The 59312-nt window shown below is 40.0% G+C and overlaps 2 protein-coding genes across 2 annotated transcripts in view; one reads left to right on the plus strand and one right to left on the minus strand.

Moving 5' to 3' along the window:
* Positions 1-1102: 1102 nt before the first annotated feature.
* ARPC2 (actin related protein 2/3 complex subunit 2) lies at positions 1103-41482 on the minus strand. Its single transcript, XM_027873493.1, has 10 exons — positions 41348-41482; positions 33869-33903; positions 32244-32356; positions 25310-25355; positions 21805-21991; positions 19445-19538; positions 6382-6508; positions 5228-5328; positions 4646-4746; positions 1103-1501 (listed from the first exon to the last, which is right to left on the minus strand). The coding sequence occupies exons 1-10, from the start codon at positions 41419-41421 to the stop codon at positions 1477-1479; spliced, it is 903 nt and encodes a 300-aa protein (XP_027729294.1). The 5' UTR covers positions 41422-41482; the 3' UTR covers positions 1103-1476.
* A 6543-nt stretch (positions 41483-48025) lies between these two features.
* LOC114051408 (C-X-C chemokine receptor type 1-like) overlaps positions 48026-59312 on the plus strand; it is a 16677-nt gene continuing 5390 nt past the window's right edge. Inside the window, exon 1 of the mRNA XM_027873753.1 lies at positions 48026-48054. The gene's annotated coding sequence lies outside the window, so the exon portion shown is untranslated. The remainder of the gene's footprint in view (positions 48055-59312) is intronic.

The raw sequence follows: 59312 nt of genomic DNA on the forward strand, positions 1-59312 counted from the left end.
GACTCACCAGATTTCCCCCCACAAACCTAGACAAGGTTCTTTCCTTCTGTCATTAGTGATCAGAAGTACTTTCTATTCTTACAAGTTGGTTTCCTGGCCAGTGTTCTTTTGAAAATATCCCCTGGGGGCCAAGATATTTTGATGAATGAGAACACAAATTAACCAGCTCTAGGCAGCCCCAGGCCAGACCATGCTCAAGTCACCTCACCTAGTCATCCACCTTGGCAATCTTACCATCTGTCTGGCCACTACACACATCCTCCTTCCCACTTCCTACTCTGGGCACAGTAATCAAATGAATGCATCAATACTATTGCTTATGTAGAGGGCTCGCTAACTGTCTGTTCTGTGGATTGCCAACCTAAGGATTCCAGACCACAACTTCCTTTCCTCCTGTTTGAACGTAAGCTCTGGGAGGGCTGGGACTGCCTTTTACGTGTGTATTTCCAACACTCAGTACAGGACATGCAGAAAATTGATGGTAAACTACATTTATATTCTAGTTTATCAGCTTCATGGAAGCCTGGTCAGGGGAACTATTCTAGATGGAAGATAATAGTGAAGGAGGGGGAGACAGTGAGAGTGTTTCTAGCTAGCTAATCAACTGGCCTTCTGGATCCATCCCCACCCCTACTCTAAGATTACTCTCAACGGCTTTATTGGCTAGCTACCTTTCCTTATCATACTTAATACTCATGTTCCGGAGGTACCTCTTAGGCTTGCAGACTTCCCACCTGGGCACCAGTGGTTCGAGGCTAGTTAGGTCTCAAGTCAAGCAGAATGCTAGAATAGGATCACAGCTTTAGATGCAGAAGGGATGTCAGAGGTTTTAGTCCAACACTCTCTTACAGATGAGCAAAATGAGGCCCACAGAGGTTTAGAAACTTGCCCAAAATCACCACAAGCACCAGAGCCAAGATGTGAACTCGGTTTCTAACTTCAAATCTGGTATTCTTTTCACTGAATCAGGCTCCCCTTCCTAGGTCCCTCTGCTTTGCAATCAGATCAGAAATTCACCAACTTCTCATTTAAGATAGAAAGATTTTTCTTTATTAATGACCCCAACCGTATTTTTAGATACAGGAGTTTTAAACTCAAATACTTAGGAGAAAAACAAGTTAATATTGTATTTCCTGCAACTCATTACCAGTAACGTATTGCAAAAGCGAAAACAGCTTGGAAAGAAGGGGAAGGGGAGTGCGGGGGGGAAGGTGGTGGCAGTGAGGGAGGGATAAAGAAAAGGAATTAAATTGATCAAAGTGGAATTCTTTTTTTTTTTTTAATTCTTGGGAACTATGAAGTCCTTGCAAGCACAGCTCGATTCTGCAGATTATTTTCCAAACGTGTACAAAATAGAACCAAAATGGGAGAATTCCTTTAGAATCTGGAGAGGTGCAACATTAAAAGCTACGATTATCCGGTAGCAAGTGCTCCAGTCTTCTGGTGTCAGCCTCCTACTCCGTCTGTTCCCATGAGTTAACGGGATGAAAACGTCTTCCCCCTTGGAAAAGAGAAGAAACATGAGGGCCGGTCTCTTGCTAGCTGGTCATCCCACCCCACGACGTTTCTAAGGTGACCACCCAAGATATGCCAGGAAAAAAAAAGAGAAAAAAGGGAAGAGAAGAGCCAGGTTCTTGGGCAACCTTGCGTAAGGAATGTGAAGTATATTTTCATTGCCACAGAAGCACAGCGAGAGGGAATCTGGAGACAGTTTTCACCAGCCTTCTCACAGAGCCCTTTTCTGAAGCTGCTGAATACATACCTCAGTGGTTTCAAAGAGTGACCATGAGAAGCCAGGGAAGACACATAAGGGCATTAAGACAGGATGAGAGGAAGACTGGGGACAGCTCCACATTGTAATCATACATATTCTGGACTGGAACCATCTGTCTTTCTAGGACTTTTTTAGGCCTTAAACCAATTGGGGTGTTCCCCGTTAGCCAGAGAGTGTGTATACGTGCGTGAGTGAGAGATGCCAGGCTTGTACCTTTTGCAATGTGGATAGAATCAGATCATAAAATAACAGACCTAAGGTTGAAAGGGACCTCAGAGGGGGTCATCTAGTTCAATGTTATTAAAGAAGGATGTCATGTCATCAGTATTTCTGACTACTAGATTGTGAGGAAGCCAGCTCTATAAAAGAGCCTCAGAAAGTGACCTAAGGGTCCTTAGGGTATTTATGGGTCTTGTCCTCTGACCTCTAGTGCTAAAAGGAAGTTTCCCTCTTCCCCATGATTGTGACACAGACCCTAATTTTTATGAGGAATTGAGAAGTAATTTTGTATGCTAGTCTGTAAAGCTTCTCTGCTAGAACTGAAATCCCGGGAAGCCAGATCTTATGTGGGAAATATAACTCTGTTGCCTTGTACAGTGCTTGGTACTGAGTAGATGCTTAATACTTATTTTGATTAATTACTTTGAATTTAGGCCCTATTAAACCTCCTCCTCGACAAAAACCCTACCCCAAACAAGTCCTTCAAAAAGTTTTGAGTGCTAGATGCTAGCCCAAAAGATCCAGAGTAGGTATGCATCACGCTCTTGCGCAGGTCCTGTTTCTACCAAAGAAAGGCCACCTTATCCTCATTTCCATAGCTGTCCAGTCTCCCTGGGGCTAGAGTGCAGACAAGATGTGGAAAAAAGCTAATTCTGCCTACAAGACTTCTTCAAGAATTATGTTTTCTTCCAGCTCAGGAAAATGTCTGCATTTCATTGAAGGAATCATTTTTAATGTGTATTCAGTCTCCATCTGGGAAATGGATCTGTCTGATTCCTGGTCAGGGTCAAATAGTTTGGGAATTACCCATTTCCTTTGCTTCCTCCCTAATTATCTACTGCCACTATCTTTATCATTTTCCTATTTGTTAGATTTTATCCAGAAAGTAAACAGAGGAAACAAGTATTACACTCACCCTGTTACTCTTTAATAGCTTCTGTTAAAAGTTTGGTGGGCAGGAAAGGGAAAACCATTGGTAATTATAGGGACTTCTGGCCCCAGAAAACACTTGATGGCTATGTGGTTATGTAGGGAAACCTTCTGGAATGGAAAATATTTCCATTAAGAGACGCTGCCTGTTTATTGGCTGGCAAAACAGGTGGTACCTAGTGAGATTTATGTCTGGTTCTTCCTCCAGGTGGACAAGCTGTTACCAGGGGTAGAATCGTCCCGAAGGCAATCCTCATACTATCTACTTATGCTACCGGCCTTCCTGTCTGGGTTCTGACAGGCTGACTGACACAAGCTTCCCTTCTGCTGTACCTATCTGCTGTCTCATCTCCTGGCCTCAACTGAACTGACTGGCTCTCCACTGGGCCCTGAATGCAGCTCGAAGCTAGTGGCCTCACGACTGAGGTCACCCATGTGGTACCTGTTGAAATAGGAACTCCTGTGAAGAGCAAGCAGGGAGAGGGGAAATCATGAACTTCAGGAAAGGAGAAGAACTGAAACATGTAATGGTAGGAGTCTGCTTATCACCTCCCTATCCCAGGCATAGACAGGTTGTACTGCCCATTCAGGGATCTGTCCAGAAGCAGAAGAGGAAGGAGCAGACAGGACATCCTGATGTGCATGCATCAGCCCTCAGTCATCTCTTCAGAAGGGCAACTCTACTGCAGCAAGTTTAATTCACAGAGCTGAAAAAGTCTCCCAGTACCAATTCACTGCTGTCATATAACTGGCATGCCCCTATTCCCCAGAGGTCAGAATTATACTTCTATAAATGAAAACTCCTAACACAAGCCTCTGGTACCGAGACATGAGGCAGGCACCCTCCTCACTCCAATCAAATGGCAGCAGTGGCAGATTTAGTTAGAGAGAACTCATTTCATATCCAGAGGGTTTAGAAAGCACACCTCAGAATGGTCCTAGGCATACTTTCCCCCAGAGGGGAAAATAAGAGGGAACACAAAGACTGCTGTGCAGTAAGGGATATGGCAGATTCAGTTGAGTTTCAACATCTCATCAAACATGACTTGGGAACTGAAAACTGGTAAGTATACTAGACCATTACCTCCACGAAGGCAGGGAGCATCTTTTTATTTTATGATTTCCCTCCACTGACTAGTACACATGGCAGGTACGTGATATTTGCTGGGGGAATCTGCAAACAATGCCGGCACTCTGTAGACAGACAGAGGAGCTAACTTTTGGTCAAGCTCCTTGGGGGTTCCAGCTGGCTCTCTTGAGGTTATCTGACGTCTGTCCTGAGGGTTGTGACAGGGAGCTTAAGCTTCTACTCTGCCTCATCCCTTCTGTGACAGCAGCAGAAGAGCCAAGCATCTTCAAGTGAAAAAGACTTCTTTGGAGAAGTAGCCTGGAATCGAGCACGGCTCCGCCCTTGGTCCCAGTCTTGCCAATCATTGAGTCTGCTCCCTTGAAAAGGCTTCAGTTCTCCAATGGCCTAAAGAGCTACTCTTAATGTAAGAATGCCTAGTTTATTAAAGAAGGTTCACACAAATTCTCTCTATATATCTTTAATTGATGCTTGAGTTTGGCTACAAGCAAGCTCAGCCTTCCCTATAAATGTTTTTAAATCCTGTTTGCCGACTGTGCACCCAAGCCCTAAGAAAGGATTGTCAAAAGACACAATGTTCTTTTTTTACAGAATGAAGGACAGAAACCCTGCTGATGTAGGTCTGTCCTACTTACGTGATTGTTTTCATTTCCTTTTTTTCTGCATCTGGGCGTGCACGATTCAGCACCTTGAGGAAGTCAGATGTTTTTGCCCGCATTCGTGTGTGAATATAGGCCTGGAGACAAACAAATTATACGCTGAAGAGGAGATTCAACTTCGAAATTAAAATTACATAAAGTTATTTTGATTCTCATTAGGGAAGAGATGCTAAGGGAAATCTTGATGCTAGGAAGCAGTATTCCCACTGGAGCTGGAAATCCCATTGGTGATTTTGTCTTTTTCAGAGAGATGAGACCTAAAGTGTAGCAGATACACTTTGGGGGTTGGCATGGGTGGGGAGATCTGTAATAATCTAGGCTGAAGTCTCTAACACAGAGGTATTCATAGGAGGTAGGACAGGAGAGGATAATGCATAAGGGCAAGTGTGAAAACTTTGATAGGAAATAGATACTATTTTTTTGAGGGACTCTGTATTTTCCTACAGTTAAGAATTCAAGTCCATGGCAGGGAAAGTTTTGCAGACTGTCAAAGCTGGAGTCTGGAAGACATGAAAATTTCCTCTGGTTGCTCATTAAGTCCTGGTGGGTGTCTCTTACCTTAGAGCATTTGATGTGATAGTGCAGGTAATCTCGGAATGTGTGAATCAAGTTAATGGTATTGTCTCTGGCATTAGCATTGGTATGGCGGGGGAACAGCACTGGAGAAGGAACAAAAGAAGTCATCAGTATGCTTTGTAGGATTCCAAGAAGTGTGGAAGGAACAGAAGGTTTCAGCTTGATCCCTTTTTTCTTAAGCACAACCCACTCACTTAATCACATACAAGCTATGGGGGCTGCTTCCTAGGTAATCTCAGTTATTCTTTGTGGCAATGAATGGCTGTATTCTGAAGTGAGGGTAAAGAGGAAACTCTGCAGATACCAAAGGCAAAGGGGAGCCTAGTTCAGAACTGAATTCCACAAAGGGATGGGGTCTCCCCTCTAAACTGTCATTCTAGTTCACAATTCTAGGAATGCACATTTCTTTTTGGAATTTGTCCCCTATTCATGCCAAGGCTACTGGTTCCTATGGACGCATTAGACAATTCTCTGTGGGGCGGAGGTAGTATCAGACTGACTTTGTGGTAAATAATCTACATTAATCACTCAGGAAAAGAGCCAAACCACCTGTCCAGTCATCTCGTTACTGAAGTAAGGAGATGTTCGTGAGAGGAGGCAGTATGGTAGGAGGGAGGAAGAAATGTGGAACTCAACGTTTTTAAAAATGACTATTAAAAATTGTCTTACATTTAACTGGTAAATGTCTAACAAAATAAATAAAAATATATTTAAAAAATTCTATTAGCAAAACCCCTGGAAGCCCTAACTAGAAAGGAGGCAAGAGGCACAGATGGTTTGGAGATCCTTTTACTCCTATGGTACAGGCAGACACCTCTGTAAGGCACAGACAGCTTGGTCTCTTGTTCCTATTTATCTAATGGATCCTGTGTTCCAGTTATTGGGAGGGGGCCCTACTTTTTAGGTCCAGGCAATTACTGAAGTACTTATTTTTGTAGTTGTTTACAGTAGGTTTTGTCTTTCACTTTAATTGGAGATCCCCCAGCTACAGAGCCCACTCTGCCTGCTGGTGGAGGTCGGAGGTCGGGGAATTCTGCCTGCTGTCCACTTCAATATGAACGAGCTCTATCAGTGCTCAGTATTCTGAGTTCATTACTAAGACAAGTGCATGAAGGTCCCAATTCTGTCCAACTCACCAAAGGTGATATAGCCAATATTGTCTCCTACAGCCGCATCTGTGTCTTTCAGCTCTAAAGGAGGTTCCCTATGGCTGAAGAGGACCTGTGGAGCTGTGTGGCTGGCCCTGCGTCCTTCTTTGAACTCCTTCAAAGACAAAAGAAAAGGTAAAGAAGATAGTTTAGCATCAAATGGGAGGCAAATCCATGCTCGAAGGAAACCTGGAACTGTTGGGGTTAGGTGAGGCAGGGAAAGGAAGTAAAGTTATCTGTTTATCTGTCCTTTCTGAGGATATCTTTGGAAAACTTCTGATGTTTGCTTGTAGCAAAATTTAAATATGTACTGCAGGCATACCTCATCTTATTGTGCTTTGCAGATAATTTTTTTTTTTTAAAACAAACTGAAGACTTCTGGCAAGCCTTTGTCAAACAAGTCTATCGGTGCCATTCTTCTAACAGCATGTGCTCACATCATGTCTCTGAGTCACATTTTGGTAATTCTCACAATGTTTCAAACTTTTCCCATTGTTATTATGTCTGTTACAGGGATCTGTGATCAGTGATTTTAGATGTTACTATTGTAATTATTTTGTGTGATGAACCAGGCCCACATAAGACAGTAAACTTAACTGATAAATGTTATGTTCTGACTGCTCCACTACCTGGCTGTTCCTCCATCTCTCTCCCTCGCCTATGGCCTCCCTATTCCTTGAGACACAACAATATTGAAGAATATTACATAAACTTAACTGATAAAGCAGTGGCAGGGTTCCAGCATCACGTGCTACACAAATCTTTTGTGAAAGGAAGAGCCAATCGATGCGGCAAACTTCACTGTTGTCTCACTGTAAGAAATTGCCACAGCTACTCCAACCTTCAGCAACCACCACCCTGATCAGTTAGCAGCCGTCAACATCAAAGCAAGATTCTCCCCCTCACTAGCAAAAAGATTATGACTTGCTAAAGGCTCAGATGATGGTTAGCATTTTTTTTTTTAGCAATAAAGTATTTTTTAATCAAGGTACGCACATTGCTTTTTTTTTTTAGACATAATATGATTGCACACTTAATAGGCTACAGTATAGTGTAAACATAACTTTCATATGCACTGGGAAAACAAAAAATTCATGTGACTCACTTTATTGTACTATTTGCTTTACTGTGTTGGTCTAGAACCGAACCTGCAATACTTCCAAGGTATGAGGTTAACCACTAGTCTTCTGCTTTTTAAAGGAGAACACCAAGTTAAAAACCAAGTGCTTGACATTCAAAGGCTTTTGGCCTTGAGGACCTGGGTCGATACAAAACAGGGAGGAAATGCAATACTATATCCCAGCAGATTAACAATAAATTAGAAATGGCTATAAGGTCTGGACTGTAATTATCTGCTACTTTTACTTGAAGCAAAAGACAGGCCTGATTATATTACCCCTCCTGATGGCTCCCCAGTATTTCCAGGATAAAAGTTATGAGTCAGAGCTCTGGGATCTGAGAATTTTTTTTTTTTAAATTGCATACTATATTTCAATATATTTCCTGTAATTCTATATATTTCAAACATTTAAAAATGTGATTCTGGGAGTGGGTCCACAGCTTCAGAGAACTGCCACACGGGAGTCTAGATACACAAAAAAGTTAAGAACTCCTGCTCTAGGATCAAATACAAATAAACTCCTTAGATAAACTCTTCATAGGTGGATCCCTTCTTGCCTTCCCATGCTTTTTACATTTCTCTCCACGACTCCCATTCTGCATTCTCACTTTGCTGGCCTCCCAGGCTTGAGTGGCTTAGGAAATAATTGATGCTTTAGGGGAATGGGGGAAGGCACTTGGTATCTCTACTTCCTCGCTTCTAAACCTTGCATATTGGTTTATGATGCTACCATTCAACCTAAACTGCCCTCTCCAAGGTTACCAATGATCTCTTTTAAATTAAAAAAAAAAGGCTTTGGATATTGTTTTTATATCACTTTTATACAGACTTCCTCTGTATATCTACTCCCTCTTTCCCAGAGAACCATGTCTTATAACAAAGAATTAAAGGGAAAAAAAAAAAACCAAACAAACAAAACTCGGCAAAACCAATCAACACATTGAAAAAAAATCTTACATTACTATGTATTGTCCAATTATCTAACTACCAGATCTAATGGTCTTTTTCAATTCTGATCCTTCTTGAGCTCTCTTTCTCTGCAGCCTTTGACATTATTTATTCATCACTATCTCCTTCTGGAGACTTTCTTCTCTTTCTTGACACTGCTCTTTTCTAACTATCCATCCAGTCCCTCCTTTTCCCAGGGTCTGTTCTTGGTTCTTCATCCATGTCAGGACTGTTAAATGTGGTTGTCTCCAAGATCCTGTCCTGGGCCCCCTTTTATTTTCATTCTAAATTATTGCTTGGTGACCTCAACAACTTCTAGGAGTTGAGTTTTATTCTTGTATCACCAATTGCCTTCTGGATGTCCCTCCATTTAAAATTACTGTAGACATTATAAAATATTTGGGAATCTACCTGCCAAAACAAAACCAGGAACTATATGAACACAATTACAAAACACTTTTCACACAAATAAAGTCAGAGCTAAATAACTGGAAAAATATCAGCTGCTCATGGGTAGGCTGAGCTAATATAATTCTACCTAAATTAATTTACTTATTCAGTGCCATACCAATCAAACTACCAAAAAATTATTTTACAGAGCTAGAAAAAAAAACAACAAAATTTATCTGGAAGAGCAAAAAGTCCAGAATATCAAGGGAATTAATGAAAAATGCTAGAGAAGGTGGCCTAGCTGTACCAGATCTTATCTACTATTTGATAAATCCAAAGACTTTTCAGCTTCTGGGATAAGAAATCACTATTTAACAAAAACTGCTGGGAAAACTGGAAAAACTTATGGCAGAAACTGGCATAGACCAACATCTTATACCCTATACCAACATAAAGTCAAAATGGGTACAGGATTTAGTTATAAAGACTGATACTATAAGCAAACTAAAAGAGCAAGGAACAGTTTACCTTTCAGATCTACGGAGAAGGAAGAACTTATGACCAAACAAGAGATAGAGAACACTGTGAAATGCAAAATGGATAATTATGGTTACATTAAATTGAAGTTTTTCCACAAACAAAGCCAATGCACCCAAGATTAGGAGAGAAGCAGAAAACTGGGAAGATTTTCTTACAACCAGTGTCTCTGATAAAAGCTTCATTTCTAAAATATATAGAGAACTGAGTCAAATTTATAAGCATACAAGTCATTCTCCAATTGATAGTCAAAAGGATATGAACAGGAAGTTCTCAGAGGAAGAAACTAGAGCTATCTATAGTCACATGAAAAAATGTTCTAAATCACTATTGATTAGAGAAATACAAATGAAAATGACTCTGAGGTACCACCTCACATCTATCAGATTGACTAACATGACAAGACAGGACAATGATAAATGTTGGAGAAGATGTGGGAAATTGGAACACTAATGCATTGTTGGTGGATCCAACCATTCTGGAAAGCAATTTGGAACTACGCCCAAAGGACTATAAAATTGTGCATACCCTTTGACCCAGCAATACCACTTTTAGAGCTGTATCCCAAAGAGATCATAAAAATGGGAAAAGGACTCACATGTACAAAAATATTTATAGCAATTCTTTTTGTGGCGGCAAAGAACTGGAAACTGAGGGGATGCCCATCCATTGCGGAATGGCTGAAGAAGTTGTGGTATATGAATGTAATGGAATACTATTATGCTATAAGAAATGAGAAGCAGGCAGACTTCAGAAAAATCTGGAAAGACTTACACGAATTGATGTAGAGTGAAATGAGAAGAACCAGGAGAACACTGTACACAGTAAAGCCACACTGTGATATGACTGACTTTGATAGATTTGGCTCTTCACAGCAATGCAAAAATCTAAGACAACTCCAAAAGAATCACGATGGAAATTGCTATCCACACCCAGAGAAAGAACTAAGGAGTCTGATTGCAGATGGAAGCATACTATTTGCTCTCCTTTTCCTTTGTTGTTTTGTTTTATTGCTTCATTCTTGTGATTCCTCCCATTAGTTCTAACTGTTCTTTACATCATGACTAATGTGAAAATATGCTTAAAATGAATGTATAAGTAGAACCTATATCAGATTGCATGCCATCTTGGGGGGGGGGTGGAGAGAAAAGAGTGAGAAGGGGAGAAAATTTAAAACTCAGTATCTTATGGAAGTGACTATTGAAAACTAAAAATAAATTAATTAATTATCAAGGAAAAAAAAAAAAGAACTGGATGTCCCCATTTCAAACTCAACACGGTTCACTATTATCTCCAGGATCCTATACTAACTCCTTTTTTTGCAATCAAAGCTCTTAATCACCTGGCCCCTTCCTACTTTTCCACAATCAATTTTACAATCTATTCTCTTCTGATCGCTCTACATCACAGCCACACTGGCCTACCTGGAATTCCTCAATCAGGATGTTTCACCTCCTACTCCATAATCCTGGCACTGGCTGCCTCTCATTCCTCCAACACCTGAATGTCTTACTTCTACCTTTGGGTTACCTGATTTCCTTCAAAGTCCAGCTCAAATCCTATCTACTTCATGTTGTGCCTTCCATCTCTACCATATATCGCTTGCATACACCTCGATGTTTACATGCTGTTTTCCCTTAGAATATAAGATACTTAAGGGCAGTTTAATTTTGACTAGTGCTTAGCACAGTGGCTTGGCACGTAAGCACTTATTAAATGCTTGTGGACTTGATTTGGGCATGTTAGGTTTCCTTTTACATGCATTCTCTCCTCAAAAGGAAAAAAACTTCAGAAGAAAGAGACTCACATTTTCTTACTCAGCTGACTGTTGGAAAGGTCAGAGAGAGAGGGAGTTGACCCAGAATGGAAATTCCTGTGGCTTGGGGAGTATGTTTTTACAGATGCTTCTGAACAGCTAAGTAAGGTTTTTTGGAACTGACTTGCTCTAGGAAACACCTTTTTATTCCTTTTTTTTTTTTAAATTTTATTTTGATTTATCAACAATCACTTCCCATAAGCTTTTGAGTTTTAAATTTTTCTCCCCCTCCCTCCCCAAGATAGCATGCAATCTGATATAGGCTATACATATACATTCTATTAAACATGTTTTCACATTAGTCATGTTGATAGGAAGAATTAGAACCAATAGAAAGAACCACAAGAAAGAGGAAACAAAACAAAACATAAGAAAAAAAAAAGACCAAATAGTATACTCCGATCTGCATTTAAACTCCATAGTTCTTTCTCTGGATGTGGATAGCATTTTCCATCATGAGACTTTTGGAGATGTCTTAGATCCTTGCATTGCTGAGAAGGGCTAAGTCTATCAAAGTTATCATCGCACAACGTGGCTGTTACTGTGTACAACATTCTCTTGGTTCTGCTCACTTCACTAAGCATCAGTCCATACAAGTCTTTCTAGGTGAAAACACCTTTTTATTCTGCCATAGGTTTAAACAACGTCTTAACTATTATCTACTAACAGCAGGTCTGCTGGTTAAGGATTCAGGTTGTGGGTAAATTTTTTTGAGTGAGGAGAAAAATTGGGGTAGCTAGTTAAAAAGATAGTGTCAGAGAATGTATGTATAGTAGACAAATGGCTGAACAAGAAGTGAGAAAGACCTGGGTTTGAATCCTGCCTCATATACTTAACATCCAAACCAATTTCCACACCTGTAAAATGGGGATAACTCATCTACTTTACAGGGTTATTCTGAAGACCAAATAAGATAAAATGTATGTAAAGGACTTCAAAAACCTTAAAGTGCTATATAAACCTGAGTTATTATTAATAGGATTTAGGTTTCTGGATCAGGACTTAAGATAAAGAAATGACCAACCAAGAAGAATCTGTTAAGTGCTTATCATGTATGGGTCAAGCACTGCATCACTACCCTACTATGTTTAAGAAACTTTATAGGTATAAAAATATGGATCGAAAACTTGAAAGTATTATCTCAACTTCATACAAATATTAACTTCAACTGAGACTGGACTTGCTAAGAAACAAAGACATTGTTTTTTTAAACCACTGTAACTCCAGCCTCGTATTGAAAAGTTTAATACACACACACACACACACACGAATATGAAAAGCAACAACCGAGCCTGCCCTCAAGAAGTTTAAATTCTGATAAGTAACATAATGTGTACATAAACTGGTTTGCAGCACGAAAAGACAGATTGGGTGGAAGGAAGGCATTAACAGCTAGGGAAATGGGAAAAAACCTCTAGCCAGAGCAGTGCTTTATCTGAGTTATCCTGGTTTGGGGATTGAAAGCAATAATAAAGATTTATTGTCTTGGAGGCTTTCAGGTCTGGTCAGGAAGCCTTAAAGGAGGGGTTCTTAACCTAGGTCCACCACCTTCTTTTAAAATATTTTAATAATTATTTCAGTACAACTAGTTTCCTTTGTAATCTTATGCATTTTATGCATTCAAAAATACTCTAGGGGCAGCTAGGTGGCGCAGCAGATAGAGCACTGGTCCTGGATTCCAGAGGATCTGAATTCAAATCCACCCTCAGACACATAACACTTAGTAGCTGTGTGACCCTGGGCAAGTCACTTAACTCCACTGCCTAACCAAATTAAAAAAAAAATACTCTATATCAATCTAAATCAATAGTGATGTAGAGCATTTTTTCACATGACTATAGATAGCTTTAATTTCTTCATCTGAAAACTGCCTGTTCATATCCTTTGACCATTTATCAATTGGGGAATCCTTTGCATTTCTTATAAATTTGACTTAGTTCTCTATATATTTTAGAAATTAGGCCCTTATCAGAGACACTGGTTGTAAAAAAAAAAAAAAAAAAAAAAAAAAGAAAAGGTCCATAAAAGCTTCAGACTGCCAAAAGCCTCCTTGTAACAGCAACAACAAACCCATTAAGAAACCCTGCTTTAAACTTTTAAATGGAGAGGGAGGTGAAAATTGCCATAAACTTCTCCTAAGTCAAATACAAACAGGAAAAGCCAGAACATAGGAAGAAGACTATTAGTGGAGATACCCATTACTTCACAGGAGACAATGTCCAAGAAGAGAGGCAATTCTAATAACCTTTATTTCCAAAGTGACTATTCCAAATGCAGAATAAGAGAATTAAATGAACTAGAAATTAACACAAAAAGTAGATTCAACATCACTGGTACTGCTGATTTGTCTGGATGTGTCTGGTGCCTACAACATGACAACAAAAGCACACACACACACCTTATACACAAGATGAAACAAGAAAACTAGATTAGCAATATACGTCAAGAGATGCACTCCTTTGAGGACATCGACAAACAAAGGGAAGATACATGGCGGTGAACTGTGGTTAAGGACAGCTAACAGGAGGATTAAGTGCTGTTCTGATAGGAATTCAGGCACTGAAAACCCAAAGACAACAAGAAAATAGATGCTGAGTTCTGGAAAGAGACCACAAACTAAGGTGGCAGGACAGAGCAGTGACCTATTGAGACTTTCTACAAAGAGCAAGCTGTGAATACAATCTTGATGTTTGTGCTCAGCTCATTCTCTTAAAAAGGTCTACTTTTTTATCCTGAACTTAAACACTAAAAGACCAAAAGTTCCATATACATAGAACACAAAAGGAGGATTACATATGAAATTGAGTCTCCATTTCATACCACTGTCTTTTTTGGGGAAAGAAGTATATAACGCCACACATTGTTTTCAAAACTGTACTGCCTGTCTGTGCTGTCTTCTGAGCTTCTGCCTGTGCACTTAAAAAAGTTTCGATGGTCTTCTTTTTTGGCACTTGGGTTGACTCTCTTCTCTCCCCTCCATTAAAAATCAAGAGAAAGAAAAGTGAATCTTCATCATCAAGTAAATCAAATGCACACAGTGCCCAAGTTTAAAAAAAAAAAAAAAGGCGTGCTGTTCTTTACTTTGAGTCCAGTGACTCTGTCAGGAGGTAGGTAACATGTTTTATCTTACGTCCACTGGAGACCTAACTGGCCATTCTTATAGTGATTAGGGTTCTTAAGTGCTTCAAGCTGTTGTCCTCATATAAATTATTCTTCTGGTTTACCTCACTTCAGTAACAAAGCGAAGTGCTATTTTGTGCCTAATTCTAGTCAATAAGGAAGAACTGTTAATAGAAAGAATGACAGACATTTGAGTATAATGTGGCACTGATTTCAGTTTGTGTTGGCAGGGTAGGGAACCAACTGCATGACATGCACCCAAGACTGGCATACACGGGTTCAAAGCTGCTTCATTGGAGGGAACATTGAAACTGCTGAGATCACGGATGCCTTTGAGTATATTAGGGGTTACAAGAAGAGCCAAGAAAGAATAGGACTGATTGCTGCTGCTCAGAGCGGGCAGGACAGCGAGAACAGATTAGATAGACAGAAAGAAAGAACAACAACCCAACTTATTTTACTGAAAGCTGGAAATGACGTCAACTGTTATGTAGCAGGCAAAAAAAGTGAGTGTTCAGTTTGAGGTCTGCCCTGGTCAGATACTGACATGCTGAGGTGTGAAAAAGGGTGCCTACAATAAAGATACTCAAAACAAGGGTAAGAGAAATGAGGCCATTTAGCTTAAAGAAAAGTAGATGAGTGGAAATAGGGGTAAGGATAGTTGGCAGCAGTTGTGCTATTGTGGAATGAATCTAAGATCTGGGAGTCAAGAGTCCAGGCTATAATCTTTCAAAGCTGGGTTAATAAGACAGTTAGGTGGCACAGTGGATAGAGTGCTAGGTCTGGAGTCAGGAAGACCTGAGTTCAAAACTGTCCTCAGACACTTACTAGCTATGTGACCCTGTTTACCTCAGTTTCCTCATCTGTAAAATGACTCGGAGAAGGAAATGGCAAATCACTCTAGTATCTTCGTTAGTATCTTGTGACTCTCAAAAGGAGCACTCCTGAAAATGACTAAACTGCTACTTCTTAAACAGTCTAAGAAGGGCTGAAGGGGTCAAGAGTGGAAAAAATTTAAGAAGCCCTGGACTAAACAACAACAGCTGGGTTAATATGAGCAAGTTACTTAACCACTAGGACCCTCAGTTTCCTCATTTGTAAGAAGAGATAATTATATGTAACCTTATTATAAGGAATTCTGTAAATTAAAATCTAGATAAATGTGAGCTTTTCAGTGATCCACCAGCTTCAGTTTCCCTGGCAGCAGGATTCTAGGCATTCACCACTATGTCTGGCTGATTCTATGATTCTATAAATAAAAATCTATTTGGACAACCACTGAAAATACAGCATATGGTACTGGCATGGACACTGTGCTCCTGTTTTCTACCAGACTCTGTGACTGATCTCAGGTGGGAAGCATCCAGGAGATATTTCTGGCTGGTAAACATTACTGAACTTACTCACAGGTCTGCATTAAAGTCAGGAATCTGGCTGAACTATCCATTATTTCCTATAGCAAAGCGGAACTGAAATAACTCAAAAGAAACGTGAGATAAGTAAACTTAGAGAATCCGCCCCAAATATTCACATGGACTATTTGTGCCTGACCTGTGGTAGAACATTCCAAACTCCAATTGGTCTGATCAGCCACAGTTAGACACACTGTAACTTGACTCTAGCATAGCGATGTCATTTTGGTCCTTTCCGAGAATGAAGAACAACAACTGACCAATGGTGAACACTTTGCTATAAATCACATTCTTAACCTACATGGTGAAATAAGTGACAACATCCTTCTAGAGTTAACCGACAAAACTCTATTGGGGGTGGCAGCTAAGTGGTGCAGTGGATAGAGCACCGGCCCTGAAGTCAGGAGGACCTGAGTTCAAATCCAGCCTCAGACCAAACACTTGACACTTACTAGCTGTGTGACCCTGGGCAAGTCATTTAACCCCAATTGCCTAAAAACAAAAAACAAAACAAAACTCTATTAGGAGAAAGAAGTTATATATGTGACTCCATCACCATTTTCTTTCTTCTCCAGGTTTCTTGGTTATTTATTTTATTTTGTAAGTAACATGTAAGTTCTGGTGTTTTTTTCTTAAAGGGATGGCCAGGCTTTAAGAATAACTGCTGCTGCAGACAGAACAAGAGAGCTACTAAAAGCTCGAAATATAATCTAATTTTTTTGTTAGCATGACCAGCAGAAACAGAACTATAAATGCAATTTTTTAGTAGAGGGCTTTTGGAAGATAATTTGTGTAAACAAAACAAGAGAGTATATTACTATGGATTATCTACTGGGATATACAAACAGTTCTGAATACAGCAGTAACAGGTCTATCCAAAAACCTGGGAAGAATAAGATGCACTATTCCAAGAGTGGTAAACTCCAGCCTGGATACCTTAACACTGTAACTCAATTACAGTCTCAGTCTGAATTCCGTTGATGCACCATGTCTATGTCTTTTGCCCTGTACACCTGAAGACTCACTGACACACTCGGTACTTGTGTCCAGATGCATAGATGTTTGTGAAACATTAATAACTTAGAAATCAATTCTGTACATTTTGAAATATACTGAAAGACTTTGTAAACAGTCCAGTCTATTTAATGTCATTATTTTTCAAGTCTCCTACTTTGTTTCCTAAATCACACACCCTCTACTTTCCATCTATTTCTCACTGGCATACTCTACTGCAACCATGACAAGTTACCACCATAAAGATTTGGGTACAACATGCCATCTTTCTCCTTCTTCAAAACTGCAATGAGATAGTAAATCTAAAAGGCATTAATTTCTTTAATCCTAGAAGAGACGAGGAGTATTTTTCCTAACTACTCTTTAATTCATTGCACTTCATGATATAAAAGGAAGCACAGCTAATTAAGCCCTGATCTTTAAACATCAGGATAAGACTGTTGTCTCTAAAATCATGAGCTTTCTATAATAATACTGAACATTTATCAGACTCTTCCAATTTTAAGTTAGTTCTGTATGACTACAAAGGAAATCTGTCAAAGTGGAACACTACGTTATCTGAGATAGAGGTGAGAGGGTGGAACTCCAGGCCCTTTTACTGTAAGTACAGTGAAATGCAACAAAGAATTCAATTAAGGGGCTCAAAGCAGAAAAGCAAATTATGAAGTCTTTCTGCCAAATGATGTCAATTTATTCTGCTCAAGAGGTATCTAGATAGCAGTATGGGTAACTACAACAAAAAGTGCAGTGACCCTGTTTGAGTCCAACCACATGCTTCTTTTGTGCTGTGTGTACCTCTCATCTTAAATATTTAAACTACCAGAGCCCAGAAGCAGGTTTTGGGTAGATGGTTTTAAAGACTCTAACAAAACAGCAAGTGTGTCTTTTGGTCATTACCAGTAAATTCTCTCAGTTCTCTGAATTTGCAGAGAGCAAATGTGCAGAAAGCTTTATGAGAATTTCATATCCATGTTTCCAGATGCGTTTTTTCAAATACGCCTCAAAGAAATTAGTAACAAAAAGCAAGTGGTTCTCTTTCTTTCCCTTTAGATAACTATCCTAATGCCCTCACTTTCAAAGATGGAGTTTAAACTTATAGACAAAGGTTAAATATTCCAAATTCTTCAAAGGACCTGATTGTTGATAAATCATCCATGATAAGATCTGTGTAAAGTATAAATAAATTAAGATGTCTACTCAAATAAATGAACAGGATTGGTAAATGCAGCCAATTCTAAATATGCACGGCAGCATATCCGTGGCCTTTAAAATTAGCCTGTGGCTCTGGATTTAGCCCAATTCCCATGTTCTTGGCCTTAACTCTTCCATCAATTTTGCATAAACTGCAATGGTTGCTTGTCTAAGAGGCTGACTTCTAGGTCTGAAAATGTATATTCACATCTGGTTACTTTCCTGCTTGCTCCACAGTGCTAAAGTACTAATCTAAATTTTCCTAAATACGGAATAAAACATCTAAAAATATTAGAATTTCTGATTAGCTTCCCTTTCTGAACAGAAAAAAGGAGAAAAAAACCTGACAGTACATTGAAGCTGCACCCAGATGGCACTTTTCTTGCTGAAAGGAGAACACATAAATTATTCTTATTATCCCTAATGCAGTTCCCTTATAAGCAAGTTTCCCAGTGGCAAAATCTGGTTCTTTTACTTTTCTAAATCTTATCACCCTGTCACATGATAAAAAAAAACCCAAAGTACTATTTTATTTTCTTAGACTTTAACCACTGTATTGAAATCTAAATGATGCTCGATCTCAGAAGTTTAAAAAAAAAAAAAAAGCTTAGATACAATGACTGGCAGATACTATGACAAGACAGCCAAGAGCCTAATGACTGAGCTCAACAGTACCAAGAATCCAATTATAAAATATCCCACTAAACCTTTTTAGGGCTTTTTATCAAACCAGCTTTTTTGGAAGAAGGTGATTAGGTATGCCCTATGGTGATCTCACTCAAGCTCAGGCTACATGTGTCGAGCAATTCTGCCCGCTTTCTTATTTCTGCGGTGGGTACTGCTCCATGTGAATATTTTAGAGAATCCTCACACAGGACTGTATTAAGCATAGGCACACTTTAACACAGAGTTAAGGAACTACTAAAAGATGGTAAAAAAGACTTATCTGACGTGTTACCCTTATTTACTAATGGTCACATCTACTACACTTCTTTATTCAGAGGAGTTAGTGTTGAATTCATCCTCTGTTTAACTGATTCTGGTGGCTCTCTGGGCTCCCGAGCCATCACTACCTGGAAAACAAGTTGTGCTACTAGGTGGGGTGGGGAGAACCATATAAACTGGTGCCCCTTCCAGAACTAAGCCCCTAAGGATAAAAATCTGGTCTTTTATAATAGGGGAAACTACTCTTGGTCTAAGGCAGCTAGGTGGCACAGTGAATGGCATGCAGGGCCAGGAGTCAGGCATCTTCCTGAGTTCAAATGTGGTCTCAGACACTTCCTAGTTGTGTGACCTTGGGTAAGTCACTTAACCCTGTTTGCCTCAGTTTCCTCATCTATAAAATGAACTGGAGAAGGAAATGGCAAACCACTCTAATATCTCTGCCAAGAAAACTGCAAATGGGGTCACAAAAAGTTGGACACAACTGAACAACTCTTGCTCTGATAGCATAAAAGCATATCCTCAGGGTGCCTTATTTTCCTCCAAGGCTGTTTTCCATACCTGCATGAATACCTTTCCAATCACCACATCGTCATCATCCTTAAATACTGTGCTGAAGACAACGGTGACTCGATCCTTCTTAGATTCAACATACCTGCGGAGAAGAAAACAGAGGATGGTGAAAAAAGCAAGAGTCACCATGGGGTCATGTCAAAGATTTTATTGATGAAGAAGAGTAGGAAGAAACTATGGAGAAACCATGAAGGTTAACAGTCAATTTACTTCTATGAACCACAGAGTGTGTTAAGAAGGTGACACCAAAAGCTTTACTCTACAGGGGACAATAGTGAGATATGTCTATGCATTAACAGAGCTTGGAGATAGGGATTATATGATAAATCACTGAGTAAAGCAAATTTTCATTTTACATACATGTTATTTATGACTACAAAGAAACCGTATTAAGGAATAGAACTATATGATCTTTAATTCTGAATTCAGTAAAATGTAACTTTGAGAGCACAATAAGAAACTGAAGGCAAGAAAGCAAAACTAAAAATCCGTAAGCTGACAGAATACCAACAGTCAACCTGATTAAGTTGTTGTAATGCCCCAGAAGCAAGGGCAGCCCACAAAGAACTATGGAAAGAACCATTCATGCCTCCAATTAACCTTTACCTTAATTAACATTTCTATAGCAAATTAAGGTTTGTGAAGTACTTTATATATACAATGGATTTTCAGTTTCTGCAATTTAATTCTGATACCATTTTAATGTTTCTGAAAGAAAATTTTTTGAACACGTGTTTAATTTCACCTAATTTCATCTGACGCTAAAAGTAGTAGTTTCTATTGATAGAAATGGATTGTTTTTCTATATATTTAAAAGGCTGCTCAAAAGCTTCTGTGTTGAGTACAAAGTAAAAAAAAAGTTATTGAGGCAGTTAAACTTGGGTAGTTAAAATGAAAAAAGAGAAAAAAAGTACAGTGTTATTAGCAAACTGGAAAGTTCCCAAGTACTCTAGGGATTCACTTTCTCCAAGAAGAAGTTGCCCACCAACTGCTTGGATCAGATTTTTAAAGACTGAGAAGGAAGGCAACACACATCCCCAGATGCTGCTGCTGGAAGTGGAACCCAAATGCTTTCTTTGGTAGTCAGAGGTTGCTAAAAATGAAGTGAACCACTAGACAGGACTGCTGTCATATTTCTTGTTCTTACTTCCTGTAATGATGGAGGAGCCCTAGTGGTGGCTCCTGAGTAGCCTCAGTCAGGAAGTGGGCCGTGGTGCACAATCACAGGCGACCCGGCCTGGGAGAAGGGAGCTCTACATCCAAGAACTTGTTTGTAGAAGAGAGCACTATATACCATGGAAAATTAAGAGTTCTTTAGGTTTCCAGCATAATTTTTAACATGTAACCTGGGATTAACTCTTCATAATCTTCCATATATATTCCTATGTAGCACATTAATCCAGTCCTTGTTTTTCTATCACAGAAACTGAGACACAGTAGACTTTTTCTATAGCTTTCAAGAGCTTTTGATACTGAGCTAACATTCAGAGTTCTCACAATGTGGGCTCCTCAAATGGAAATACCGTGTTTTTCTTCTATCTAGTTTAAATATAGTATACATAAGTATTAATCAGTATACTTTCTAACTTTCTCTCTTCTATCAGCAGTGGCTTAGGAAATTCCATGAGGTAGAGATAAAAATGGCTTCACATGAGACTATTAAATTAATTCCTTTTTTTCTTGTAAGGGTTATCAGTCATGTATATCCCCTACACTAAGTAACGTATTTTACAATGTCACACTATTCCTCTTCTCTCCCCAAATGGTACTGTAAATGAAAATCAAGAGTAAGTCTGATAATTCAGAGCTATTATTCAGCAGTTATGATTCCAAGATACCCATGGTGAAGCACACTATTCACCTCTTCAGAGAGAGGGGATGAAACTCAAGTGTGCAAATTAAGACATATTTTTGGATACTGCCAATGTGGGAATTTGTTTCGCTTGACTACACTTAACACAATGCCTGATGCATAGTAAATGCCTTTTTTTTTTTTTTTTAAATAACCTTGTCTTGACAACAAAAGCCACTAATAAATGGGTTGCTCCTCATATGACCCTCTGGAATATGTGAGAGACAGTAGGGCAGGAGAAATAAAAAACAAAAGGCATTAAAGCTGAAGTCCTCAGGCCAACCATATGCTACAGAACTTTCGCCCCCCCCCTCCCCCCCCAATAGCCACAGGAAGAATAACTTAAAAAGTAGTGACTTCCAAAGGGACTATTATTTTGACAGACACACAATTCTCCCAAACTGCATACTAAACCATAATAACTTCATCTTCTTAGGATCATTCCTTAGTCTGTAATTGTAAAGAGTGATGTGTAGGCATGATGGTCTATACTCACATTGTCTCATCATCTCTGTAATGGATTACTGCCCTGTTCTCTCCCTCCTTTCCCTCTTCCTGGAATTTGAAGTATTTCTCAAAGACAGAGGCAAAACAGTTTCGTTTCAACATTCCAGCCTGATGCACGATGGAGTCTTTTGATGCAGGCAGGTTCTCAAGGTCATACAGCAAAGAGACATTGTATCCTAAGGAAGGGAAATCCATCAACTGTAATCTTACTTAAAATGTCTATCAAAGAATTCTAAGCTATTTGTCATGTGAAAAAAAAATGCCTCAAATCACTAAAAATTAGAGAAATGCAAATTAAAGCAATTCTGAGCTTTTGTCTCTCACTGATCAGAATGGCAAAGGTTATTAAAAAAAAAGGAAAGAGAAATGTCAGAAGGGCTTTGGAAAATAGGTACAGCACTAGACTGTTGGTGGAACTGTGAATTGGTCCAACCATTCTGGAAAGCAAATTGCAACTATGCCCCCAAAGTCATTCAACTACATACCCAGTCATACTACTATTAGGCCCACGGCCTAAAGAAATCAAAGAGAGGAAAAGGACTCATGTATAAAAAATATTTATGCAGGACTTTTTTTGTGGTGGCAAAGAATTGGAAACTAAGGAGATATTCATCAAATAGAGATTGGATGAACAAATTATGGTACGTGAATGTAATGAAATACTGCGGTGTCATGAGAAATGATCTAAGGAAACAGTTTCAAAGACACTTGGGAAGACTTGTATGAACTGATGCAGAATAAAGATTCTGCAGAGCAGAATCAGACCAATTTTATAACAGTGTAAAGATAAACAACTTTGAAAGATTTAAAAACTCTGAACAATGAAATGATCAACCATAATTCCCGAGTACCCATGCTGAAATTTTGCTACCCATCTGTGGACGGAGAGATGATGCACTCAGGAGGGCAGACTGAAATATATTTTTTGGACATTTTTTGCTCAATGTGGGAATCTGTTTGGCTTGACAGGGAGTGTGGAGGGAAAATACATTTTTGCTAATTGAAAAAAAATAATAAAAAGTCTACCAAATTCTCCTCACTAATCTTTTTTGACAAAAGCTCTAGAGTTTTAACATTAACTTACTTAAAGTTAATTCTAGACTCATTTCCCTATATGTAAAACAAGCAGAATACTACCCATTTCCTTCTACCACAGTAGGCTGAAGTAAAGTTAATCTTATATTCTAAGATGCTTACAAATATAAAACACTTAACAAATATAAAAGCTCTAAGTGACACCAAAATGCCTGATAGTTGAAAGCACTGTTACCAAGCCCACATAGAATGAAAGACTTAATAAACTATTCATAAGGATCCTTGAAAAAAGTGGCATGTTGATTTAGAAAACCACATATTAACATTCTACTCATTTTAATCTGGTTCCCTTGAGTGTTACTGACATCATGTTTGACACCTCCAGTTTAGAGCAAAGACAATGCTTCCAAGAACACAATCTGGGAACTTCAATCAGAAATTTGGCTTGTTCTAGAGACATTTGTGAAAAAGGAACATGCTATTAAAAACCATGAATATAAAGCCAGAATTGTCAGTTGATAAATGTATCCATAAAATATTCCTTTAGGTTCAGGGTAAGTTAAGAGACATTTTCTTACCAGGGTAACATACCAAGAACCTACATAATTAACATCTAATAAGCACTGTGAGAACTAGGAATTGCAGCAACTAGTGATTAGATATGCTGCTAATAGGAGCCAAAAGGTCCAAATGATATGGGGTTGTGTATAAAGAGACATTTGGGTATGAATGAGAGAGATCTCAATAGAGCTGATTCATATCCTAGGCAACTGATGAGACTTGGGCACAGAATAGATTTTTACCAGCGTGGTATGAATTTCAAGTTGCTGAACATACCAGACTTCTGTGCTGTTACTCTCCAAGAGTGTCTCCATTCTGTGTTTTTGTTGGGCCTGACCCATTCTGATCATGAACTTTAAGGTCATGAGTTCTTTAAATTTCTGTTCTGGACAGTGTTTAGCACATTGTTGGCACTCTAACATTAAATAATTATAATAACCTCCCCATTTTGGGTACCTGGGTACCAGATAAATAAGATGAGCTGGGAGAAGATAAGAAAGGGAATATTTCCAGAGTTGGGGTTTACCGAATTTTAGAAGCCAGACAAAACAAATACGGGCAAGACTAAAGCAAGTCTCAGATTTTAAGGAAGAACAATGAAGGGAGAATGCTAGGCAGTGTGATGGAATAAAAATTCAGTACCGTATGATTAATATTTCTAAATTGGATTAGACAAATGATCCCAAAGTAATGGGAGGCATTTCAGTTCATTTTTTCTTTAATTTGGCATTTAATAGTATACTGTATACAGTTTCTGTGGCAATCATATACATTATTACATGATGGTCTTCTGCCATTGGTGTGGGGTGGAAGGGAAGAACAAAGATCTGTTATTCTCTCTCTCTGTCTCTCCAGAAAGCATCTCCTTCCTAACCAATCTATCAAAATCAGGTTTCTGCTTCTGAATTTTGACTTTTGTGTTTTATTTGGTCCTTGGTAATGAAAGGAGAGGCTGGCACAATAAGTTGTTTTCTTCTGTGTGTCTCTTTTATGATACACTCATTACAAAGAGCATGCATTTTAACGACACTTTTTTGTCAGAAACGGTTACCAGATGTAGTAATATGACAGGCTGCAAGGAATACATTCCAAGACAGAAAAGGGGGTGGAAGTGGGGAATTATAGGTGTTATAGTTTAAAAATAAAATCATTAAACACAAGAATACTGTTTTGCATTATTTGTATTTTTTTTACATTAAAAAAGTAGCCAATTTCGTTTCCAGAAGACTTTTAAAATGAGGCATAATTGTGGCATTACCTGAATATCAAATGATGCTCATATTTCTGAAAATAGCTTATCTTCAAACAGCTTTATAACTTAAAATCTTATTTCAGCATGGAGCCAGGCTGACTGTTTTAGGGCATGGGAATATAATTCAATTACAGATATAACAAAGTGACCAGTTCTTCCCAAATAAAAGTTCTAATAACTCATAGCTGTGCCCATCAAAGTGGGTCACAGACATTTTCAACTCTTCTGGAGTTAGTCCATGGCTGAGCATTAACAGTAGGTTAAGAGAAGACAAATATTTTTCTCCCAATTTCAGCTATAACATTCTTCCAATTGTGCAGGAGACAAGAAAGAAGCAGTAAAAGAAAAATCAATGCTTGCTTAATTCATCCAAAAGACATTTTAATCATAACAGGCAAACAATGGCAGCCCTCAGGCTGGAAATCTAGGCAACAGTTGTCCATGCTATTTTTTGGTGATATATCCATCATTACTTATATAGGAAAGAGTAGTGCCATGAGTGCTATTTTTTATACAGAGGAAAAACTGAGTCCATGAAATGTAAGTGTTTAAAAAAAAAAGAGAGAGAGAAAGGTACAACATTCAGATTAAATCCTTTTGTCCTTAGCAAAAGCTAAGGTATAAGTGGTAGTCTACAGAAGCTTACCTGATTCTGGATTTACCAAGAAACTTCCATATACCCTCTTCAATAACTAGAAAATAAAAAAATAACATAATGTCATCTCAAAGGTTACTTTTCAAAAATAATTTATTTGTAAAGTTCAATTCAACTCATTTATTAAGGGTCTATTATGTGCCAGGACCTGGGGAGACAAAGCTTGCTTTCTAGAAATTTAACAATCTGGTGTGAAGGGAGATGGGATAAGACAAGACATTTTTATTGAGGTAAGTACAGGAAATACACACACACACACACACACACACACACACACACACACACACGTACACACACACATTCTGGGTGTTATGAGTGGTATGAGAGATTTGAGGAAAAGAAATAATTTCAAAATGAGGGGGAAATCAAGTCATTATTCTTCCTGAAATAAAGGTCCATAATCTCACCCTCTAACTCTGTTTTATGGGCAGAGTAGGAGACACTTATTCAAGAATAACCAAGCAAGACAGATCTGAAACTGTCTTCTCAGAGTCTTGTCACCTACCCCTGTAGGACATTATCTCCCCTCTACATTGTCCACCTTTTCTCAAAGTCCTACCACATTATGCACAACTGTCCTCTAACCCTGAGTGTGAGAGCAGATTGTGTTACTTATCAGTTGACTAAGTCAATACTCTAACTTTAAGTAAATGCCAAGACAAAAACCAAGATCACCCTGACTGATTCCAGTAAGCAGCTTCTCATGTGTTCTTAAAAATTATGAAGTTGAAGTCAGTTTAAAAAAAGGAAGGGCAGGGGCAGCTAGCTGGCGCAGAGGACAGAGCACTGGCCCTGAAGTCAGGAGGACCTGAATTCAAATCAGGTCTCAGACCAAACACTTGACACTTACTAGCTGTGTGTGTGACCCTGGGCAAGTCACTTAATCCCAATTGCCTCGCCAAAATAAATAAATAAATAAAAAATAAAAAAAAAAAATAAAAGGCGTACATCAATTGGGGAATGGCTGAACAAGTTGTGGTACATGAATGTAATGGAATACTACTGTGCTATAAGAAATGATGAACAGGTTGATTTCAGAAACACCTGGAAAGTCTTGTATGGTCTGATGCTGAGTGAAATGAGCAGAACCAGGAGAACGTTGTACACAGTAAAAGCCACACTGTTCAATGACTAATATTGATAGACTTAACCCTTTTCAGCAATACAAGGATCTAAGACATCTCCAAAAGCCTCATGATGGAAAATGCTATCCACATCCAAAGAAAGAACTATGGAGTTTGAATGCAGATTGAAGCATACTATTTGCTATCCTTTTTTCTTCTGTTGTGTTTTGTTTCCTCTTTCTGGTGGTCCCTCCTATTGGTTCTAATTCTTACCTATAACATCACTAATATGAAAATATTATAGGAATATATATGTATAGCCGATATCAGATTGCACACCGTCTAGGGAGGGAGGGGGAAGAAATTTAAAACTCAAAAACTTATGGAAGTGATTGTTGATAATTCAAAATAAATTAGTTAAAAATGAAAATAAGAGGCACAGATAGCTGGATCCCAGCCATTATGGTTCCATCTGTGATAGCTTATATTCCCAACAAATCTAAAGAAACCAAAGGTTTGGGTTGAAGCTCTGCTACCCTAGGCAAATCATTTAACCTCCATGAACCTGTATGGTCATCTGTAAAATAAGGGGCTGTACTACGTGATCTCTTAGGTAGAATCAGGTGAGATTCTAGTTCTAACAATTTATAGTCAACATTCAGAGACAAGGTGAAAACATAGCTGAGATATATATTTAGGATTTTACTCTGGCTTGTCCTAGCACCATCTTTCCCCAGCACTTAGTTTTGATTTCCTCTCTTGGTGGACACTGACTGCTCTGAAGCTTGCAGATGGCCCCCAGTGATGTGGGGGAGGCTGTTCAACAAGTATTTATGGAGTGTCTACTAGGTAGCAACAGACTGTGCTAGTTATACTTTGGGTTACAGAGATACTTAGTATGACACAGTTCCTGCCGCTAAAGCTTCATTTGGAAGATATGTGGCTTTGATTAAATTTAATTAATGCTTTGAGGTACAGATTATTCAATTTAGAAAAGTCATTATTTGTGAGGACCCAGGAAATCTTTAACAAACACAAGAGCTTTCCTTCCAAACCCGCGGAAGACAACAAAGAAAAGAACATGGTATGTTAGAACTACACAGTTTTGGGTTGACTTTCCAGAACGATTACTATTCAGTTCCTTGCCCTTCAAGGATTGAAAGGTTTCCTCTAGTGGTCAGTAACTTAACCTTAAATGTAACAAAGGTCACTTCCTTAGGAGGTGCCAATCACTGCAGGTAGGTGAGGAAACAATGACCCTATTGATAGAAGAGTTAACAGAGGTTAGACACCAGGGGTTCAAAGATAATGCCTAAACAGTGAATCTGGTTGTTTTGTCCTGAGCTGGGTCTAGGTAGATATTTAAATAGCTGCTTTTTTTCCCTTTGACAACTTGCAACACTCTCCTTCCTAGATCCAGGGAACTACCTTCCCACTACCCTTAGATATCCAGTCTCACCCCACGCTAATCTCCCTGCTGGAGAGAAAGAGGGTTCTCTGCTGACATTGTCCATTTGCCTCCTGTCTCCACCTCAGTTTTATTAGCACAATGACCCTTGAGAGTCCCGTTTCTCACACATTTCCAAAAGGGGGGTGGGGTAAGGAGAAGGGGGGAAGGGGAATGGAAGAGCCAGAGGAAAAACGTAGCTTCCTGATGCTTGAACAAGTTAGCACCCAGTCTGACTCCATACCCTCCACCCCCATCTACGCTGCAGAGGGGATTAGGGCAGCAAGTGTTAATTGTGGGAACTGAGTAAAACCACACTGACTCTAGTCACACTGGGTCTAGTCCAACTTCTGTCTTGTGAGAATATTTCATTCTGTTGTGGAAATCAGGAGAAAACCTTATTGTTTTGTTTGAATTTAGCCGTGGGTGGCTAGGAAACTGAACTGCTTCTCTCCACTGCTTAGAAACCCTTAACTAAGGACCTAGGTTATGCTGACCAGGTCCAAAGACTGATGCAAGTTTTCTCACAATTGTACGTCTCAAGCAACCCATATATCTTACCTGAAAACTGGCCCTGTACTGATCAGTTACTGTAAATAATAATCAAAACAGACAGTTGTAGGGAATGGAACACTTTTTTTTCTGATTTCAAGGAACTGTACCTGTTTGCTCTCCCCTTCCCAACTTGGAAAGTCCCTTATCTTTCCTACAATTTGAAATCAGATTACCTAATATTGCAGCGTTTCTTTTAATTAATCGCCTTATTTGCTCAAATGTTTTTAACGACAAAAGTCTGTCTCCCCTTATATTCAAGGTCCAGCACTAAATTGAGGAAGGAGCCTGGTCCTGATTTGTTGGGCAACTGGCATTCACTGCTTAATAAACTGATATACTCAGAAGATCGAACTTGGTTTTCCTCAGTCATTTCACTGTTTACCCATCACACAGTAAGAGGCTAGTGACTTCTCCAAGCTGTCATCGGAGGCCTGGCCCCTCCCTCTTGCCTCTTTCTGACCATGTGCAGTTGAAAGCCTTGATGTTTTTTAAGCAGAGTAAGCAGAAGACTCCTTTCACTCTTGTGTCTGAGAGCTAGAATGGAGGGACGGGGGAAAAGAGGCAAAGGAGAGAAGTAAAGCAGCTACAGTTGTCTCTCACAATTGGCAATGTTAGGAGCATAGGACCCCTGCAAATGTGAAAAACTACAAATAATTCTAGGTTCCACCCCAAACCGTTATTTTGAATAATTCTGATGTTTATTTACCACACAAAACAAGTAAAACAACACACTGTATTCATAAAAAAGCTGGAGTTTCAATGTTATAGAGGTTAGTATCTCGCACACTATGCAAAGTTTTCGCAGCCATCATTGTAGCTGTATATAGCAACTGCTTCATGAATTTCCTTCTCCAAGGAAAGGGCTCAAAATACAAAGATCGCTGCTGGGAGAACAATCATGTGCCTCAGTCTGGGATGGTAGAGAGATGAAGAGTAATGAGGTGTTCCCAAAAGAGAGTGGATAGCCTACAGTTCTTTAATGCTCTGAAACTTTTAACAAAATTTAACTGTTCATAATAAATTTATGTGTGTATACTTACAGCAGTAAATGATAAAACAGATTAAAAATATATGGTATTTATGACTTACTAAATTTTTTTTTACATATGTGTGTCCCTGTAAATCTCCAAAAATTTCCACTTAGTTATTGATGGTCTACCAAAACCACGATTGTGAAACTTGTCAATATGAAACCCGCAAATACTGAGGGATGACTACATATAGAGATGGAAGATGCGTCAGTAATGAAGTTGTCAAGGATATAACAACCTTTTCAGTATTCTCTGGTCTTTACAAAGAAATAACATTTTGCATTTACAATGTAATTCATTATACTATACAGACACAACATATTTAACCCTAATCATTGCCTCATGGGTAGATAATGTGAAGTAATTACTCTTTTTCTAATGGGCCAAATTAAAGCAGAGGCAGCAAAAGTCAGTGACAGACTCAGGCTGGGAGGCTAGATATATATCCTAATCTCACTATAACCACAAAAAATAACTTGTTTAGGTTCATGTAAATGTCCTCTCCTTTCTAATGACCAGGCAAACAGCTAACTGGTACTTGAGGGCCTCTGTAAAAGCAATCCACTAAGAAATCCAGAGATCAATTTAGCGATCATATGGCCTTCTCTGTGACTCGTAGCTAAATGAGACATTCAGTGTATCTTTGTATTCCCCAGTTCCTAGCACAGTGCCCCTAGCACCTGTCAGCCATTTAATAAACACTTGTTGCACTGCATCTCTATTCTTTATGTGTTACAGAAGAGGAAGTGAACTGAGAGCCTTAAGGTCATAGACTTCTAAGTGGTACAGAGGGAGCTGACCATAAAATCCTCAGACCTTAAAGTGTTTGAAAAATAAGCCCTATGTATACCCAGAGGATCAAGAGAAGCTGACAAATTATAATTTGGTCCTCTAAGTACTCTTTATACTTCTCTCACTTCCTGAAGAATGTGAGAAAAAGGTGAATGAGCAGTAGGCAAAAACTGAATCTCAAGATTTAGCTACGTTCCACAAAGATCTAACAGGTATTCAAGACCAGTTCATACTGTATCTAACCACTTTGTCATCACCCCTTTCCTCCCACCTCAGCAAACCCACTGCCTCCTCAACATGACTCCAGAAACGCACTTTCGCCATGATTCACTTTTCAACTTGCACCCCCTCTTCCAATGTGACATCAGGAGGCTGCCTGTCACTGTCACATCTTTCCCCCATCAGCGGGAGATGCCTTCTGTTCTGAAGAAGCCTGCTAAATCCTCAGACATGGAACACACTGCTTCTCATTATCACACTCTGGTCACTGTTTAACCAACTCAGGGAGTGATTCGTTGCTGACGAGGCTCCGAGCCTGCGAACGTTCCTCACTCCACCCAAGCAGTGGGTGCTTGTTCTTTGACCCTGGCAGTTAAACTGAGCAACCTGCTCTCACGTCTCTTTCTCCCAGGATCATGGAGCAGGAGAGGAGCCTGAAGAACCTGAACTCAGTAATTTTCCCCTTTCTTCATCAAGACTTTTAAAGAGACGGTTTTCTATGCTGGGGAAAATTATTACACAAGGTTTATCAGCTGCCTGATGCATTTACTAACTCTGCCAGTAAAACCCCTTCTTCTTAGAACATCAGCTCATTTCTTTTTTGCTGCACTCAGGGGAGAGGACGTTGACTGGAACTTTCCTATGACAAACCTGCACTTGAAAGACTGTGTTTGAGTGTCAGTTCCCCCTTTCCCCATCTCTTTTCTCGGTAAAAGAAACTTTACTCTGTAAACATTTTTTTCCTCTTGAACTTCTCATGATAGAGCAAATCATGACCGCCAAGGGAAGTGACCATCTTTACTTTGCTGAAGCTTCAAACTTGAAGAAAAACATTTAGACAAATCCTGGTCTGTTAAAAGCTATTTAGAAATTATAAAATATCATTGAACTCCTTTTGGTGATCCTTTTAAGCAGTTCAATAATTGTTTTCCCTTATCTTGAAAGAAAATGAATGGAAATCGCTACGTCTTCCTTCAATACTGCAAGGACTCAGTTTGCTAAAACTAGGTTATTTGAAAACTAATTCAGGAACTGAGTCATACTTCCTGCTTTAAAACCCAACCACAGCATGCATACAGTAATGTAAAAGCATTTTCTTTCTTCCATAAATGGCCCTCCCCAGAGCAAATATAGTTCAACAGGAACTAAACCTGTCACTGTAGAGATCAGCCAACAGCCAATGAACGGAGTACAGCAGTTAAGGGTTTCATAATGCCTCGACACCCCATCTTACTTCCTCTAAGACAGCTAAAGTCAGAAAGGAGTCCAGGCGCAAAGAACACTCAGTTTGCAAAACCAAAAAGAAAGGGGCTTTTCTTCTAACTTCTAGAATGGGGAACTAAGCCTACAACTTTTTTTTTTTTTTAAATCTGGTAGAGAAGCTCTATTTTGTATAGTATCCCTAGTCAGAATGGTTCTAACAACTAATAAGCCTATAAAAAAACCAAATGCATAATCAAACACATCTTGCCCTAGCTATTCTTTCTTCTAATGGTCAAGAAATATAGACAATGCTCATCTTCAAAGAAGTCAGTACATCATTCAGTCTTTAGTCAATCTATTCTGCTTAGAGACCATCAAATTCTTCAGTTTTGGAGGGGGCGGGTCATTTAAAAAAACAAATGTAACACTTCACTGTGAGATAAAGAGTTTGATAGTCACTGGTTAGGTAAGGAAAACAGTTCAGACGGGCCTCTGCTAGGTGTGGCACATTGAAGAAGGTGGACCAGATTTAGCTTATACTGCTCAGTGGGAAGCAGCCAATGAAAGACAAGGTGGAACACAAAAGAGTCACAAGGAAATAGCCTGGCACTCACCTCATCAGCTCCATGTGCTTGCAGTTCCTTGTAGAATTTCAAAGAAATACTGACCATCACTTTTGTTTTGTCTCCATTGGGATTTGAAATATGATAAAGGACTCCATCAAAGTCTATGGGAAAAGCACAGGGTGAGGATGTTTAGTGGGCCAGGGGGCATATTACTCAGCACATTCTCCTGGAAAGCTCTGTGATCATTAGCTTATCCTTATGCTCTCTTAAAGACAGTCAGTATGAAATGAAACAAAAAATGAAAACTGGAGTAAAACATAACATTTTATTTTTATGTGGAAGTCAGAGGCAATACTACGATTAGAAGTTCTAAGTACTGGCTTCCCTAATCTTATCTAAACCCACTAAACTATTCTTATATCAGTCACACCTTGTTACTTGGTAGAAATGATTTTAAGCCCTCATTTGCCATAAAGAACACAGACAAAAAAGCCTTTTCAAGCTCTCTAATCCTGGCAGCCTTCCTTCTTCCTGGCCACTTCCAGGCTACTTTGCTTAGTTTTAATGTATTTACCTTTTCACCCGATGGTTCATTGTATTTTGGTTTATAGACTGCATGGTACAACTACACTGTGTGGTTCATAAAACAAGACTGAACAACCTAGTTTTGTGAACCACACATATATCCTAGTTACTTTTACAAAGGTGCAACAAGATTCATAAAGAGGCAAGCAAGGTACTGCCAAAGCCAGTCAACTGATGATTTATCTTGTTAGAAACAGAATGTACTTTATATTTAAAACTCAGTAGCCATCATCTCCCAAAATTTCCCCTACAGCGACAAAAAAAGTATCTCAGTTTTCATGGGCAGGTATAACATTTTTGGATACAGCTTTAAAAACAAAAAAAGGGAAAGATTTCTAATTAGATCAGGGCACTTAGGTGAATAAGGAAATTCACAACACAAATAAAGGTAGGAAATAAAAGTGTAAATATAATTCACAGATAACCAAATTTATAGGTGGTAAAGAAAGGAGAAATCCATCTGTTTTAATGAACCAGTAGATCTTATCTGTGCAAGTCAATACAGTGTAAAGCAAACATGAGAACTACTTGGAGACAATGGGATCATCAATCCTAATTTACAGGATATTTAGGTGAGGGAAGCATTAGCAAAGACTGACAGAACAAAAAAAGTCTTCAGTTACTGTCAGGTAACCTTTTATTTGTGAATTTTTAGTGAAGATATCCCATTCCCTGGCTTTGTACAACATTTTCTGGGATGACAAAACCCAGAGAGAGGTTTAGTTTGCATCACAGAATGAAGCCTACTCTGCCAAGATAGGTAGTTGGAAAGGACCTTAAAGATGATCGAGGTTAACCTCTTTATTTCACTGATGAAAAATCAAAGGTGAAAAGTGACTTGCTCAAGTCTGCACAGTATGTTCAGTAAAGATTGGAGTAATTTTCCTGTCTTCTGTGCTTCTTCCAGTATGCTGTGCTATTTGATGTTAACACCTTAAATTTTCACCTAAAAATTTCTTCTGACTGTTGGTGAATATAGGCTGATTGCTGGTGAACATATTAAGACTTTTAGTATATGTTTTACAAATGGTTCTGTTTTATATTTGTCTTCCATTTTCCCATAATACAATTGAAGTTATAAAACTTACCTGCAAATGTTACTTCTACTGCTTCTGGTTTGTTTCTGTAAAACAGATAGAAATTTCCCAGGTCAATTAATAAAATCATCTTGCAGTTCACCTTCAATAAGACTGGGAAAAGAATCTGGTTTTCCTCAACCTCTAAAATGAGCTTCTGAAAAAGCCAGTTACATGAACCATTCTTCAACTTATTACTGATCCTACTGCACAGCTACTGAATCAAGCCCTCTCAGTCTCTGTACATGGTCAGTGCTTGAGGTGGGGAAAAAAAGAAGCATGATTACTTCAGGGTCATCTCAAATATTGGCTGCTACTATTATGTTCCTTACTTGGCTGACACTGTACTTCTGTTCTTAGTTTAGTATCTGAGAGCAGGATAGAGGTGCTGACAATTTGAAAAACAAAAAATAACACAACAAAATTCTTGGTTGCTTTTCTAATCCCACCTGTGACGCAGGAAGTATATTCTAACAGGCAGTAAGATAACTCTACAGGCACCATTCCAGGATGATTTAAATTTTATTTCAAAACAAAACAGCAAGGGGATTTATTTCAGGCTACAGGATCCCATTTCACCACACTTTAAAATGACCATTTCACTCCTCTTTGACAAATCATATCCTTCTCTTCAGATTTGCCCCAAAGTCCCTACCTGCACAAAGTCGTCCCAGACTATCTCTACTTCAGTTATCTAGTAATCCACACAGAACTTGAACAGTTTGCTCCCAAAACACATGCTACGCTTTGCATTCATACTTCTATGTTCATATGCTTTAAAAGTCCTTCCTCCCTTTGCCTGACAAATTCTTAACCATCCTTTAAAGCTCAACATAAACAACACCTCTTCTGATCTGAGTCCTCCCTCCAAAGCTAACAGCCTTTGTTTTCATAGTATTGCACAGTACTGTGCATTATAGCTATCTAGCTTTGTGTCTTATGGCCCCCTACTAGACTTAGACTGTAAGGTCCCTGAGGGCAAGAACTACAGTCTTGTTTGTGCTCTGTTTTCTCCCCACACTTAGCACCGTGCTCTTATACACCGCAGGTGCTTAGTTTTCTATTGTGGGATAAATAAGGTGGTATCTTCTAAGACACTGGTCTAAAGAAACTAGTCTAAAAGTCAGTATTTTATAAAATTTGGCACCAATGTCACTGCTGATTGATTGGATGATCACAGACAGATAAGTCATTTAACATCTGAGTCTTAGTTTTTCCATCTACAAAAAGGGTATAACAAGAGCTTCCTTATCTCATTCACGTTATTACTGAGGACAAAGTGTGAATGAATATGAAGGGACTGATATGTATATGTAGAGTCTATATCAGATTGCCCTCTTGGGGAGAGAGAGGGAGAAAAATTTAAAACTCAAAAGCTTAATGAAGTGATTGTTGATAAATCAAAATAAATTAATAAAAAATTAAAAAAAATCTTTTGGGACACCCTGTATAAACATAAATATTAAGTTCTCTGTTTTGTCTAAGCAAAAGAATAGCAGATATTACTGAATCTTTCTATTTTCTCTGTAGTACTCTGTACACAGCAGGCATTTGATAAATACTGGCTCATCAGTTAGAAAGCCTATCACATCTCCCAGTTATAAATAACTGATGATCATTCAACACAATAGCTTAACAGAAAAGCTATTAAGAATGACTGAACTCTTCTTTCTCCTGTAAGTATAATGATAGGACACAGATGAGAACATACTAGTCAGCCTTCTCAACTTCTGCAATCAAACTGGTTCCACCTTACTTTCCAAACTGGCAACATGGCCAGGAGAGAAGAAATCCAGGTTCTCACTCTTAGTTCTTCATTCTAATTTGCTCAAGATCACACAATTAACTTGATAACCTCTTTTGTATTACAGCTGTTTCTCCTGTGAAATGGACTAATATTTAGTTGCCTTCCAGGACTACAGGGGAATAACAGAAAAAAAAGTGGTTTATAATTCTTAAAGGAAACTGGATCCTACTAAACCAACATTAAATGCTCACTTAGGCCTCTTCCAGTTCTAAATCTTATGATTCTATATGACAGACATACACTGAAAAGGTAAAATGTATTAACTGTACACAAAGCTACACTGTATTTATAGTTTTTTCTAGGGTCCTAAGAAGGAAGGCACTAGGTAGGATCTACAGCACATATTTAGCAGAACCTGATTGAGATTTCTTTTAGAAGAAATAGAGATGAAATGAGAGAGTCAATATAGTTGCCACCTTCTTCAAGAAGAATAACAAATAAAAAAGATGAATAATAAAGATAGCTAGCTGCTTAAGAAGTTGAAACTTGATTTGTGGCAGAGGTAAGCTGTGCCTGTGTGATGAGTAGTGTTGCCTGGTTCAGCACAGGGACAGGCTGCAGACACCTAACCATATGGCCTCAGAAGAAGCACAGGGATTTAGTAACTGAATTAATTTCCTTTCTTTACCACCAAACGTGAAACATCAGGGATAAGCACTGGTGCAGGAAAATGGCACTAGATTTAGAGTCAGAGAACCTGGGTTTGACTCCCAGCTCTACCACTTACGGTGTGACCTTGGATAAGTCATTTAACTAACCTTCCTAGGACCGGGTTTTCTGTAAAATGAATTTAGACTAGATGACTTCCGAAGTCCCTTTCAGTTCTAAATCTATAGTTATAGCGCTAATCCTAGAACAGAACTCTGAAAAATTTCTCTGGACTACAGGATTCCAGAAGCACATTTCCCAATGGCAGAAAATGCTGTGATTTATGCTAAGTGGTTTGTGCCTGACTACAGAATATTTGTCAAATCACTGTCATTAATATTTTAGTTGACTATTTAAGGCTGCATAAAAGGGGAACAAGGAGAGGCTAAGGAGAATGACATAAAAAAAGGATCTAAATGAAAAAAAATTTCAAGATCTTAGGAGTCAAAGTGGCATGTTCAATCACCAAAGAAGTTTCATAAGGAGTCACCTTGGGAGCTACAGACTTAATAACTGTATCCCAAAGGAAATTATTGTAACTTAAGGCAATCTCTCATTTTTTAAATATAATTTCTCAATCCTAAAACAGGGTGCTTGTAGCTTTTGATTTACCATCATGGACACAGGCTGATGGAAGGAGATAAGGGGGACAAAAGTTAAAGCCCAATCTAACTCCTGCCCAAAGTTTCTGGATCTTGAAACTATGGCAGGAGCTTATGAGACTACCCCACAAAATCAAGAATTGGTCAGTGGCACAAAAATGATGAAAATGGAGACTCATTTCATATCAGATTATCTGATGACTAAAATATATCACTCAATAGGAAAGGTTCTCATGTGACACCAGTTGTTCAATTAATTCAAAAGAGCTTCCTGAACTATTATGAAAACCTCTTACAAAGAAGAGTTCACCCTCTTTCCTATGGTTCTGATCTTCCTATGTATTACTGATCTGTCAATGACCCTGGCAATTAAATTCAGAGGATAATATACTGAAAGTTGAAAGGCTTTTGTAAGTCATCTTGTTTAATGCCCTCATTCTACAATTAAGGTCACAGAGTTAGTTAAAATACATAGTAAAGGCAGAAACCTAGACCCCTGGATGCCAGATGCAATATTCTGACCACTACAATGCAGTGTACTACCAAAAGAACTAACAACTTAGCCCATCTTTTAGGGGTCATGGAGATATGTTATCCCTAAATGCTGGTCCATTTGAAAATGTACAGTATCAGTATGGATATACCTCTCCTTTGTTTTGCCTTCCTTCTGTAGTAAAATAAGGCTGTTCTCACTTTAAAGGTTTCTGATCATTCCCTGGTTTCCAAGATGATTGTACCCTGCACGTAGGTAGGTCCTGTAGGCCTTCAGTAAATAGTGTGGAACCAAATTTTTAAGTGCCAAGAACCAGACACCTCCCAAAGCAGCACCACACCCAATGATGAACCACACCCACACCCCAAAACTGCCAAAATTCAGGGCAGAGTCACAGAAAATCAGTGAGGAGATAAGATTTCTCAAGAGGAAGAAGCTAGACTATATGATCCGTGAGGCCCCAGGAACCTAGAATTAGGTTAGGACGTTAGTCCAACCTTCATATTTTGGGGATTATGAAACTAAGGCCCAAGGAGGTTGAGTGATATTTCCAAGGTCACAGGGAGGGGCAGAGTCAGGAAATGAACTCAGGTTCTCTTATTCCAAATCCACTGGTCTTTCCATGGCACTACCCTGCCTCTAATTTCAAGCTTCTGTGAAATGGGAATAATTTCACTTGGCTCTATCTGGGGTGAGGTTAGGGTAGATGAACTTGAAGATCAATTAGATTATTTTCTCTCAAATATACCTAAGTCACTCTTTATCCTTAAGTATCCCAATCACTCTAGACCAGACTGCTCCTCAGAGGACATCTGTAGTGTGTTGCAGAATCTATTCTTTGTTCAAATTTGTCTTTCCACAGCACCTGTCCACCTCAACTGGCACTGCTATTTGCTGAGTTCCCAAGCAACTTTGTTCCCCTCACATAACCATAGCTCCCCCAAATATACACAGGATAGGGTACGGGGCCAACGTAAACTCAACAGCCACCCTAGCCATCTTCATCTAACAACACTTCCTATAGTTTTGGATTCAAAGTTCGGACAAGTTGAAAGCCAGACTTTTTAGTCTAATAAGATTCTTATGGTGTATACAGTGATGAACAGACAAATTATTTGCTGTGTAACCTCTGCTTGAATTGGAAGCCCTTTCCTCAAGCAAAGGTTGCTCTCCAAAGGTAGGGCAGTGATGCTGATAGGATGTGAAGATGTGACCTGACAAATACCATTTATCCAACATCCAGAAGAGTAGAGGGAAAGGCAATGAAAAAAATCCACGCTAATTTTCATGGATATTCATGATAATTTGGCTATTTCTAGTCTATCATGTCATTTTAGTTTGAAGGCTATCAAGAAGATGTCAACTTATAGATAAGTGTGTTATTTAGAGAAGAAACTTGGTTGCCTCTAATATGCCAATACCCACAAAAATAATAGTAAATAATGAAAGGCAAATTGCTTGGAGTAAATGTTAAGCTTTATTTGCATGGCCTCCAAATTAAAGTTTCCACTGTTCAAATGTGTTCATTTAAACTGTTTAGATAACAGTGCTCTAAGGGGAATTCTGACATTTTTTGAGATATCACTATAATAAGCACTGGGTTACCAGATCATTGGGGAAAAAAAATCATTCACAAAAAGAGAAAATTAGGATAGTTGAATTTTGAATAAGAATTCCAGGGAGTTCTTCTGGTGTTTCTTGTATTTAAATAATCTGAACACAAGATTCACACTTTGGAAAGGACTATGAATGGGGAGTTCTACTTAACAGTAAGAAGAATCCCAATCTGTAGTTTCCTAGGTGTCTTTCTTGGACCTTGCATCCCAAGAGACATCCTTCCAAAGTCTCGTAATTTTGGCTAAGAGCTCTTTACCCACAACACATCTCTCTTCTGTCCTGCCTGTGGTTGAAAGCACTGCTAGAACATGGTAATCACAGGCGTCTATCTTTGCTGGAAGTTCTGGTAAGCCCTAAATCAGGGTAACCACTCCATTAGTATGTCTGAGGACATCTACTTGGGAGGCACTGCCTTTGCAATCTCAGAGAACCAATATCCAGTGAGGCCTAAGAATACACTTCTTTTTTATGCAGATGGGATTTTTTCGCCATTTCCACTAAACTTTTCAGCAGAATCCTACCAGTTTTCATCCTGGCTAGTTTCCACAGCCCTCTTGTCCCAAGTCATATCACTCAAAAAAAGCTAACTCATGTTTTGCTACACCTCATCTTTGTGATCAATTCTGAACTATCTACTTAATGTATCTACTTAATGTATTCCCAATTAGTTTTGGTCCCTCTGAAACAACCACCTGCTATTTGTAGCAGTAGTTTTAAGAGAAAAATAAAAAGCTAAAGTCTGAATAATGGGATGGTTCAGTCATAAATTAAAACATAATTAGAAGTAAATGCATTCCTTCACCGCAAGACATGCCTATGCTTGAAAACACACACACACACATTTATCACACAGATCTACACATAACCAACCTGCCTCAGCTTCAGGCCTGTCAAGACTTGATGGCACTAAAATCAGCTGTAAAAATGCAGAAGTTAATTCAACTTCCTCCTAAATGCTAGCCTGCTCAAGGTACAATAAAGTCACCCAAATAAGAACTGGAGGTTATTCACTTCAACTTTTAAAATGCAAAAGCAGCTTAGAGGGAAAACTAAAGGCATGAAAATAACCACCTGAAAAGTAAACTGTAAAATTCCCTCCAGAAGCACATATATTCCTTTCATGTAACCCTTCAACAACAACAAAAATGCTTTGTTTTATAATGATAAAATATATGGGCCCACTGTACAGAGTGTACTGGACTGAAATAATGGGTTAAAAATACTTCTTTTCACTGCTTCTTGGATTAGCTTATTTTAAACTGCTTAATACTTCCCCCACTGCATTACTTCTGTGAATTTCAAAGCAGTGACATTTTTAGTTCTCAAGTCAGTAAGGGGGTTCTTTATTCATTTCTTTCTCTATAAAACAGAGACAACGAGCCCCACAGCTGTGGAAACAGGTCCACAAAGATAGACTGCTACAGGCCACACAGAATTAGAGCCCAATTCCCTGGCCATATGCTCTAAATATTAAAAAAGCAACCTGATTTTTTTGGGGGGGGGGAGAGAGGAAGGAGGGTTATGGAGAATTTTCTGCCATCTGCAGCTTCTCAGGCTGGTCACAAATGCTTGCCTTGGAAAAATTTAATTCAACCCATGTTTATTAGATGCCTGCCATGTGCAGAACAGTGAAGATGCCTGCAGGATAATCACAGGGTCAACCCAAAGCCCAGCTTTAAAAGGTCCAAAGAGAAGGAATGTCATTTAGTAACTTGACCAAGAGTGGAGAAGAATGTAAGCCAGTTAGGACTAGAGCCTTACAGGCACCGGGGTGTAGTAGACTTTAAGAATTTAAAGGATAAATCACAAGAGGAAGGCCATTGGGTGGGGAAAGGAGAAACTCAGGCGAGAGATAAGGGTGTGTGTGTGTGTGTGCGCGCGTGTGCGTGTGAGTGTGAGAGTGTGTGTGTGTAGGTAGCAGCAGATTTGCCTTAAAAAAGAGAAGACGGTGGTCCACGGCTCTCCTGCTTTGCCCGGGGCAGAGGAGAGCCAGAGAGATCCCATCTTCTCAGCTGGAGGTCTGACCTGGGAGAGGGAACGGGGGAGGACACCCACACTTCCTCTCCGCCCTGCGCAGGGGAGCGCCAGAGGTCCCCCGGGTCCTTCCGCATCCCATCCCCCAGAACGATGACTGGGTGGCTGCTCCCCCGACTCCCTCCGCCCACCCCGGCTCTGACCCCCATCCCCCTTCCCCACCGCGCCCAGTGGTCCTCCGCCCCACTCCCTGCGGGCTTCCTGACCCCGGTGCCCGGGGGAGGGGGTGGGGGCTTGGAGGGAGGAAGCGGGGTCAGTCCGTGCGCCCCGGCCCCGGCGCGCTCACCCACCCGGCGGCCGCGTTCTCGAACTTGAGCGCGAGCGTCTCCTCGATGATGCGGTTGTTCACCTCCAGCAGGATCATGGCGGCGGCGGCTGCGGGGGCTGCCCCGGGCCGGGGAAGGAGAGAGGGCGGGTGAGGGGGGGGAAGGAGGGAGCCGCGAGGCTGCCCCCCGGCCGGGGCGGGGAGGTGGGGAGAGGGAGCGGGGTGAGGGGGGAGGGGGCAGGGCGCACGCCTCCACACACGCGCAGCGGCTCGAGCCCTCCTCCCCTGCCCTCCCGCCTCGGCGACCTGGCCGCCCGGACCTGGCCTACACCCGCTCGCCGAGCAGCCGCCGCTGCCGCTATCGCCGTCTCACCGAGCGCCCCCGGTCCCCGCCCAGCCCCGGCTCTAGCCGGCCACTTCCGCTCTCACACCCACTTCCGCTCGCCGCCGCGGCGCGCGGCCCCGTGGCGCCATTTCCGCTCCTCTTCCCCCCGCCCCTCTCCCTCTCAGCCTCCGTGAGCGGGCGGGTGCACGCACCGGCGGCCCGGGCCGGCTGGTCTCCGCCCCGCTACGCCTAAGCTTGGCGCGCGCGGGCCACGCCCGCCAGCACCACCCACGGCGCCCTGCTCGGAGGCGCGTACGCACGCCCGCACGTACGCACGCCTCCGCTTTCCCATCGTGCCTCGGGGCCGCCCCCGCCCTTCCAACTGTCATTGCGGAGCGCCGCCTCCCGCGGTAGCTGCCGTCTGCTTTCACCTGCCTTCCTCCGGGGCAGCTGCTACGCGCCTGCCCGGGGAACTAGCCTTGGACCTCGGCTGGCCGTGGGCTTCCCCTCCGGCTAGGCCGCCGGGTGGCCAGTATTCCGAGCCCCCAGCCTTGAGGCAGGAAGAAAGGCCCGAGTTCAAATCCTGGCTGACCCTGGGCAGGCCGCCCCCTGCCTCTGTTTCCCCAGTCTGTAAAATGGGGTTAATAACAACCCCTACCTCCCGGGGCCGTTGTCAACATCAAATGAGACATCGTCTCAGAAACTAGACGTTTACTAGCAGTGTGACCTTGGGCAAGTCACTTAACCCCATTGCCTAACCAAAAAAAAAATGAGACGTCTTATAAAGCACTGTCTATAAGCGGCCACTTTACAATCATTTTATCATTCACAGTAAAAGCTAACTTACTATGTACCAGGTGCTTTACAAATATTATTTACAAATTACGAAATTATTTACAAATATAATTCTCATTTGATCCCAGGAGTTGGTGCTGTTATCCCCGTTTTTACAGATGGGGAAACTGAGGCAGGCGGCACTTGAGAACTGATTTGGCCAGGGTCACACAGGGCTAGATTTTAACTCAGGCCTTCTAACCCGAATTCCAGTGCTCTATGCACTGTCCTGCCTAGCTTCCTTCTCTCTTCCCCCCACCCCTTTTCTCTATATAGATAGATATTTAGACATGTAAACAGAAGGGATTACTAGTCTTTAGGGTTTCTTCCTTTTCAAAAGATGGTAGAGTGTCTCTTCCAGGAAGCCTCCCTTGATTCTCTTCCTAGACTTCATGGCACATTTTTCACCTTTTGCAGAAAGTTCCTGTATTAGAATTATATCATATAGGCTGTGCTGTGTAGGGTATCCTGTACTTGAGTCTTGTACTTCTGCTAGGTCTATAAGATCCGTGAAGGAGGGACCAAGGAGTCACTGGAAAGAGTGTTGGGAAAAGTACTGGATTCAGAAGCGGAGGTCTGCATTCTGGCCCTGCTGCCACCTGTGTGCCCTTGGACAAGTCACAACCTCACAGGGACTTCAAGGGGGTAGGATTAGATGATCTCTAAAATCTTTTCCAGCCCCCAATCCTGTGGTTTTGGCTTGCAGTGTGCACTTATTGTGACAAGACTGGGGAGACTTTTTATATATGAAAACATTATGGTAAATCGGAAGTGATTCTGGAGTCAGGAGGGAACTGGGTTACTGGCTCCTTGACCTAATTGAATTCCTTGCCTTAAGCCTTTCCCCACTTTAGCACATCATCCTCCACCATGGTGATTTTCTCAAAGCACAGACATGACTGAGTAGTTCCCTGTTCCATACACGTTCAAACTCCAGTTGCTCCCTTATTACCTCTAGGATCAAATATGAATTTAGTTTGACTTTTAAAGCTCTTCACAACAGGGCCCCTTCCTGCTTTTCCAGTCTCCTTAGGCATAACTCTCTTCCACACACTCTATGGTCCCTTCTGACCTACTTGTCCCATCTTCTGTCTCTGTGTCTTTGTATTGGTCGTCCCCTATGCCTGGAATATTCTTCGTCTCTGCCATTTGGAGTCCCTGACGTCCTTCAAAACTCAGTTCAGTTCAAGTTCCATTTTCAGGAGGTTTTTCCTGGTCCACTTAATATCTAGTGCCTTCGGCTACCTCGTATGTGCCTTGTATATGTCTTGTATGTACTTATATATATGCATGTTGTCTCCTTTGATAGAATGTGAACTCTTGGACAGCAGCGACTGTTTCTTTTTGTATCCTTAGTGCCTTGCACAATGCCCAGCAACTGCTTAATAAAAGTTTATTAATTGACTCAATATCTCTGAGCCTCAGTTTTCTCATTTTAAAGGGGATAATAATAGCTCTTTGCTGATTTTACAGATGGTATGATCAAATATAATACATGTTAAGTACTCTGTATGCTTTAAAAACTATGTGTCAGCTTCACTTGTTATCTAAATGTTGCCTCTTCCCTCATACCTGGTATGGTGCTCTGTACAGAGATACATCGTAAATGTCAAGCAAATCAATGGGAATGAGTGGGTTATTCATCCACTCACCTGGAGAGAGAAGCATAGAGCTGGAAGGAACTCAGATTGTCCAAACCCGCCAAGTTTTCCAGATGAGGAAACAGTCCCAGAGAGGACACTCCTGAAGTAGGAAGAACATTGGACTTGGAGTAAAAAGAGCTAGGTTCCATAATGTGCTAGATAGACCACTTCTTGCTTCTGTGACATGGGACAAATGACCTTGATGAAATAGACTTGGATTCAGAAGAACGGTGGGTTCAAATCTTGATTGTGCCTTGTGAAATTGAGCAAAATCCTGTTTCCTTGTGTGTAAAATGGAGTTGAGTGCTATATAAATATGAACAATATTATAGCTAAATCTGGCCCATCTCCTCTGTGTCTCATTTCGTCCTCCCCATTCCAGCCCCTCCAAACATTTCTTGCCTGAAGACATTGAGTTCGTTCCACAAATATTTATGTAATAAGGAATTTTGGAATGAAGATAAGTCTGCCCTCAAGGAGTTTAGATTGTAAACTGATAATAAAGTTCTACACCTGAGGTAGTGAAACTCCTAGAGCTTACAGAGAATGACTGATGGAGACTTTAGCTTACATAGATAATTTCTGGGGCCAAAGTATCCAATCCATCCTCATTTTATTTATTTGTTTTTTTAAGGCAATTGGGGTTAAGTGACTTGCCCAGGGTCACACAGCTAGTAAGTGTCAAGTGTTTGGTCTGAGGCCAGATTTGAACTCAGGTCCTCCTGATGTCAGGGCCAATGCTCTATCCACTGCACCACCTAGCTGCCCCTCATTCTCATTTTACAGAGGAGGAAACAGAAGCCTAGAGATCTAGAGAGCTTAAATGGCAATACACCACCAGGCAATAATTGAATGTCTACTATGTGTCAGGCAATGTGCCCGGCAGAGCCAGAGACTTCAGGAATACTTAAATTGTCTGGGCCAAAGTATCCAGTCATCAGCGATTGACTTCCTACTCTTTCCCCAGGCTATTCAGTCAGTACTCCTCCCTTAGGAATAATAATAGCTCATATTTACATACTGCTTTAATATTTACAAGACACTTTTGTCACAACAGCAAAGGTAGTAGGTAGTACAGGTATTATTATTATCATTCCCACTTTACAAATGTAAGGATTGGTCTTGGCAGCTCCCTGATCAACTTGATGAGTTTATTGGGATTGAGCTTTTGTTTCTAAACTTTTGATTGACTCTCCCTATAGTAGGTATGGACATGCCAATTGGCACCTTGTTGAGAAGCCTCAAGACATCTGATTAAGTCTATGACTTGGGCAAACCCAATAATAATGGGCTCCTGGGAGGTATTACCCTTTTGTGCTGACCTTTAAAAGGGAAGCAGCAGACTACTTTCTGGTCTTCTTTTTGCCTTTCTCTTCTTTCTTTCTCTGAGTCTCCATCTCTGTCTCTCTTCCTTTCTTGGGGAATGTGTGGACTGAGACTCTGACACCTTGTGTGTGTGTATGTGTCTCCTCCCTCTCCAGCAGCAGCTATAGAGGCCGCACAAACATGGCTGCTTCTTCTGCTTTGTTTCTCTTCCTGATCCCAGGTACCCAAGCAGCGATTCTGAGAGTTGGATGTTCCCATCTTTGGCAGCTATCTTGTGGGTTTAAGAGGTCTGAAATCACTGATGGATCTAGGCCCTGGTTATCCAGAAGGATATGCTTCCTGAAGTATATATACCTTTGTTGGAGGAGATGATCCCCAACAGAGGGATGAGTCATGCGTGTCAGGCTGAAAAGAAGATGTGAACCTGGAGTGAATCGGTGAATGCAATGTAGATCTGAGTGAAATACTTATTCAGAGTTGCAAAAGTGTTTCATGTTTTAAATATCAACCTCCTGGAAGACCTTAATAGGAGTGTTGGACCATAGATTTTTGTTTTAACTATCAATGCACACTTTTGAGTCTTTTGTGTTTTAAGTGTTTCTTTTGTGGTGAGAGAGAGAGAGAGAGGGAGAGAGAGAGAGAGAGAGAGAGAGAGAAAGAGAGAGAGAGAGAGAGAAATAACTGCCCTATAGCTGATATTTTCTACTTTGTACATCGAGTAACTATCTCAGAAAGGAGTCTTGTTAATCCCTTTTGTGGAGAACCTAGGCATGGGCCAAGCCCAATCTTTGTTTAAGGAGGTTTTCTTGGAGTAATTCAAGGTGAGTCAGAGATGAGAGAAAAGCTGGATCCCTACTCTTTTGAGGTCAGGCTCCCCGTAACTGATCATGGTCCTCAGATGTACAACAAGAACACCTGAGGTGCACCCTTAGTCACAGGTATCTCCCCATGAAAATGGAAGCTGCTTTTTTTTTTTAATGAAAAAAAATTTTTTTTTTTAGGCAATTGAGGTTAAGTGACTTGCCCAGGGTCACACAGCTAGTAAGTATCAAGTGTTTTGGTCTGAGATCAGATTTGAACTCAGGTCCTTCTGACTTTCAGGGCTGGTGCTCTCTCCATTGTGATGTCTAGCTGCTCCTAAAAAAGGAAAAAAAGAAAGGAAGCTTCTTAAGGGTAGGGACTGTTGTGCTTATGTCTTTGTAACCTTCTCCCCCCACACCAGTCTCTAGCAGTGTCTGCACACATAACAGTTTGTTGATTAAAGGACTTTTCTTTATCTACTAATATTGTGTCATGCATGTCTGTGTATTTATATGTTTTATATATATAGTTAATTTTATATTGATTATTTTTCTTATAATGAATCATCTTGTCCTTCCTATTGCAACACACACTCCAGGCTCATTCTCTCAACCCCTACTCACACTAGCAGTCTGGGCTCCCTGAGCCTAGAGAGCTACTTCTTCCCCCAGGTTCTAGAGCACCCTGAGGGGTTGGATTGATTTTCTTTCTTTTTAAAATTACATTTTTATTAATACCTTTTGCTTTTACATTCCCCAAATTTCCCCTTGTAGTTGTAGTTCTATGTAGATATAGTTGAAGAGGAGAGAAGGTTGATTTGGGAAGCTAGAGTGTTTAAGAGGGCTTTAAAGTATGTGAATTATTTTATTTTTCTCATTTTAAAATGACATATAGATATTGTTTATATGTATATATGCACCGAATTTAAACTCATGTTTTGCTATTATCAGTAATGTATATCAGAGAATGCTGAAATGAATCATTTTACAATGATACTTGTAAATCTTTATCTTTTAAACATTATTTGAATAGAAGTAAAATATTTGTTTAGAGCCATTTTTTTTACAGATATTTGGAGGGGTTTGGGGGAGAGCTCAAATAAATCACTGCTTTTACTCCACCATCTTGACTCCGTCCCAGAAGTAAAATATTTGTAAAGGTGAGACTGATTGTTTTATTCCACTAAGTCATGGCTTTCAAGTGATAAGACGCCCAAGCAATCAATCGTAACCATAGTCTTTGAATTAAGTACAAAAGGTTCTTAAAACTGGAATGATCTTGCACGTAACTAGTAAAACAGATAGACTGAGGAAACTTGGTGATACTCAGGGGTCATCTTTAAAATAACAAGTGAGTTAAGAAGGTAATCATTTGAGAGATTCCAATGAACTGGGTATTCAAGTAAAACCCAAGAGGATGATCTGCTTGGTGGATAGGGGAGGAAAGAGAGGTCTTAGCTTTGGCCCTGGCTTAGGTCTCCTTCCCCTCATCCCATTTGGCTGGAGGACCACTGTTCAACCTTCAGAGAGTGAAGAGGATATTGGACTTTCCATCTTCCCATCAGTAACCTGGTAGTGTATCTAGATCAGCCAATACTAATTGCACTCCAATATGGAAGTTTTATAAACTCAGAGGATGCTTGTCCCAATTCCCACTTAGCGTACTAATTGGGAACTGTGGAAAGCCATGAACATAGGTTCACAGCTCTATGAGGAAGCTAGTAAAGAAACTACCCTTTTCTTACGGGGAACTTCTTGAGAACCCCATGGATGTGAGAAAAAGGGCTTCTAGCAATCAGAAACTGTGAGTTACCCCTTCGCCATTTGCACTCTCTGACTTCAGACCCACATTTCTGTTCCTTAAAACATCCCATCCCCATGCCTGGAATCCTCTTTCTCCTCATCTCCACCTCCTGAAGTCCCTGGCTTACTTTTAAGTCCCAATTAAAATCCTGCCCTCTACAAGAAGCCTTTCCCAACCCTTCTTAATTCTAGGTGCCTTCCCTCTGTTAATTATCTCCTATTTATCCTGAGTATAGCTTAGCTTGCTTTGTATATATTTGTTTGATTGTTGTATCACCCATTAGACTGTGAGTTCCTTGAGGTCAGGGACTGTTGTTTGACCTCTTTTTGTGTCTGGCACATAACACATGCTTCATAAAAGTTTTTGGACTGATTGCTGGATTCTGTTACTTTTGGGAGAGTGCCATGGAATTTTTTTTGGGGGGAGGGGGAGTTTTTGCATTTCCTGTTCTTACTATACCACTTCAGTAAATATCCTTTTTTTTTTTAAGTTGCTTAAGTCTGGCTGACTGAAATGATTCTTAATTGATAATATTGGGGATAACACATTGGTAAAGGCTCAAGCTGATTGGCATTAGAGAATCACCTTGAACTCCTCAGTGCTACCCCTAGAAGCCCTGAGGAGACATAATACCCAAGCTCTGGGGATCTTACTCATTAGTGGGAATTGGGATAAGCATCCTCTGAGTTTATAAAAGCTCCATATTGGAGTGAAAGGAAGATTAAGGCAGATGTAGACTTCCTTGAGAAAGGAGGGTGACCCAGAGGCCTAGAGAGTATAGCCAATGATGAAAAGGAGAGGGTGAAATAGTTAAAACAATCTGTAAAGGAGGAGTGATGGTGGCAGAGGGGGAGTCTAGAAGTACCAGTGAGAACCAATGAGTATGCTTACTCTTCCTGGCTCAGTGAGTTGGGAGGCATGAAAGAAGGTACATCTGGTACTGGAAGAGGAAGAGGAAGACAGGTTTCTGTGGAGGGATTATAAGAAGAAGAGATCTATGGTAATCAGGAGATTGTTAACAACAGAATGGTTGATTCCAGGGGTCACAGTGCAAGAAGGCAGAGAAGGCTAGAGCTGAGCTTGATAGGGTTGAGGGTGCAGAGAGTGGGGAAAGAGGTTTTTGACTTGGCAGATAGTGACTCTGAATCTTATATTGGCCAAAGAATGGGGGAATTACCAGTTGACTGAGACCCTTACCTTTCAGGTTCCTTTGATGATGGATGGACAGCAGTGTTTGTTTTGAGATGGTTGTGTTGGCTTGTTTTCTATGGGTGGAGGCAGGAGGGAAATTATGTTTTGTGCCTGACTCACAAATGTGTGGTAATCAGAGTCCTTAGGGGCTTGAGTGAATTCATATTGGCCCCAGTTCTTTTGCCTCATGCCAATATGATAGGGGATGATCTACATCCCGGAGATATTCTGCACATCCTGTAGAGGTCTGGTATCTGGTGCTTAGTGGACATGGAAGGCTGAGGCATTGTTTTCTCAAAAGACAGAACAGAACAGGTACTGCCTCCACTATTAGGAAGAGATTAATGAGTAGTTGTTGAATTAGTAAATGTTTGCTGAATTCAAGTGAGTTGTAAGAGGCACCATGGATAAAGGAGAAGATAAGGAACAGAAGGAAAACTCCTGATCCTGTGGGAATTTTTATTTTTGTTTCATCACTTATGTACAAAGTGACTCACTAGTTACTTGCCTTTCTGGCATCTCAGTTTCCCCTATCTCTGGCCCTTGGAAAATGAAACTGGAGGAAAGGTTTACTCAGTTCAGCAGTAAGATTGCATTGTACTACATTGCAAATTTTAAGTTTCCTTCATGGTTCATAGATTGGGCCCAGTGAATGTCCCAGACTAGAGAAAGATTGGGGACACCTAAGATTCTGATTGGTGAGTGTCCTCTATCTTTAGCTCACAGTCAGACTGTTTTTATGCTCTCAGAAATCTCCCAGGGGCAGCTAGGTAGTGCAGTGGATAGAGCACTGGCCCTGGATTCAGGAAGACCTGAGCTCAAATCCGACCTCAGACACAGAACACTTACTAGCTGTGTGACTCTGGGCAAGTCACTTAACCCCATTGCCTAACCAAAAAAATAGAAATAAATAAATAAACAGAGTAAAAAAAAAAGAAATCTCCTACCCCAACCTCCCACCTTCTACCTTTACCTCTAGCAGCGGTAATCAAATCAACATTACTATTCCTGGAAAGGACAAGTCAATCAATTGCCTTATCATAGAATATAACTTCTTTGTGGGCAGGGACCACTTTTCTTGTGCCTGGCACATAGTAAATATTTAATAAATGCCTATTCATTCATCTATTCATTCAAAGAGTCACTTCCTTGTGCCCCGGGGCTGTAATTAAAAGACATTTCCAGCAGAGGGAAGCATTACCTGAAAATCAAATAGCAAAAAAATCAAACAGCAACTTGAAGCATAGAGGGATGGAAACTGGCAAGGGAAAAGGGCCAGGTTAGTAGTGATTGTGCTGGTGTGACAGTTAGTAGACTATTCACTTAGCTTGAAGACAGAAGAGTGGACGCTCTGCTTCTCCCCAAATCACAGCTGTACCATTCTGCCTGGCTCTGAGGCTTGGCTCTATAAAAGACTGGTCCTTTGCCATGGGATTTATAGATCATATATGTCTTGGGGTATCCATTCCCTCACCCTTGGTTCTGTGGCCTACTCCTTAATTAATTTCTAAGCTTTCTTGACGTCCAGTTCCTGGCTGGAGATGCTGAGTTTTCTGAGCTCAGTTATCCCAAACTCCAGTGGCTAGACCCTGCATGGAGAAATCTATTGCATCCCTTTACTAAATACCTTTCTCCTTTCTTATCTTCTTGTACTGTGTTTATCACATATATAGATGAGGCTGGATATTCATGAGATAAGAGATTTAATCCCATCACTAAAGATGAAACAGAGAATTTACAGAGAATAACAGTAGAACAGAGAATAAAGTAGGAATAGAGAATTTACCCTCCTTATTGGGCAAGATAGGAAGTTATCTGAACTGTTGTGAGCATTTGCCCCCCCTCCCATTTTGATTCATGTTCCTCTAGGTTTAGTCTAGAGTTTTAAAAGGTAAAAGAATCATTTTCACATAATATTTCATAAATTTTTGACAAATTCGGCTCATGCTTTCCTCAATTATTCTCTGGGGAAATCTCCAAATAAGTCTTGTGTCTGATTTCACCATTTAAAATATTACCTCTATCCCAGCTTTTCTAAACTCAAAAGAAAAACACACTCATACTAAAGTTTAGGTATATTTACTGCAAGAAGTCAAAAGATAATAGGGTATAGTATCGAGACTTTCCCACACTGCTCCCTGGTCTGGTAAAAAAAAAAATCAGCTATAATTCTGTCTAGTCCCACTTGTCACATCAAATGACTAAATTCACACTTCCTCCTTCCTAATAATGAACTCTAGAAGCTTTTGGCAAACGGCAAACAGAAACTGTTGCTTATTCCTCTTTTCAATATCACACTCATAGATAGGGAAAAAAGGGACTATCGCACAACACACCATGAGTAGCACTCTACTTCAACTCTTGTAGATACAACTGATTACCTTCTATTACCCACCAAATGACCCAGGAAATCTCTGGATTCCAACAAAAAACCCCTTCAGGCATTCTGGCCCTATTTCTTCTTTGACTATACTCAGAGATGTTTCAATTTCTCCCTAGCATTCTGGGTGGTTTTGGCCTCAATCCTCTGGACTTTGAGATGGATAGGAATAGCGATTCTTCCTTCTGAATCAGAAACTAAGCAAGTGATAGAGTAGAAATTACCCTGGATTTGGAGTAAAAAAGACCTGAGGTCAAATATAAGTATCATATTTGAAAAGAATGGAGTAGATAAAAGGCGTGGTAGAATAGCATTTACATTCTTTGAAGAAATCTGTGAACCTGAGAGGGGAAGCATGGTGGAGAACATTTAGAGGAGGATCAATACGGGGAGGGGGGAATAAAAGTAATACTGTGGTGGAGGTAGGCTACAGGCCACTTGGAAAGAAGGAGAAAATGGATAATGAATTTCAGAATAGATAATAAATCTCACAAGGAGGCATGATATAGTGGTGATAGGTAATTTCAATTATCTGGATATCGCTCCTTGATCTTTCTGTTAAAAACAGAACAGCTGATATATTTTTGACTTGTCTTAATAATTTCATTCTTCAAAAAGCAGAGGAAGTAGTGAGGGGAACTGATATTCTGGACTTGATTCTGAAGAATAAGTCAGAACTGATACGGATTTGAAAATGATAGTAACCTTGAGAGGACATGACTCTGCCACTTTAGAGTTAAGGATAAGTAAGGACAGGGAAGTCTAAATTTGGGGACACCAAATTCCTAAAAATTTAGAGAAAAAATAGGATTCTCTGAATTACATTTCTATAGGAAGGGTCAACTCCTGGAGAATGGGATATTCTCAAGAACACAGGACACATAAGCTCTAAGCTCACACTGACTAAATTTAATCTTGGAGGTTTCTTAGTAATGAACCTCTTTGGTTCTTGTTACCCAGCCCAGCTTAGAACTTCCTCTGGCAATATTTGAATCTGGTTCATGTTATACAGTCAGGTTCCTTGTAAGCCCCTAGACTCATAAAACATTGAATATAGGACATCTTTTACTAGAAGACTTTCCGGGCCCCTCTTGATTCTAGTACCTTTCCTCTGCTACTTATTTCCTATTTATCTCATATATAGCTTGCTTTGTATATATTTGTTGGATACTGTTCCCTTCTCCCCCCCTTCCCCCCTACACATTAGATTGTAAGTTCCTTGTATCCTCAGTTTCTGGAACATTGTAGGTACTTAATAAATGTTTATTGATTGATTGAAGTTAATTAAATTTTCTCCAATTAAAAAAATCTATTTTATCTCTCCCCCACCCCAATGGGGGGAAAACACAGAAAAACAAAACTCTTGTAGTAAATATGGATAATCAAGTAAAACAAATTCCCACATTGATCATGTCCAAAAATTACATGTCTCATTCTGTATCCTGGGTCAACTACCTTCGTGTCAGGAGGCAGGTAGAATGTTTTAACATTGGTCCTCTGATATTGTGGTGAGAATCATTAGAGAATTGACCTTCTTATTCCTAGATCTGCGCATTTCCCATAATTCATAGTCCCAGAGAAGGGTGTGGTTTTGTTTCATACTGCTGTTTGACTTTGACTCCTGCATATTTCAGGAGGTCTTTTATTTGGTCCAAGACCTTCTCTCCCCTCTTATCTTCATTTGGCACTGAGTTCCCAGTGCACAAGTTTTCCTTGGGGTGGGGGGGGGCATGTGGATGCATAAGCTTCACCTTGGAGAGCTGAGTTTATGTCTATGTAAAGTTCCTCCGCATTTTTCTCTCCCCAGCTTTTCAGATCCTGGAGTTCCTGGGTAGCTCCTTTTAAAGACCCAATTCAAGGAATAGCTGAAATGTATGGACTAGTCAGTTCACGCCTTGTCAAGGAGACACAAACAATGTCAGAACAAAAGCCTCATTATTGAGACAACGAGGATTTAGGACAGTGGAAAAGATAGTAGAGGAAGCAGTGGTTCCTCCTGGGGCATCTTTAAGCAGCTCTACTATATTCACTTTGCTTAGGCAATTTACATATTGTCTTGGAGACCCAAGAAAGAGAAGGAGCTTACCCAGCTTCCCCGTCCATTCTTGGGTGAACTTGCTGCACACAAATGATTCTGATGAGGAAGAAAAAGGGGAAGGCAGTAAAGAGACTAATGTGGATAGACCAAGAACTAGGAATCACAGAATCTCAGAGTTGGAAAATAACTTAGAGGCCGTGTAATCTAACTTGTATGAGAATAATAATCCCTTTGCATTATACTTGACAAGTGGTCATACAGCCTTCATTCAAAGAGTTCAGATGAGGAGGAACCCACAACTTCTGGGAACTATTTCTATGGCTCAGCACAGTGCCTGGCACACAGTAGGAATTTAACAAATGCTTGTTGACTTGACTTGTTAACAACCTATTCTAGTTTGGAATAATTCAGTTTTTTCTTATAGATATGACTTCTTGCAGTAAATATACCTAAACTTTAGTATGAGTGTGTTTTCTTTTTGGGTTTAGAAAAGATGCGATAGAGATAATACTTTAAATGGTGAAATAAGACAGAAGCTATATTTGGAGATTTCCCCAGACAGTAATTGAGGAAATATAAATATATATATTTTCTTAAAGATATATATTTCTTATATATTCTTATATGAATATAAATTCAGGCAAATTGCCTGAATTTGCCTTTCTGCAACGTTCACTTATTATTATTTCCAGTTTTACCCTCGGAGTCCAAACAGAATAAATCTAATCCTTGTTTCATGTGACAGTCCTTCATGAAGACAGCTATCATGTTCCCCCTGAATTGTCTCCTCTCCAGACTAAACATCCCTGCTTCTTTCACATGATCTTCATTTGGCATGAACTTGGGCATTCCACCATCTTGGTTGTCCTCCTTAGAATACTCTCTAGTTTATCAGTGTCTTTCCAAAATGGAGTGCTTAGAACTGAATACCATACTGCAGAAGAACTGTCTCCACCTTATTCTTGGATGCTATACCTGTCCTCATGGCAGCTCAGTATCACATTAGCTTTTTTGGCTGCTATATCACACTGTTGACTCACGTATACCTTGCCATCCACCCATCTTTTTTGGACAAACTCTTCTATAACTTGCTACTTGTGATTTTTTGAGTTTAACTGTAAAATTTTACATTTACCTTACTAAATTTCATCTTATTTGGTTTGCCCTAAATTTCATCAGTGTTCTAGGCAGTCAAGAACTTTTTTGATCCTGATTCTATCATCTAATATATTAGTTACTTCTTCTAGTTTTGTCTCATCTGCAAACTTCATAAGCACAATATCTATGCCTTTATCTAAGTCACTATTAAAATTTTTAAATTGTTGTTTTTTGTCCTTGGTTTTCAAAGAGGACCGGTGACATTGTGGGGTGATATCTTGCGAGTGAATTGAATTTAAGTGAGGCAGCGTTGCACAAAGTTGTCAGCCTCACTCTCTCTTCCAAAATTATAGAAGTCCAGTGGCAAGACAAAAATCAAGATGACTGGCGATGGCCCAGGATGCATTGGATGACCTTGGTGTCTTTGATGCCTGACCCAGTTTGAAGTGCTCCAAAGCACCTGCTTCAGCTGCCTTCACGATTATTAGAACAAATTGTTCTTATCCATCCATTCTGCCGGGGAAAGTCTTCACATCCTTGGGATAGACATCCCCCTAACTCACCAATGGGTTTGAGGGCTGTCAGTTGCCTCAACCTGGTTTATCCAGTCTGTGCGAGGTAGTTTATTAGATTTGGCCGCTGTAATTCTACAGCTTCTTGAAGCCATTGGTAAGGGTTGGGGAATAGGTGGACACCAAAGGTGGATGAACATCCCTGAAAAGGGCTCGGCAAGCCCTTACACTAGAGGTGCTAGTCCTCCCCGAACTAGATAAGCTCCCATGGACTTAAATGCTTGAGAGGCCAGGAGGGATGGGAGATGCTCAGGAATGAAGACAAGAGAAAGGGAAAAATGCCAATGAGGAGGGAAAATGGGATTTGTCTGGAGAATCAATATGGAGGCACAGGGAACTCATCAACCAATTTAGGCTTTAAAAATAAATGTAGAGCAGATGGAAGCCAGGCTAGGTCACAGAGTTTCCAGATTCATCCTGGACCTTCACCAGGATGTCTTTTAGGGGCATCTGCCTTAACATTCCTCTTGTGCTCCTCGAACCATGATGAACCTTGACAGGGCATGCTGCCCTATGAGAAGGCCTTACCTCTCAGATAAGGAAAGAGAGGAAAGGAAGAGGAAAGGGGCAATTGTCTGACCGACTCTCAGTTGCCCAAGATGAGGAGGGTGGTGGGCAGGAGGGAGCTGAGAGGACCGGTTAATGGAGACTGGGGCATCCTACATGGAGAGTTGACATGGCGTCCAACCACCCTCATGATGACTTAAAATGAGTCAGCCACTGGTTTCATTCTTCCAGCCTTTAGGCCACCTCCCACCTCTCTTATTTTCTTAGGTATAGCAACAGAGGAGTGAGATGGCTTAGCCTGTCTCAGTCAGATACCTATCTCCATTCATAAACACTTACCTAATTAATTTTTTAATTAGAAAATTTTAAATACTACAAGGTCAGATAAAGACTCCTAGGATCCTCCACTGGATATAGTTTTTAAAGCTGACTTCAGATCATTCATCATTACTCTTAACATCATTGATTTAGAGCTAGAAGGGACCTTGGAGATCACCTAGTCCAACCCTCTCATTTTACAGATAAAGAAACTGAGGCCCAGAGAGATTAAGTGACTGCCCAAGTCCACACATTTAGCAAAGGGGCAGAGCTGGGATTTGAGCCCAGGTCTCTGACTCCAGAGCTATATCCACTTCATCTTTCTGACCAATTCACCAGTTCTGAATCTACCTTCTTGTACTGTCTTTGAGTTTTTCTATCATGTTCACTTCTGAATATATCTCTTCCTTGTGAAGGTGAATGCCTTTTGTTGCAGCAAAGATTTTAAAAGAATAAAAGGGGAAAAAAAACTGGTTCAGGAAAACCAGTCAATACATTGGCCACATTTTATCGTATGCGTTAGGCAGGTTGCAGCTAGGTAGTGCGGTGGATAGAGAGCTGGGTCACGAATCAGGAAAACTCATCTTCCTGAGTTCAAATCTGGTCTCAGACATTTACTAACTGTGTGACCCTGGTCAAGTTGCTTAATCCTGTTTGCTTCAATTTCTTCATCCAGAAAACGAGCTGGCGAAGGAAATGGCATACCACCCCAGTGTCTTTGCCAAGAAAACCCCAAATGGGGTCATGAAGAGTGAACTGAACAATAACAATAGTAAAGGAGGTTAAGAGGTCATGGTTCTTGGAATTTACTCAAGACCCTTCAGGCATCCTGATTATCAGTTTGAAAAGCACAATCCTGAAATAGCCTTCCTAAAGCTCTGGCTGCCAGGCAGGAGATCCTCCATGGCTGGGCTGGGGAAGGGCCGTGTGTGGCCAACAGGGCTACTACCCCTTTTGACAATTAAGTTAAGTAAATTAACTCTGATACTTAAGGATACACAAGCTTAGTATCCCATCTCTGCAAATGAAGGGAGGGAAGAACGTTTTCTCAACTTTTCTTCAAGGCTCAGCTTAGTCATTATATTAACATGGTATCTCTCCATCTTTTCCACAAGAATAGCATATGAGACTTAATTGGCTGTAGAATTCACCTTATCTACCAGCCTAGTAACTATGAAAAAAAAATGAGGAAATGAAGTTAGTCAGGCATGACCTGTTCTTGTTAAAAACTGTGATGACTCTTTGACCAACTTAAATTTTTAAAAAATCTGTAAAAGATGGCAGGGCATAGAAGAAAGCGGGTAAATGGTGACTATGCAGGATACTAGGAACACTAAGTTCAAAAGCAGTGGAGATAAATATGATGAACAACAGCATTACAAATACAAATAATAATAATAGCTAGCATTTATATAGAACTTTTTTTTTAAGGTTTGCAAAGAGCTTTACACAAATTATCTCATTTTCTCTTCACAACCCTTGGAGATAGATACTATTATTATCCTTACTTTACATATGAAGAAACTGAGGCAGACAGTGACTTGATCAGGGTCACATGGTGTCTCAGGCTGAATTTGAACTCCAGTCTTCTTGGCTCCAGGACTTGTGTTCTATCCACTGTGCCCTCTTGTAGAACCTTACCTATATTTTCTGTAAGCCCTTTGAAATCTGGTTTCCCCAAATCTAGGATACATGTCAGATAATTCCCAACTTTCCTATCCTTATATTTCTTTAACTTTAAAAGAAGTAGTTACATCCTCCCAAGGTGCCTGCCATTTTTGCTTCTGCAACCAATTCTCATTGTTCAGAATAAGGTTCAGATGAGCAATTCTCCTCAAAGGGATGAACAATTAACTTTGTTAGTGGCTATAAACTATCAGAAAGGACCCCTGTTTATGGTTGATGAATTGATTGTAATGGTCAAAGGTCAGAAAGAAGAGTTCAGTGCATTAGAAAGTGCTTTGGATTTGAAACCCCAGACTCAACACTTTGTCTTGATATAGGGTTTTTTTTTTCTGTGAAATGGACTAGTCAGCCATTAAGGCCCCTTCCAACTCTAAATCAATAAGCCGATGGATCCTCTGAGCTATGGTCCTTCTCAACTTTCCTTTTGCTACTGTTTTCTCTGCAAAGCAGAGTGTTCTTCAGCCTGGGTGGAAAAAAACAAAAATGGTGGAGGGAGGGAGTTGAAACCCAAGATAAAAGAAAAGATAGAACTGGCTTCAAGGTTGGGAAAATGACATCCTGTGGTCCTGAAATAATATGTGCATGTGATGGCTGAGCTGCAGCTGGTGGTCTCTGAAAAAATAATGGACAGATAGTGAAGGATCACAGTCCCCTGATTTATAAAAAAAGGAAGAAGATAAATTATTTGAACCAGAAGTCAAATTTCCAGAATGTATAAGATGACTTGTAAATGCTTAGGAAAGGAAGTGGTGATCGCTAAGAGTCAATGTGAGCTTATCAAGATTAGCATAGACTGGACTATTCTCATTTCTTTCTTTCTTTTTTTTTTTTTAGTACTACTAGACATAAAGAAGAAGGAGAATGCTAAAAATACAATATACTTAGATTAATAGAATAATTTCAACCTTTAGGTTCTAGTAGAACATCCTAAATTTTTATCTTCAATCCTATTTTGGTCAATTTCATTTATTTATTCCATTTAAAAAAATGAATACTAAGATGAAAGCCCATCAATTCTTCAGATAACTTAACCCTGGGAGTGATAGCTGGTACATTGTAGAACAGAATCAGTCTCCAAAAATCTCAGGCTAGAATTATGTACCTAATCTAATAAGATGAAGTTTGCTAGAGATAAATGCAAAGCACTATACTTAGGTTTAAAAACAAATCATGCATACAGGTATAGAGTGAATGAAAAGCATTTAATATGTGTTTACTACATGTCAGATATGGTGCTGAGTATTAAGTATGTAAATAGAAATGTCAGTTCCCACCCTTAAAAAGCTTGAGTTCTATCATGGGGAATTAAAACATAGAAGGGAATAGTGTCCAGGGAAGGATGTTTCTTCTTCTTCTTCTTCTTCTTCTTCTTCTTTCTTTCTTTCTTCCTTCTTTCTTTCTTCTTCTTTCTTCTTCTTCTCCTTCTTCTTCTTCTTCTTCTTCTTCTTCTTCTTCTTCTTCTTCTTCT

The sequence above is a fragment of the Vombatus ursinus genome, unplaced genomic scaffold, assembly GCF_900497805.2.
Source record: "Vombatus ursinus unplaced genomic scaffold, bare-nosed wombat genome assembly UNPS02014802.1, whole genome shotgun sequence".
Taxonomy (NCBI): Eukaryota; Metazoa; Chordata; class Mammalia; order Diprotodontia; family Vombatidae; genus Vombatus; species Vombatus ursinus.

Bases quoted from the DNA above. Each gene is read 5' to 3' on its own strand.
- ARPC2 (XM_027873493.1), bottom strand. From the start codon at position 41,421: ATGATCCTGCTGGAGGTGAACAACCGCATCATCGAGGAGACGCTCGCG. The intron at 19,539-21,804 runs GTGAGTATAGAC...TCTTCTCCGCAG, and splicing joins TACAGAGATGATGAGACAAT to GTATGTTGAATCTAAGAAGG. The intron at 4,747-5,227 runs GTAAGAGACACC...GTTTGTCTCCAG, and splicing joins ATCACATCAAATGCTCTAAG to GCCTATATTCACACACGAAT.